At 43.6% G+C, this 71070-nt stretch overlaps 5 protein-coding genes and 1 long non-coding RNA gene across 6 annotated transcripts in view; 4 read left to right on the forward strand and 2 right to left on the reverse strand.

The window, feature by feature from the left end:
• Positions 1 to 4336: 4336 nt before the first annotated feature.
• On the forward strand, positions 4337 to 7872 carry LOC124670342. Its single transcript, XM_047206854.1, has 2 exons — positions 4337 to 4802; positions 7328 to 7872. The coding sequence occupies exons 1-2, from the start codon at positions 4337 to 4339 to the stop codon at positions 7870 to 7872; spliced, it is 1011 nt and encodes a 336-aa protein (XP_047062810.1).
• A 4468-nt stretch (positions 7873 to 12340) lies between these two features.
• On the forward strand, positions 12341 to 26201 carry LOC124672192 (DNA polymerase zeta catalytic subunit-like). Its single transcript, XM_047208464.1, has 23 exons — positions 12341 to 12473; positions 12558 to 12640; positions 13449 to 13506; positions 14016 to 14065; positions 14131 to 14237; positions 15222 to 15264; positions 16044 to 16112; positions 16311 to 16442; positions 16576 to 16747; positions 16822 to 16913; positions 16990 to 17310; positions 17780 to 18713; positions 19005 to 19247; positions 19346 to 19644; positions 19806 to 19954; positions 20983 to 21559; positions 22366 to 22512; positions 23141 to 23416; positions 23950 to 24057; positions 24272 to 24477; positions 24556 to 24859; positions 24969 to 25640; positions 25887 to 26201. The coding sequence occupies exons 1-23, from the start codon at positions 12341 to 12343 to the stop codon at positions 26058 to 26060; spliced, it is 5349 nt and encodes a 1782-aa protein (XP_047064420.1). The 3' UTR covers positions 26061 to 26201.
• Positions 26202 to 26504: 303 nt separating this feature from the next.
• On the reverse strand, positions 26505 to 30402 carry LOC124674808 (xylose isomerase-like). Its single transcript, XM_047210864.1, has 20 exons — positions 30329 to 30402; positions 30141 to 30251; positions 29970 to 30044; positions 29740 to 29869; positions 29544 to 29635; positions 29012 to 29062; positions 28837 to 28916; positions 28698 to 28752; positions 28523 to 28624; positions 28338 to 28389; positions 28157 to 28202; positions 28023 to 28078; positions 27804 to 27855; positions 27645 to 27724; positions 27476 to 27546; positions 27328 to 27368; positions 27141 to 27240; positions 26996 to 27067; positions 26833 to 26910; positions 26505 to 26727 (listed from the first exon to the last, which is right to left on the reverse strand). Exons 1-20 carry the CDS (start codon positions 30386 to 30388, stop codon positions 26692 to 26694), a joined length of 1440 nt encoding a protein of 479 aa, XP_047066820.1. The 5' UTR covers positions 30389 to 30402; the 3' UTR covers positions 26505 to 26691.
• A 4016-nt stretch (positions 30403 to 34418) lies between these two features.
• LOC124672945 lies at positions 34419 to 41330 on the forward strand. The gene is made up of 8 exons (XM_047209097.1): positions 34419 to 34937; positions 36927 to 37016; positions 37511 to 37591; positions 39640 to 39717; positions 39807 to 39866; positions 40043 to 40336; positions 40481 to 40577; positions 41109 to 41330. The coding sequence occupies exons 1-8, from the start codon at positions 34707 to 34709 to the stop codon at positions 41162 to 41164; spliced, it is 987 nt and encodes a 328-aa protein (XP_047065053.1). The 5' UTR covers positions 34419 to 34706; the 3' UTR covers positions 41165 to 41330.
• Positions 41331 to 64633: 23303 nt separating this feature from the next.
• On the reverse strand, positions 64634 to 64996 carry LOC124674639. Its single transcript, XR_006993061.1, has 3 exons — positions 64946 to 64996; positions 64751 to 64834; positions 64634 to 64664 (listed from the first exon to the last, which is right to left on the reverse strand). It is a non-coding gene; the product is annotated as an uncharacterized LOC124674639 (long non-coding RNA).
• Positions 64997 to 70533: 5537 nt separating this feature from the next.
• Positions 70534 to 71070, forward strand: part of LOC124675991 (probable GTP-binding protein OBGC1, chloroplastic) — a 4853-nt gene continuing 4316 nt past the window's right edge. The window contains exon 1 of the mRNA XM_047212078.1: positions 70534 to 71070. This exon is cut by the window's right edge and continues 810 nt beyond it. Coding sequence (XP_047068034.1) covers positions 70553 to 71070 — 518 coding nt within the window. The 5' untranslated portion in view covers positions 70534 to 70552.

Raw genomic sequence — 71070 nt, forward strand, 5'->3', positions numbered from 1 at the left:
CCTATTAATCAGTGGACTGTTCTCAAAAGTGACGGGATTTTGTTTACATACCACACGTGCATTAATGGTTCCGCTTAATATAGTTATAGCATGGCATAAAACTTATTATGAATAAACACATATACTATCCTCCGTCCCAAATTAGTTGTCTCAAGTTTGTTAAAATATGGATGCATCAAGACACTAAAACATGTCTAGATACATCCATATTTAAAAAAAATTGGGACAACTAATTTGGGACGGAGGGAGTATATGATAAAACAAAATATCTTTATTTATTTGCCTCTAGGGCACATATCCAACACGTTTCTTGTGCAATCACCTCCCAGTTGAGGAGGGTGGAGGCGGGCTCAGCAGATCCCAATGCCTCAATCCACCCCTTCGAAAGGGCTTCACACGATGCATAGGGGCTACTACTGCCTCCGACAGCAACATCGACCATGCCATCTCTGAGCGCCGTGATTGGTCCACCTCTTGCGCGTTCACCCATGGGGTCAAGGCTGCCTCCGAGCCTATTGTGTGCACTCAACGGGCTGCGTGACCTCTTGATACGTCTCAAACGTATCTATAATTTCTTATGTTCCATGCTACTTTTATGACAATACTTGAATGTTTTATACATACTTTACAGCATTATTATACATTCTCCGGCACTAACCTATTAACAAGATGCCGAAGCGCCAGTTGCTGTTTTCTGCTGTTTTTGGTTTCAGAAATCCTAGTAAGGAAATATTCTCGGAATTGGACGAAATCAACGTCCAGGGTCCTATTTTTGCACGAAGCTTCCAGAAGACCGAAAGGGAGACGAAGTGGGGCCACGAGGTGGCCGGACACCGAGGCGGCGCGGCCCAGGCCCCGGCCGCGCGGCCCTAGTGTGTGGGCCCTCGTGACGCCCCCGACCTACCCTTCCGCCTACATATAGCCTTCGTCGCGAAACCCCCGTACCGAGAGCCACGATACGGAAAACCTTCTAGAGACGCTGCCGTCGCGAATCCCATCTCGGGGATTCGGAAGATCGCCTCCGACACCCTCGCCGGAGAGGGGAATCATCACCGGAGGGGCTCTACATCATCATGCCCGCCTCCGGATTGATGCGTGAGTAGTTCATCCTTGGACTATGGGTCCATAGCAGTAGCTAGATGGTTGTCTTCTCCGCTTGTGCTATCATTGTTTAGATCTTGTGAGCTGCCTAACATGATCAAGATCATCTATTTGTAATGCTACATGTTGTGTTTGGCGGGATCCGATGAATATAGAATATTATGTTAAGTTGATTATCAATCTATCATATATGTGTTGTTTATATTCTTGCATGCTCTCCGTTGCTAGTAGAGGCTCTGGCCAAGTTGATACTTGTAACTCCAAGAGGGAGTAATTATGCTCGATAGTGGGTTCATGCCTCCATTGAATCTGGGACAGTGACAGAAAGTTCTAAGGTTGTGGATGTGCTGTTGCTACTAGGGATAAAACATCGATGTTTTGTCTAAGGATATTTGTGTTGATTACATTACGTGTCATACTTAATGCAATTATCTGTTGTTTACAACTTAATACTGGAAGGGGTTCGGATGATAACCTGAAGGTGGATTATTTAGACATAGATGCATGCTGGATAGCGGTCTATGTACTTTGTCGTAATGCCCTGATTAAATCACATAGTAATCATCATTGATATGTATTGAATCTTTATTTGTCAATTGCCCGCTTGTAATTTGTTCACCCGGCATGTTAGTTATCTTATTGGAGAGACACCTCTAGTGAACTGTGGACCCCGGTCCATTCTTTTACATCTGAATACATTCTCATTGTTTTTACTGTTCTTTGCAAACAAACACCATTTTCCACTCGATACGCTTAATCCTTTGTTTTCAGTAAGCCGGTGAGATTGACAACCTCATCGTTACGTTGGGGCAAAGTACTTTGATTGTGTTGTGCAGGTTCCACGTTGGCGCCGGTTTCACTGGTGTTGCGTCGCACTACATTCCTCCACCAACAACCTTCACGTGCTTCTTGGCTCCTACTGGTTCGATAACCTTGGTTTCATACTGAGGGAAACTTGCTGATGTGCGCATCACACCTTCCTCTTGAGGTTCCCAACGGACGTGTACATCTACGCGCATCACCTCTCTCCCCGAGTTATCGCTCTTATACTCGCTTGTGTCTCACCACCAGAAGCGGTCCAAGCCTAAGGCCTTGTTTGGTACTAGAGTTTCGGTGGGGATTAGTGGGAATAATTCCCGCCAAACCTCGAGTCATCACTTATTTCTAAAACCATGTTAGGTAGTCGATTATTGGTCTAGTTTAATCCCCACTTAGCCCCACTTTTTTCCAAATTCAAGTGTATTTTTCCTGAATGCCCAATACCTAGTGGACTGGGGATTGGGGTTTTGTGGGGATTATGTGAAGGTAGGGTTTGAACAAATCTGCTAGGTGAATACAGGCACAAATCGCCACAAAACCATTAGTACCAAAAAATTGATCACACGGGCCCTTCCCATGAGATGTTCTCGACCTACTCAAGCATCTACGAAAAGGGCAGGATCGCTGTCCAATGAGTCAATTCCTATTGAGATGTTTTTTATTGTAGCAGGGCTACATATACACCTTCACTTCTTTTAGATAGATGCTTCTGGTGTACCAAAAAAAATGAAATAAAAAAATCTACACAATGTAGTATAAGCTTTGGTGGCAGTGTAGTATACGAGCAAGTTTAAAAGTTCTACATAATGTAGTACACAAGTTATATTGATCCGAGAAGTTTGAGGTTAGTAAATTGTATTATTTGAGATAAAAAATAGAGAAAATTTGATGATTTTTATATTCACATATATTTGCTACCACTTGTTATTTTTGTGTAGCCAACATACTATAAGCTTTTCCTATGATTTTTTTGTGTGACACGGCATAACCTTGTAGTACACTTTTTTTGTGTGGTTCAAACCAAATCATAAAATAAAAGTTAACTGCCATGGAGCTCACTCACACTTTTTTTTTGAGGTATAATGGCAGGTGTTCTGCCCATTCACTCACAACTTCTTCCTATATATTCCGATCACTATTGCGTGCTCACGTTGTCAGTAGGATTTGATAGATGTTGTGTTGAAACTAACTGTCATCGTGTATCCTCCAATATTAGATGTGTATCTTATTATATTTATTTTTAAAGCTATAAAATTTTTGACTCGTAAGCACGCCCCTTTCTTATGGTTCCAAATTTTGCCATAATCACATAGGATCATCAACCGAACCAGGCACCTGGCCACTTGGGAACCTGATAATTTGTCTCTTCTTCAAAATTGTAGCTCTAAGCTTCCAAAGAATTACAAAATAAATCACCCGTCTAGGTATACGGTAGATATTCACTCTTGCAAAATTATGTGATAAGTTATGGAATTTTCGAACCATATAAAAAACACGAGATGACATGTCTTTCAGGTAAGTTACAATACTTGGAACTTATACGTGGTCCGAATATTTTGTGATTTGTGTGAACCACAAATGTTCGTATGAAAGTTTTAAATTTCACAAGAGTATACCTGCACCCATTTTTTTACCTCCGTGATTTTTCATAATTTCAAAAAACTTGCCCACCTAAACCGGATGCAATTATAGATGCCCTAACAAAACTTCGTGAGAAGATATCGCGAGAAGTAGTTGAGGATCAAACTCTATCTCAAAATAAAAATAGATTTTTTACTACCAGTCACAAGCTTTATGTTAGGCGCAATACTCATACCGAAACTTATGAACAAGAATTGCTCTATCAATCACCATCTACTTTAGATATATCTTCTGAAACCTTTTTCAAATCCAAAAGTCCAGTGCCTTCCTACAAATTAGTGAATTATGAGGGATGGGGCTTTTTTGTGTAGAAAAATGAAAAGATAAGATTCTCTACCTAAAAAAGTGTATTCCGAAAATTCCCTTGTTAATCAGAATGCTGGTGCTAAGTCCAAACATACGATATCTCTCCATCCCTACGAGGCCACGACACATTCCGGAGCAGACCCCAAAACTGTGCTCATCAAAGGGATCAAGTTCAGTGTAGCGACAAAACCCGAAAGATTCTGACTCGCTCGCCAAGCAGCCACAACCACAAGAATCGTAGTAAAATGTTCAAACTTCAAACCCTGTGTTTCATTTTTTTAGGAACGTCAAACCCCCGTGTTTCAATTTTTTCTCAACGTCAAACCCCGTGTTTGTTAGCGATAAACCGAGGCAGTCAGTCAACAGACCAGTCACCAGTGAACACTTCAAACGAGGAGGAGAGCAGCACCTCTCGCCCCTTCCGCTCTGCTGATCTTGCCTCTAGCTAGCTGCAGCTCGATCGATCGCCATGTGTGGAGGCAGGCGGCGCCGTCGCGACGGTTCTGACGCGGCGGTGGCAGGTTCTGGCGGGCGGGGCTTCTGCGGGACCGCGCTCGCCGTCGTGGCCCTTGCAGCCGCCGCGGCGGTCGCGTTCCTGGAGAGCACCGCCGGCGGCGGCGTGACCTACGTCGGCGACGGGTGGATCCACGAGTGCGCCAAGTGGGACGCCGAGGGCGGCCGGTTCCTGGTGAGCACCTTCTTGGGCGCCAGCGTGGTCGAGGTGCGCCAAGGGCCGGGGAAGGTGGAGGAGCGGGTCGTCGTGGCGGACCCCGACGTGGCTGGGAAGGTGTCGGTGGGGCTCGCGTTGGACGCGCCCAGGCGGCGGATCCTCGTGGCCTACGCCGACCGGCCGCCGCGGTTCGGGTACGCCGCCGTGGGCGCGTACGAGCTCGTCTCGGGGCGCCGCATCTTCCTCACCCGACTTGACGAGCCAGGTACGTCCGTCTCCCGCCGTGACCGATGGCTCTCTCGGCCATACGAATGTCTTTGCATTTTTTCGCGAAAACGTAAAAGCTTTGTGTTTCGATAAACATTAATAGATTAATAGAAAAGGAGGTTATATGTACAAGTTCTCGAGAGGACCAACATTCCGTCATACAACTCGATCCAAAAAAAAAAAAAAGCTAATCTAGGGGAGTAGTTGACGAACACCCCGGGCTCCCGCGTCCGCTCATAGCCGTGCCTCAGCCTTGATGTCGCCGAACAGAGAAGTCACCGAAGGTTGCGCATTATCGAAGACCGCAGCGTTCCGGTGTTTCCATATCCACCATACAGTAAGCATGATTATCGACGAAATACGCTTGCGCAGCTGGCATGGGGCGGTCCGCACCACCAGCGACCACCATTCCGCGAAGTCACCCTCAACCGGGGAGGTCCCGAGGTGGATCGTATCCATGAGAGGGGACCTCAAACCAGACCGTCCTGGAGAAAAAGCACCCAGTGAGTAAGTGCGTCATGGTCTCCTCAGACTGATCGCAAAGCGGACACCTAGGCGCGTGCGGTAGACCTCGCCGTGCCAGCCTCTCACCCGTCCAACACCTATCAAGGCATGCCAGCCAAATAAAGAACTTCACCCTCGGCGGCGCCCAAAATTTCCAATTCAGCCTCCAAGATCCTGAGATGATAGCCCCCTGGACGAGGGTGTCATAGCATGATCGAGCTGTGTATTGGGCATCCGTCGTCCAGCGCCAAATCAGCTTGTCCTGGTCTATTGACATCGGTGTGTCTCTGAGCCTGCCCACAGCTACACGTACTGCCAAAGTGCAAGGGCGATCGGCGCGCCGACTATGTCAGGGATCCAAGCACGTCCAACCAGAACTTCGCGTACCGTACGCGCCTTTCTGCGGCGTTTAGGTACCAGCGCGTACACCTCAGGCGCCATCTCCTTGATGGACATGCCATCCAACCACCTATCTTCCCAGAAGAGGGCAGATTCACCATTACCAACCACCATCGAAATGGAGACCGCAAAGACATCCCGTTCCACCTTAGAAAATTGCAAATCGAGCCCGCGCCAAGGTCGCATGGGATCAGTATGCATCCTCCAAATCCAGCGCACTTTCAGGCTGATTGCAGTGCGCGCAAGGTCGGGAATCCCCAGGCCCCTAAGCCGCAGTGGTCGGCACACCCTGGACCAGTTGACATGGCAGTGTCCACCGTTGCATCTGCCCTGCCGGCCCACAGGAACCCACGCAGGACCTTATTGACTTGCTTCAGCGTCTTCGCATTGTAGCCGTCCGATTGATTAGGACGATAAGGAAGCTCACTGACCGGTGAGCCCTGCTCCGTCGTCGCCATCTACAAAGGTTGGGAATGAGATGCGGACATTCCACTAATTACGTCCATAAATTAAGGTTACCAGTAAAACCCTGCAGTTAGCATAGAGTAAATCAGACAGGCTAAGTGAACAACATCTTTTGTTTCAGCTAATTAAGGTGTTGACATGAACAGTGAATGTTAAGCTCTCCCTCAAGTTCCATAATTTTATTGTGTTTTTTGTTTAAATTTTAACTATAATCATGACAAGACTTAGGAAGAGAAGAGAGTACCAAACAGATAATACAGTTACTGTTTCCGATCCCATTTTGTGTGCCAGTGTCCAAATGGGGAATAATCGATCAAGACTGGCCTTTGCTAAGCATGAATTATGAAACTCGTTCCGAAATGACTCTCGAAAAATTGTTTCATCGTCAGTTTCACGGTTGGTCCACCTCTGACCATAAGTTGCAAACTTCTGTTTTGTTTGCGTGATGATGCTTTCGATCAAGCTCTAATAATAAGATCGAATAGGGTGACCCCTCTGCCTAGGGTGGCTGTCGGAGTTTGTGTCGTGGCATGAGGGACACCGATGGTTTTTGAATAGCTGATGGCTATTCTAATGGTAGGTGCAAAGACTAGGATTTTCTTGGGGTAGGTGATGAAGCTTCCGCGAAAATATTGCACAGCTCCCCGTGCCAACAACGGCGATGCTCGTGAGCACCATATCCTTTCCTGGAGGCGTTGTCGTCAAGTCTCCTCCTTTGAACTTTGGAGACTCGTCTGCTCACTAGCGCAGTTAGCCAATTCCCTCGGTGTTGGTGGTCCTTTGCCAGGCGGCCTTGTGTGCTGCTTCAGTTTGATGCCGCTCCACGGAGTGACGTTTCGTTGCTTGAAACTTCATGCTGAGTTGCCGATGTTTAGTTGTAGTCTTAGACGCTTTTGTAGATCTTGTAGTTTGGAGCCTTGCTCCATTCTGCATGGTATTTTCTTGGTTAAGGGTATAGCTTTGCATCACATGTGCTTGTATATCTACCTGGTAATCCCAATTTTTGATTTTTCTATTTTGATTTTCTTTATGTCGATGTATTTCTAACCAGTTGATAGCTTTATTAATTTAAAGTCAGGTTCATTGGAGCCCTATGTTTAAAATGTAGTGTAAATTGACTATTGGTATCTGTTTCACCTGCGTGGGCAGGTGCAGGCGAGTCTACATTGGCGGACGACGTGGGCGCCGACGAGGACGGGAACACGTACGTGACGGACGTCCTGGGCAGCAAGATCTGGAAGGTGAGCCCGGACGGCGAGCCGCTCTCAATCATAAAGAACGCCACCTTCATCCAGCGGCCCGGGACGTGGACCAACCTCATCGGCCTCAACGGCATCATCTACCACCCAAACGGCTACCTCCTCGTCATCCACACCACCGGCGGCGATCTCTTCAAGGTGGAGCCGAGGACGGGGGCCGTGAGCGTGGTGAAGGTGCTGGGCTCGCTGAAGAGGGGCGACGGGCTAGAGCTGCTCTCCCCGACGAGGCTGGCCGTCGCCGGCATGCCGACCCGGCTGGTCGAGAGCGCCGACGACTGGGAGACCGCGCGCGTCACGGGCCGGTACGTCGGGCCGGCGCACAGGGTCGGGACTTCGGCGACGGTGAAGGACGGGGACGTGTACGTCAACTACGTCTTCGGATTCGGGCTCGGCAGGAAGAAGACGCACGTCATTGGTAAGGCTGTGTTCGCACCTTTGTAACTACAGCTTTGAGAGCCTTAGCTTGGATCCTCGGAAAAACCCTGTGACGGCTTGCATCAAGCTCATGTTGATGTGTTAGAAGTTACGAATTAAGGATAAGTCCAATCAATATACGTATGGGGATCGGTTTATTCCAGGACATTTTGTGCGATAAACAATAATGCGACAATTCTTTATTGTGTATAAAGTGTTGTTGTCTTTGACTCTTTAATTATGCAACATACGTGTTCCCTTGTGTTGGTCCGTAAATGAGGTTATTCTTTTCCGGATTAAATTCATGCACAAATATGCTTTAGTCCCGGGCCGAGCCGGACTAGCCAGGCGGGACTAGTCCCACCCCGGTTACTAGCGGGGACAAATGGCCGTCCACTTCACGTGGCTGCGATACAATATTTGGGCTGGAGGACCTTTAAGCCCAACATGAACTAACGATTATTTTTCGAAATTATTTTTTATTTTTTCTAATTGTTTTACTCATTACTCTCTCACTTTGACCATTTTTAACACTAATTACACTTAATCTTTAGTCAAATTCTAGACTTGGTCACATCCCGGGCGGTCACCCATCCTCACACTACTTCACCCTCAGCACGCTTAACTCCTCGGTTCTTTCCTGATTAGCTCCCGCGAATGTGATTGTACCTTGTTGCAAAAACTACCATATCAATTCTATTAACTCTTATACCATTGTGTCATATTTTCTATTTTTAAAACCAAAAACGACTATTTAAGTAAACAATAATGAATAAGATAATAATATTGAATTCCAATGGAAATAAAATAAGTAATAATAACTATTTTATTATTATTATTATCAAATAATATATGCATTATTTATATAATATGGCATACTTAATATCTTTAAATCTGTAGATAGCAATTGGACAAATAATATATCTATTATTATTAAAAAATATGGGGAATTTGAATATGAAATAATTTTTATTCATTTATTATTATTACTATCAAATAATATATGCATTATTCATATAATATGGCATAATTAATATCTTTAAATCTGTAAATAGCAATTGGACAAATAATATATCCATTATTATTAGAAAAATGTGAGGACTTTGAATAACAGTAGAAAGATTCAATATATTGAGACGATTCATAGGTTCATACAAATATAGAAGGCACACACACCACACACCTCACCACCATCTACTCATCATCAATAATATTGAGACGATCAACCTGACTATTGTAGCCAAGTAGCCTCCAATACCTCCTAGCCATCTCGAAGCCTATACGAGCATCTAAAGCGGCATAGTGCACTTGCTCAATGAAACATTTCCCCATCCAAAAATCAGTTCATCTTCTTCTTCTTCCTCGTCATCCTTCTTCTTGTTCTTCTTCTTGTCCCTCTTCCTCTTCTTCTTCTCAAGTTTTGTTCTAATAGTGGAATTTGCCAGATCATACAGACTCGGAATGGGATTTTTGGTGGGGTTCGGGATTATCTTTTGGAGGTCGAACGCCGACGGAATATCAATTTCGTAGGAACGCAGCATTTCCACATCTTTGTGGATAGCCGTGCCGCAGAATCTGATGGTCTTGTCCTGCAAGAAATTCTTGAGAAGTTGTGGCACTTCATCAGCCCAACAAATTTGAAAGACCAAATTCTCGGTCGCCACCGAGAGTTGAAGGACGGCGGCGTGCTGATTATCTCTACTCTCGCGATGGTCGGTGAACTCGCAGTCCAAACCCACACACTTGATTGGTGCGGCCGAGGAAATCCCTCTTGACGGCGCGGATCCACCTCTCCACCCTTGATGCACGGAGAGTGACCATGATCTTGAAGTGCATCTCTTCGGCAGTGAGGTAGTACACTCGAGATCGAGGTAGAGAGAGGGTGCGCACGAGCTGCTCCATTAGGGCCGGGGCGGGAGAGAACTCTTTGGGAGAGATGGCTAATGGAGGATGTGAAGATGTGGCTAATGGGGGAGATGTGAATGTGCATATATAGTTTAGAGAGGTGAACAGGCTAGCCACCGGGTGATCAATTCCCGTGGACGGCCGGCGGCGGCGATGCAACTTCCGACGATGATCAGTAATGGCGACGACGGTCGAGTTCCGTGCGGAAACCGAACGGTTTGACTTTAGTCCTGGCTCGTGTCACCAGCCGGGACTAAAGGGGGTGCCAGCAGGCGCATGGGCATTAGTCCCGGCTTGTATCCCAACCCGGGACTAGAGGCCCATAAAAACCGGGACTAATGGTTACAGCACCATGGGGCTGTTTCGGGGCAACGTGTTTGGGCCATTAGTCTCGGCCCAGGGCATACCCGGGACTAAAGGCCTGGACGAAAGGCATGTTTTCTACTAGTGTTGCTTCCTAGACTACACATCCTGCACTTGGAGTTCCAACTTTTCAATAGTTTTTGCTGGTGTTATAAAGCTCTATCACATGCGCATTACATAAACCGAATGGCATTCTCCTATAAGCAAAAGTACCAAATGAACATGTGGAAGTTCTCTTTTTCCAGGTCATTCTTATGGACAGGAATTTGAGAGAAACCTAAATAACCATCTAAATAGTAAAAGTGTGAATGCTTAGACAATCTTTCGAACATTTAATCAATGAATGGTAAAGGATAATGATCTTTCTTAGTGGTTTTATTTAATTTCCTATAATTAATGCACATTCTATAACCGGTAACTGTTCTTTGAGCTAATAATTCGTTTTCATTATTAGAAACAACAGTTATGTCTCCTTTCTTGGACACATGATTAACCCACTTGCTATCAGCTACATGATAGATAATACCTGCTTCTAAATATTTAATTACCTCTTTCCTTACCACTTATTTTAGTCTTGGATGGAGACGACGTTGTTAATCAACAATTGGTTTTGCATCTTCTTTTAAACTAATTTTATGCATACATAAAGTTGGGTCTTTCAAAGCATCAAGAGAATAACCAATGGTTACACTATGAGCGCGCATCACATCAAGTAATTCAACGGGGCTTATAGTAGTGAGTGTATGTACGTATTTGTCGGTGCTTACGTTGTATTGTGTTTGAAAAAAAAGGTGCGTTGCCAAAAAAAAAGGTCCGTTGACAAAATCTAGAAACATTGTTATGGGCCGTGATTCTTAAAATCTCAACGCAGCCCACGAAGGCGACGGAGTCGTCAGACCGAGTAGAGCGAGCAGCGCGATCCCTATTCTCCGCTTATAGCGGGAGGGATGCGGTGCTCCGCACAGGGGCCAGTTGTTTTTGGGCCGGCCCATGTAGCGAGCACAGTAAATTTGCCTCAGGTTTTCTTCCATTTAGCCGGTTTTCTTCAGTTTTCTCTGTTTTTTCTTCCGGTTTTCTGATTTTCTGTCAGCTTTTTTTTGAAGTTTTCTTCAAACCTTAACTTTTTTGAACTTCGAATTTTTCAATTTTTTGAACTTATTTTAATCCGGACATAATTCTGATTTGAACTTTTTTCAAATCTGAACTATTTGTATATTTGATTTTTTTTTTTAGAAAATTATTCAGATTTTAAAATTGTTCAATTTTAAAATTTGTTCAAAATTGAAATTTGTTCGGCTTTGATTTTTTTCGAATTGAAATTTGTTCGGTTTTGAAATTTGTTCAAACTTAAAATTTTGTTCAGATTTTAAATTTATTCAAAATTGAAATTTAAATTTGTTTGGATTTAAAATTTGTTCATAATTGAAATTCGTCTCTTTGGAGAAATTCAGATTTGAAATTTTCTCCGAACAGAAAAACAAAAAATAAAAGAGACGAATTTTATTTGTTTTTTATTTTCTGTTTTTTGTTCGGAGAAAAATTCAGATTTGAAAATTGTTTTAATTTGTAAGCTTTTAATGATTTTTGAAAAATTTGAGATTTGAAAATTGTTTTCATTTGTAAAACATCAAATTTTAATAAACGTTCCGGTTAAAGAAATGTTCCTTTTGGAAAATTGTTCAAAGTTGAAAATTGTGTAGTTTTTAAAATTGTTCAAATTTGAAAATCGTTCAAATTTTAAAGTTGTTCAAATTCGAAAATATATTAAATTTAAAATTGTTCAAATTCGAAAATCGTTCAAATTTTAAATTGTTCAAATTTGAAAATCGTTTAAATTGTAAATTGTTCGAATTCAAAATCGTTCAAATTCCAAATTGTTTAAATTCGAAAATCATTTAAATTCAAAAATTGTTCAATTTAAAAAATATTCAATGTTGAAAGTTATTCAATTTTTGAAGAAACATTATATGCACGTGCAGCAGGCCAGCAGCTGACCAAAACGTGAGCCCGTAGGATTCCCGAAGCGATACAATCTTGATGGCATGTTAAATGGGCCGAGCCCATCGTATTCCCAGGATTGGTATCCCAACGCGGAGCCGGTCGTAACCATCGCTTAAAGCGATGATTAGGAGCTCCGAGCGAGCAGCGTGCTCTGGAAGGAGCCGGAGCCCGGTGGCACAAATAAACCTCCCGCCGCCCATCCGCTGCGCCTTCCGCGCCGGCGACCATGTCTTCCTCCTCGCCGCAGCCCTCGCCGTCGGGGACCCCCTCCCAGGTCCTCAGCGTCCGCATCGTCTCGCTCGACTACTACATGGCGCCGCCCATCCCGGGCCTCGACTTCTCCTACAGCCCCTTCCACTGTACGCTCCTCTCCCCTTTCTCAACTTCCTTCAGGCCCGCTTCTCTCCGCACTGAATTCCCTCTCTATCTGGTGGCTGGCGCAGGCGAGGAGGTGGAGGAGGTGCCGGTGATCAGGATCTACGGCTCCACCCCCGCGGGGCAGAAGACTTGCCTCCACATCCACCGGGTGGGTACCAGCTTCTCCCTGGCCTAACCGTTCTTCACATTTCGCCATGTTTATTTGATTCATTCGATAGGTAGTTCCGGTTGCCAGTTTATTTAAGTTTAGTTCTGACGGGATTAGCAGCAGCGAGCGTGCGCGCGGCCGCGGGTGGAACACGTTTGCATCCGCATGTCCTGTTGTTACTGTTGTTCGAGCCCTTCGGCGTTCGTCATGTATGGTAGGGCTCGTACAGCAATTGCCGCGTGTGTGTTGTTGCTCGGATTCATATCTGAAAATTTGGAGGGAATGGGAGGTATGGCGCGCCGAATTTGATATCTGGAACCTCAATTCAGCATGCCAGCTGCCAAAGAGCAGTGTGACGACCAGGGATGTGTTGCTCAATGCTCTAGTCTGGTTGGTTGTTCAAGTTCATTTGATTTCCCTTAGAGGTTCATTCATTATTTGCAGCAGTTGCGCAAATACTTGTACCAATATATATGTTTGTATTAGTGCGTCCTGGTTACTTGTGCTAGTATTCGAACTGAAAATTTCTGTGACAGCCTTTGTTGTTAATGGGAGTTGAGGAACTAGGTAGGATCATGCTTTTTTTTAATCTCACTAGTCACTACACATGTCTTCTGCCCTTGAAACTTATAGTTATCCTGGATGAACTGAATTTCCTATATACCCAATGTCTGTTGTATCATGCACAATAGTTGATATACTGATGTTGATTAAATACCACCCTTCTCTATTTTGTTCTGGTGACACATGGTTTCAACTAGCTCGCAACGTAACAGTCTAAAGTTGTAAATCTCCCTTTGCTATTTAGGCCATGCCGTACTTGTATGTACCTTGCCCAGAGGAGCTACTTCATAACATCAAAGGAGGTAATTTGCACTTCATAAATATGCACACCTGATACAATTGCTTATGTTTCAACTCTTTCTTTTGCCATCCACTGTATGTACTCTTCTCTTGTTCTGCATGATGTCTATAATTTCATATCAGCATTGCTTGATACTTGAAATTGGTCATGCATTCAATTTCTTACCAAGCAATTCGTGTGCCATGCCTCATGAATTTTGTGGGTATGAAGTTCTCATATATTTGGTAGTTACAGATTAGTACTGCAAAAAAATTTATTCGAGGCACAACATGATCTGTAGTTAAAAGCACCACTTCTTCACATTTTTAAACTTCAAAGCTTGCTCACTTTTCTTTTGCAACATATAATTACACAATATGAAGGGTCAGATGAACCCTTAGCCTGAGCGTGGCCTGGTTAAGCCCCTCTAACCTGTTAGATTAGAATTTTCTAGCTCTGAAGTGGCAGACATTGTCAAGAAAAGAACTCGATGGTCAGGAGAAATTAATATATCTTCTCTCTGTTCAATAGGGAACTCATGTATGACTGGTCTATTGAGTGATCTTGAGAAAGCTTTGCAGGTAGAGTCCACTTAGTCAGTATCTTAAACTTTCTCTTTTCGTGAGTATCATCGTTTCCCTTGCAGAATCGTGGATCAGCAAAAAAGAAGCATGTCCATGGATGTAGCCTTGTTCGAGCAAAGAAGTTGTATGGCTATCATTCATCCGAGGAGATTTTTGTGAAGATCTACCTGTATCCATAACTTTATCATTCTTACATTCATTTCTTGTTGCTACAAATGCTTGAACATGTGTTGCCATTTCCTTTTCTAGTTTTATTTTGGAAATTGTAAATTGTCAACATAATTCGTTTGATTGTTTCAAAACAGAAGTACTTTCACCTTTTTTTGAAAATAAACTTTTACAGAATAATCATTGCCTCTTTTCTTTTTTTCCTTTTTTCTGAAAATTCTCTGGCTTGATCCATACGATGATTTTTGGTTCGCAATGAATATTTGTCTACTGCTGTATTGGTGTCTTAAAAACTAGTCTTGATTACTGAATGCCACTCTAACTGGGCTGTTTATGTATGTTACATTTATCAAGTTCTCTCTTGTAAAAGTAGAAATTGGCGCAGGATTGATATTCTACAACTTGAATGGGCTAATAGTTCACAAGCAAATGTGTTCATTTATCCATGAATCCATGCTTTATGGAACCACCTAACTGAGTTGCCTCCATATTAAAGCTGTGCATTTAGGATTATGAAGAGTTGAGGACCATGTGATTCTATGATAATGGGTGCTACATAAGACTGCACACTGGAAATCTTGAAAAAATTATGCCGTTGTGCATTGACATTATCGCTGGGAAAATATCCCTCTGTTTATGGCTGTGACTGTGAATTGCCTCAGCCTTGCTGACAATTTAGAAGTCGTGAGAGTTTAGTGGTTTGTTGAGTCACCATAGTATTTTGTTCATATTGTATCCAAGAAGAGCGTCCAATGTTTGGACAAAATGTAGTCATTGAAATTTCTAGTGCACAGGTGACCTAAAAATTCTGTAGGAAGTTATGTGCATGTAATCAATTGATGCTCTGTTCTTTCATTTCCACTTGACTGTTCAAAAAAATTAAATTCCACTTGATATGCACATGGACTCGTTTCTTCTTGACATGCCTGCATTTTGTTTTCCCCCGTAAGACTTTCCTGCAACTGATTACCTTGATAATCTGAAGATATTATCCTCATGAGGTTTCTCGGGCTGCAACCCATCTATTGGTATGATGCATTGATGCTCCCTTCTGCATAAGTTGCGACCTTAGTATTTCCATATTGATGGGTAAATTACTACAGTTATGTCCTGATCTTTGCCCTACTAATTTTCGCAGAAGTACTTTGTTCTACTAAGAGACGTGTGATGTTTTTTTACATCATTGCTCTGTGTTGTTCTTTTGATCTGTTTCAATTAGTTATGCATTTAACAATTACTTGACTGTACACTGTATTGGAAAATCGTACCTTTATGGTGAACAACGCTATGACAGAAGGTGTCCTGCCACCTTCCAATTCACCTGAAAGTATGCATGGTTCTCAGTGCTGCACATGGTTTTTAAAGCGTCCGCTTAGGCGATAGAGCACCCCCCAGCGCCTTAGGTTTTTGCCCGCTTTAGGAGCTTAGGCGGCAGAGCGCCCCGAGCGCTTTAGAATGCCTTACCGCTTTAAAAGCCATGGTGCTGCATGCTCTGTTTCTATCTTTCGTGGTGTGAAGTGAATTCAGTTGTGTTCACCATGGTGCTATGCGCTAGTCGGACATCAGATCAGCGCCGTGCATGAAGGCTGATTAGGTGGGGCTTAGGTTGTCATTTAGCCGTGATAAATCAGCTGGACGGGGGAGGCATGGATGACAGTCTCTCTTGCAGTATTTTTTTATTAGTTTGAAGACACCAGTGTATTTGTGGTCTTCCACGAATCTATAACTATATTCTCAAATGGAATCTCTTTAATGCAAACTTGTTTGGTATTCTTGCTGAGACTGATCCCAAGCTGTTCTGTTTCAGGGTGGTGCTGTTCTTGATAGAGTATTCCAGCCTTATGAATCACACATTCCATATCTTCTTCACTTTTTGGTAAGACTGATGCTTTCTTATTCCTTTTTAATAGATATCCTGAACTGCTCTGCAAGGCTATTGTGTTCCGTCTCTTTTCATCTTTTGCAGAAACATGCAATTTTAGTACATTCCTACGTGGTGGTGCCAATTTTGTTTGACACATGTGATATATTTTTAGTGACTCAAGAGGATATTTCTATTTGATGTATGTTTTAGGTCGACTATAACTTGTATGGAATGGGCCATGTACATGTCACAGACTTTAAGTTCCGCCCTCCATTGCCAGATGATTTTTATCTTAAGAGTCTACATAGGAAGGTGGCTTCGTCTGCTGAATCAGAGCACAAGGCAAGTTCTATGGAAGTATGCATTTATTTGGGCCTATATGAAATGATTTCCATCTGAATCGCTATTTAAGTTTGGGTTGTACTTTATCCATTGCTTCTACTAAAAAACTACACCTTTCTCTTAAAATTGATAGGCACATTCAGATAATGTTGCAATGAAGTATCCAATGATCTGGATATCTTCAACAGTGCCACATGCTTTAATACTGGGCGATTCTGCTACTTCACATAGCATGGGAGGAGCCAGTTTGAACTACACCAAACGACATACTTCTTTGATGCTTGAAGCTGACTCCAGAGTGGAAGGTCTGTTTGCGACATCTACCAGCTATTATTTGGTATATCCATAAATTGTGCTACAAATTTGGTTTCGCCTGTAGGTATCATAAACGAGAAGCATAAGATCTACACTTCTCTTTCACAAACAACGACAGACACGAAAATGGTTCAGTCACTTTTAGCAATTTGGGAGGTATCTTTCCTGCTCTATGTGCACATATGCTGCAAATTGTTGCTAATTGCTAAATCTCTCTAACTGCTTTGCTTAGGAACTCGAGCACTTACGATTACTGGAGGAAAAAAGACCTGCTGATATTGGTAGACCACCGAGGAATGTTGTTCTTAAAAGTTTTCTTCATGGTATTAAGTATGAGAGTGCTCTATCTATGTTGGATTCGAAAGAGGAAGGCCCCCATAAAGTTTCTGCCACTGAAGACTCTGAAAATCTAGAGAAGTGCTTTAAATCATTGACTGATATTATTGGGACTATCACATTTTCACAAAATGACAACTGCCATAATGTTGATAGTGATAATCCCATGGATAATCCTGCTCAAAGAACATCTCAGTTACTCGATGAACATGAAAAGGTAGTCCTCAGATCTTATTGTTGTGTCACTTTGTAGTGTAAGCAAAGGAAAATCAGACGTGAAAGTATGAAACAACGTGGAACCAGTTTTCCTAAGTCCTAACCGATAAAATGTACCTAAAACATTTGTAGGATGAATAAGTACATCTTTTGGTTGCTGATAATTGTAGCTGGCCCTCCTGGTGGCCCTAGAAGAAAAGGCTGACTAGCACCCCCTAACAAGTAATAACACCAAACGAAACCACATTAATGGTTACATTTTAGAGGGTGGAAAATAACAGTATGTCTGAAATGACACCAGTACTTCAGACAGTAGAGGATATGTGAGTCTATGGTCACTTTCTGGCCTGGCCAATCATTTCAGATATTCGTTTTTGATTGATCTGAGATTTCCATATTATACTTTCTATTCAAATGTGTTTATTACTTAGTCCTATAAATGTAACGCCTCCTGTCTCTTCCTTTTGTAGCATGTTGATGCTGAAGCACTTGGGCTTTTAAGCTGGATGGCCTCCTCGCAGGCTGGAGAGGAACCGACAACTGATGATGAATTGATCAATGAAGTCATTCTGAGCCCTTTGTTTTCCAAGAGGTCTATTGAAGTTGCTTTAGAGTCTGCTCACCTGAATTTTGATAGCGCTTCTCAGCAGGAGTGCCAGGATATTCTTGATACACTTGAACCTGGGACTAGGGAAGAAGAGCTGAATGCTTCTACGTCTCACCACAGTTCTGCAATGCTTAATGATAGCACTTCATTGAGCAATACTATTCCTCAGCTTGATGGGTCTTCTGATGAAAATCAGAAAGTCCCCCATGGGTATGATCAGGTTAAAATTACTGGGAAAAAAATAGGAACACCTAGTCACTCATCTAGTAAAAACAAGTTGTCCAGCAAGCGTGGAGGTACTGAACTTCTCTGGGGTTCTTTGCCTCTTTCTACTAAAAGGCGGCCACATGGAAATGTTGATAGTCCTATTACCACTTCTTCAGGCAGCACAATGCCAACTGAGAAGAAACCAAGTTCTTGCAAGAGTAAAACTGCGAAGAACTCCCATGATACTGCAGAAGACGCTGACATGGAATCTTCTAGTTCGATAGGTGAACATGGCTCAGCCTGTCAATCTGTAAGGGATTTAATGAGAAGGAGGAGGAGGGGATCTTTCCAGCCTGAACAATTGGACTTTGGTTCTTCTGGGGCTGCAGCATGCACCATGGGTAAAGAGAGTGAAATCGTGATTTCTGGAGGTTTAGAATTGCATGATTTCACTAGCGATCTTTCAAATTCAGAAAAACCTTATTCTGGCGGTGATTATGTACATATGACATTTGCACGGAAGCCTCCTCTGAAGAACGAAGTATGCTCTGGTTTGGAGGGTTCTTCAACGAGCATTGAGCAGCCTGAATGTAAGTTTCTAAGGAATTATCATGGAACTTCACATTTACTGATGCAGATATGCTGTCCAGGTGTATCTTTTTTAAGAAACTGTTGCGTTAGCATTGATGTTCTAGTTACTCATCTGATATTCTGAAAATAGTTGTGTTCGAAAATGATGCCTATGAACTATGATTATGCATTAGATTTATCATTATGTTACCTGACCAGAGTTACCAGGTTATAATGCTACAACACAACGTCTCTTGAATATGGTAGTGTCACTTCACCTTATATGACACATATTATCTGCTATTTTTCAGCTGTTAAACTGGGATCTGTTGACCCCCTTCCGTTTTTCGATCAGACTGCTGAAGAGAATAAGGAGAATGGATCATTTCAGTACATGGGAAGTAATGAATTCCCACATGATACGTTGGGTGTTCCAACTCATTTCCAGAATGATGGATCAGTACTATATTTGCTGACACATGCATTTTCACCACCATCTGCAGTATCTGTCAGACAGTGGCTACCCCAACAAGCTTGTTCTAGTAATGTCCCTGGTATAAGCACTTTCCTGCATACAATTTTCGCTATTTAATTTACTGGCTACATTCCACACTTATTTTAGGTTACTCCAACTATGGTGAAAATGTTGCAGGTGATCAGGAAATAGAACACCATCCTACCTTTTCACCACGTGCGGAAGCTCTTGCTTTGATGGACGATTCTCCTGTACCCAGATCTGCTCCAGAGAATACCACAACAACGTTCACAGATACAGTTATGACGAAACCTGACCTATCGAACAAAGAAAATAAACAGTCGGATGATTGGCATGATTTTTCCCAGATCTCAGTTGAAGAAGAAAAACATAAGCTCACACCGCTCAGTCAAAGTGGGTTTCGTGACCCTGCTAGCACTGGTGGTGGACAACAATTGACTTTACTTAGCATAGAGGTTCTGCCAGATTCCTTTCTCTTTCGCACCACAAGAAAAATATCTTCTTTCTTTGTCCTCCTAGGAAGCAGGGTTATATTTTATTCTCATAGACAATCTATCTTCGTGGGATACAGGCAAGGTAAAATTATCTCTTGATATTTGTTTCCACTACTCAACAGGTATTTGCAGAAAGCAGAGGGGAGCTGCGTCCTGATCCACGGTTTGATGCCATCAATGTTGTATCACTGGCTGTTGAGGATGACATGGACTGTAGTGTTGAAGTTCGTGTATTTATACGTGGAAACAACGGCAGATCGCATGGGAAAAGGTTGCGTGACATAGTTTGGTCTTTCATTCATTTCTTGGATTCTTTTTTCCTTTTGATTCAATATTTGGGTTATTGCACTAGGCATCCCCGATCCCTTTTTAACAAATCCCAGTATCTCTCTGAATCGTCCTCTTGTGTCCATCAAGCATCAACACTCTATATTAATTTAATTATATCGATGAAATCTGTAGAAGCCCAGCCCAGCCCAGATCAGTAAGTAATTAACAGCTCTAATCAGCAGAATTCTATCAAATGTGACATGCCAGTTGCTGTGCTGCCACTTCAGTTACATACTTACATTCTTAGTCAGTTATTGTCCCATGTCAACCCGGCCACGTGAACAACTCCCTTGGAGATCGACATGGCACATTGACTGACTACGGTGGTGATAGTGGCAACAGATGTCATATTTGGCAGGAGTATGATGATTTGTATGGCTAACTTACTGATTTTTTTGGAGAACATACAAAAGCTCCTTCACATCTTTTCATGATTGAAGGAACATAGATACAAGAGTTTGGGACAAAAACACTGACCAGTGCCACCATCACACACAAAGCACACAAAACTGCACATCAACACAAAGAGAAACCTAAGGTACTTCTCCTCAAGGTGCTTGCAGACCTTGGTGATAGGGTGTGCTGTTATCAATCTGTCTAAACCTTAAGTACTCACCCCAGAGGTGCTTGCATCTCTTGGTGGTAGGCCTGCTGCAATCAATATGCCTCTGTTCTGATGACGGTAGCAACCAAAAGGAGGTTGGGTGACTCATCATTCCACATCCTGCTATTCCTTTCCTTCTACACCGACCACTATTAATGACTTGATAGAAAGATAGTCTGCTTGCATGTGATGGCTCTTCATATTAATTTGATTTCTTCTATATATTCATGCTCTCGAACATAAACTGCATGCTTGAGTTTTTCTGTTCAAGAGTTGTGCCTTCATGTAATCTTTTTCTTTTTAAATGCGTATGATATTGGCTTGTTGGTTGCGATGATTTTAATTCCCTTTTCTTGTAATTGCAGGAACCTTGACGGAATTGTTGGTTGTGGTGTTGATGTCTTCCCTGAAGAGAGAGACCTTCTGAACCATCTTATTAGTGCAATATGTTCAATTGATCCAGATATCCTAGTTGGGTGGGAGATTCAGTTAGGATCTTTAGGATTTCTTGCAGAAAGAGCTGCTCATCTGGGTGTAGGCTTACTGAAAAGAATCTCAAGGACACTACCACATCAGTCAAAACATCCACCTAACAATCTAGACCATGAGTCTAGTCAGGTGCTTCCTGAAGCATCTTCTGCTGATGATGTTATTGCGGATGTCAGTGAGAATGATTGGAGTCATACCCATGCTAGCGGTGTACATGTTGGTGGGAGGATCGTACTAAACTTATGGCGTCTCATGCGTGGGGAAGTTAAGCTTAATAATTACTCTCTTGAAGCTGTGGCTGATGAAGTCCTGAGGCGAAAGGTACCATTAGTACCGACCAAGACATTGAATCGATGGTTTGCAACAGGTCCTGGACGAGGAAGACACCGATGCATAGAATATGTTAACAGCAGAGCTATGCTCAACCTTGAAATAATAAATCAACTTGACCTGGTAAATGAAATTTCCTTCATTGTGTTCTCGCTAAGGTTTAAAATAGCGCGCTATAGCATATTTTGACAGTCCATGCTAAATTTTAGTAATTTTGCTCGCTATGACGCTATTTGCGAAATAGCATGTTATATCGCGCTAAAACATCATAAAGTTAGCTCGCTATTTTTTTACAGCCTATTGGTAGAAGGGTTTGAGTTTTCCTCGTAAGAACAGAAGAAATTTCTTTTTGTTTGTTGTGGTGATGAATGCCAATCTGTTGATTCCTATCTGAACCGGAAGATAATATTGGTAATACTGATAATTCTTAATAAATAATTTATACTATGTCGTTGCCTCGTGAAATATTGATGTTAGGCTTCTAAAGAATTGGAGAGCTATTTTTGTATGTGATTATGTATGTATGAATCTGTCACTTTTGGACTGAAATCCTTTGTTTTTAGACTATATGCCGTGTTTTTTTTTCAAAACGGTATTTGAAATATAGCATGCTATTAGCACGATATAGCGTGCATAGCATTTGGAGGATGCCACCGCTATTTCTTTTAGCACGCTATTTTAAACCTTGGTTCTCGCTAGTACATCGTCAACATATGTTACTTGTGAGCTCCGTTGGTATTTCCATGTAAGATGTTTTATCAACTGGACAACCTGTCCTTTTGGTTTTATACCTGTTATAATTTAGTTAGCCACAACAAAGTTAGTGAAACTGACATGTCCTGAACAAGTAACTAGTGAGTAGTAACTGATGTTTTTTCTGCTAACTGAGTAGAAGTTTGCTCTTATTTTTGCCTGATTATTCCATGCAGGTCAATCGGACATCTGAACTTGCTCGTGTGTTTGGTATTGACTTCTTCTCCGTTCTTTCACGAGGGTCTCAGTTCCGTGTCGAATCTATGCTATTAAGGTTGGCTCATACACAGAACTACCTTGCAATTTCCCCAGGAAACCAACAGGTGCAATTATTTGTCCCTTAGTAAATTTAGTTTCTCTATTTCTGCTTAGACATGCTCTATACTTCTATTGCTGCTCATCAGCCTTTGCCTAGTAAAACCAATTCTCAAACACAAATGCAAGAAAAGCAGCTTCTTGTTCATTTGACAGTTGTACTGACAGGCATAAATTCACATGGGTTCTTTGTGGCAAAGAGGCAAAGACACACATTTTGTCCGCAGGGATCAAAGAAGTTGCATCATGTACATAGCCAGGGAAAAGGCTGTGACGGGCTTAAGATTAGATGGGGAATGTTCTTTTAATCCATCAGACAATAGAATTTTCTGGTTTTAGAATTAGAGGCTTCTTCACATGCACTAGAAATGAGATATATTATTCTAAAAAGAGAGATTTTTTTTGCTACCCTAACTCAGTTGAGTGGGATTTGGGGGAATCGGTAGGGCGGCCCAGGAACAAAGTGGTGCCTGGACTCATCTAACGATCGAACTCAAAAGTCAAAAGTAGGATTGGCTTCGATGCTGAGTTGGCTTACTTTCAGATTTTTAGATCATTGGCTTACTTTTGGATCACTGCTAAAATGTTTTTTGATATTATTACCTAAAATAACTGTTCTCCAGTGCTACTTCACAGGTTGCTACTCAGCCAGCGATGGAATGCTTGCCACTTGTAATGGAGCCAGAATCAGCTTTCTACTCTGACCCAGTTCTTGTATTGGATTTTCAATCCCTTTATCCTTCTATGATAATAGCATATAATCTATGTTATTCTACATGCTTGGGTAAAGTTTTCCCATCAAAGTCCAGTGTACTTGGCGTCAGCTCGTATTCAGCAGATGCACAAACAATTGCTGATCTGAAAAATCAGCTGCTCCTTACTCCAAACGGGGTCTTGTTTGTGCAACCTGAGGTAATTATCATGTTTGCTCCCGGGCATTGCAAATTTTCTTGTATCTCACCCGTATTTAATACTTTCCCTAATGATGTTCGATTAAGTGCCACCAGCTGATAGGCAATACCACAATACCTACCACATACAGTTCTCATACCATCTACTTAAGTTCGACCAGCTGGCAGGCAATACCTACCACATATAGTTGTCATACCATCTACTGGTCTACACATGACTTCTGTTATGGTTGATAGATGGATTCATGGGATTGTCCCTTGCTGCCATGTCAGCTGATACTTGCTATATTCTTGAAAACATTGCTTAATGCAATAATACTGCATTGTCTATCCACCATGACATTCTTCACTTTTTCTTGCGCACACCTTAACTTTTTTCCAAGAAAACGCAAAGGAATCTTTGTGTTTCATATCATTGAAAAGATAGAAGTTGTTACACGCCTCCTAAGAGGTACACCTTACCGTTTTAAGTCCTGGACAGTGAGCATCTTGCACCGGACTGACCTTTTGATATTTTTATATGGCATTATGCAGGTCAGGAAAGGTGTAGTACCTCGTCTTCTGGAGGAAATACTGTCAACCAGAATTATGGTGAAACATGCAATGAAAAAGCTAGCTCCATCTCAGAAAGTTCTGCAGAAGGTATTTACTTTTCACTTTTCGAACATTTTACACAAGCCCTAAATTCCTTGGTTATTGTGATTAAGTATAATATGATATGATATAACTTTTACTAGAAAATATGGGTAAATGTACAATATTTTATGGTGCAGTAGATATTTCAATCGCTGTTGGGTAAAGTAACTGTTCTTATCTTCCTTTTTGTTATATAATGGATAGATTATTTATTTCCCAGATACTCAATGCTCGGCAACTTGCTCTGAAGCTGATAGCTAATGTAACATACGGTTACACAGCTGCTGGATTCAGTGGTCGTATGCCCTGTGCAGAACTTGCTGACAGCATTGTTCAATGTGGGCGTAGAACGCTTGAAACAGCAATATCATTTGTTAATCAGCATCCTTTGTGGAATGCTAGGGTTGTATATGGTGACACTGACAGGTATTTTTGTGCATTTCTCATGATATTTTTCTTTGAACTATACAAAATGATCTACAAGGCCAATTGTTTCTGCTGCAGTCTTTTTGTTCTTCTAAAAGGGCGATCTAGGGAAGAAGCATTCAGAATAGGGAAGGAGATTGCCTCTTTAGTAACTGCAATTAATCCAGATCCAGTCACATTGAAGTTTGAAAAAGTTTATCATCCCTGTTTTCTTCTTACAAAGAAGAGATATGTTGGCTATAGCTATGAAAGTCCTGAACAGAATGAGCCAATCTTTGATGCGAAGGGGATTGAGACAGTGCGGAGAGATACATGCCCAGCTGTTGCGAAGATGTTAGAACGATCCCTTAGAATAATGTTTGAAGAACAGGACTTGGTCAAAGTAAGGCGTCTTTCTTACTCTCCTTTATGAGGATGATTCTCTTTTCATTATCACCTTTTGGTCTTTAGCAGTATCAGGCGTATAGCTTAATGGCCTTTTATTCTTACAGGTTAAAACGTATTTGGAGCGTCAATGGACACGGATATTATCAGGAAAAGTTTCTATTCAGGACTTTGTTTTTGCAAAGGAGGTTCGTCTAGGTACTTACAGTGCAAGGGCTTCGTCACTGCCACCCGCAGCAATTGTTGCAACAAAAGCGATGCTGTCTGATCCTAGGGCAGAACCACGTTATGCAGAGAGAGTGCCCTATGTTGTTATCCATGGGGAACCAGGGGCTCGTCTTGTTGATATGGTCATTGATCCTTATGGCCTGCTAGAAGTTGGATCTCCTTACAGATTAAATGAATTATATTACATAACCAAACAGATTATCCCTGCACTACAACGTGTCTTTGGGCTCCTAGGTGCTGACCTGAATAAGTGGTTTAATGAGATGGCTCGCCCCATACGACCAACACTTGCTAAACGCCAGTCCACTTCTGGTCACGGTGCATATTCCAGTGGTGGCAGTTTCATCCGATTAGGGCTGAATAAGAAAGCGTCCACCAAAGGAAGCAGGATAGATACCTACTACATGTCGAGCCATTGTGCTATTTGTGGTGATATAATTCAAGGATCAGACACTTTTTGCAACAACTGTTTGAAAAGTGAAGCTGTTGTTGCCACTGTAGTAGCTGGCAGGACTTCAAAATTGGAGCGAGAAATCCAACATCTTGCTGCTGTGAGTTTTTTTAGTTACTGGGATATGTACTTCAATTTTACACTGGGAAATGAACCATTGCATGGTATATTTAAAAATTCATGATTCATATTGTTTTTGTGTAACATGAATTGAGCATTAGAAATGCTGAAATTCTAACCTTAATGTACTTCATCACTATTGAAGTGCAGCAGTCCTTTAATATATATTTTTTCCATAAAACAGCCCTAATGTATATTGTATAGCTAACTTTTGAATGTCGTCCAGATGTGTGGTCACTGCGGAGGAGCGGACTGGATTGTTGAAAGTGGGGTCAAATGCATTTCGCTTGCATGCCCCGTGTTCTATGAGCGCCGGAAGATTCAGAGGGAGTTAAGAGTTGTCTCGGAATCTGCTGGAGAAGCTGGATACTATCCATTCTGTTGTGCCGAGCTATTCTGAATTTGCATTTTCGTTGTTCATATCATGTATATTGTACATCTGTAAAATGTACAATCAGACTGTAATTATTCTGTTGTACCTTGTAACGTATTTGTACCAGTGTGCAAAGCATAGGAGAATAATGTGTAATGACAGTATGACACAAAGCCTTATTTGAGAGGACATGTAAAAGCTATTTATTGATTGATGCTTCCGTCTTGATCACCCTCCCATGCTTTCTATGAAATCATGATGACGGTTTCCATGGTAAGAACGTGAGCATTATCTGCGGAAAAGATCATGGCATCACTGGCATGATTGTGCAAATTTTTGCCATATCATGTGATTTCTTTCCAACTTATGCTGTTAAGCTTATTCGTGGCCAGGTGAACAAGGATCAGAGCCTGGAGAAATTTAGATAGACGCATGATGCACCAGCAAAAAAGTTTGGCCAACTGCCACAGAAAACTGGAATGAGTTCGTTTCAATTCCGTGTTGACCAACGAGTTTGATTCTGACATAAGGTTACATTATTTTCAGTTCCACACAGTTCTTTACAGGGTACACTGCATGAACATTGCCCACAGTGACAAGGCCAACTTGGCATTCCAAGGATGCCCTCTTGCTTATTCCTAGAATTATGGACCGTTATCTACAGAGCGGATTGGAACAGCATCTCAGCCAACTCCTGCATAGGGAAAAGGGCAAGAAAAGGTTATAAGCAATCATCAATGCGAAAGATATTTGCATCGTGCTGTGAAGACGATATGTCTAGATATATCATTCCATTTACCTGTTTGCCTGATGGAACAGTTGGTTCACCCCACTCCAAGACCTTCTTTTCTAGTGTTTCAAAGTCTCCTTTCCCAGCCTATTTGAAACAATAACAGAGTTGTCACCATACCAATTCAATCCTTCGAGAAAAAAAAGACTCCAAAATTTGCTAAATTTTGTACCTCAATCATGGCGCCAATCTCACTATCGAAGCTCTGGTAGCGCTTACGGACAAGCTCATCCAAGGAACCATCCTACCATTAGAAAACACAATGCTTAGGTAAAATGCATACGAGAGCTTCTACCAGCTCATAATGTTTCAGTTACCTCAATCAGCTTGGCAACATTGCGAAGGCCACGGGCCATTGTGTCCATCCCTGAGATATGAGCAATAAACATGTCCTCAACATCAGTACTCTCCCTCCGCCTGTAACCATAAAACAATTCCGTGTTAGCCAATTTTATATTGAACAAAAGCACAATTCATGGAACACCAACAATAGTGGGAACTGACAGTTTCGCGTCGAAGTTGAAGCCACCAGGTGCAAGTCCACCCTGTAATCAATACCAAATAAAAGCAACTTATTAGTAAAAGATGGTAACCAGACATGGTAGTATTTATGTAACATTGAATTCAGCAGAAGTAAATTAACTCCACTCACATTCTTAACTACACTTGACATAACCAAAGTAGCCTCTGAAATATCTGTAAGAAACTCATCTGTGTCCCAACCTGCCCATATGTAAGAATTGAAAATGTTACTAGGCCTGTAAGAGGGATTTCAGAGAGTTGCATGGCAATTATATGAACTAGACAGTAGACACACATACCAACTTGTGGATCACCAGTGTTTGCATCAATGTTTCCAAGAAGGTTGTTAATGCGTGCAGTCTCAAGCTCATGATGACAGCTGATGGACACCAATTTTTAGATGCAGCTCATGATGACAGAAGATGTTATGATTGGATTCAGGCAAGCAAGAAACTAACCTGTGCCCAGACAGAGTAGCATGGTTGCACTCAACATTTATCTTGAATTCTCCTGTATCATCATGCCAGTTAGAAACAAAACGTTTTAAGATGACCTCAGGAAGCATGATTAAACACATAAGCTTTCCTATGCATAAAATTATTGCAAATAAACACATAAACATACCGAAAACAGGAATGGTCGTACTAAATGATTTTTTTACACATTACAAATATTACCTGTCAGACCATACTTCTGTAGGAAAGAGAATGTAGTTGCAACATCCCAGTCATACCTGCCAGCGAAAAACATATATTAGAGTTTCCAGTCCTGCGAACATATTCCTGATATTTTTTCCAAACAACAAACATACTGATGCTTTGTTGGTTCTTGTGGTTTAGGCTCAATCAACAATATTCCTGAAAAAAAGGAGATTCAGACACTCAAATACTATCTTAATCTTAAATTATAATAAAGCATAATTTTGAACTATTTACTGCCAATTCGGGAGATTGTGAACATGAATATCATATATAGCACTGTAAAGCAATTACCATTAAAGCCAATCTTCTTCTTGTGGTCAACAGCAGCTTGAAGAAAGTTAGCCTGGATGGCAAAAGAACAAATTGGTAAATCTAGAAAAACTGTACATCTGCACAAATAATTTGCGCTATGAACTACAAAAACTAGAAATACAAACAAAAATCAGCAAAATATGTCATGGGCTCATGACACATACCAAATGTTCAAGTTCTCTCTTCATATCTGTATTGAGAAGAGTCTGGTAACCCTCTCTTCCACCCCAGAATACATAGTTTTCACCACCCAGGTAGTGAGTAACCTTTGAGGGGATAAAAGTCAAGTTAACACTTAACCAGAAGGAAGAATTCTAATGAAATTCATAGACAACTCACCTCCAAAGCTTTCTTCACTTGAGCAGCAGCATAAGCATACACTTTGACCTCTGGGCTGCAGCATATGTGAAGACCTCTCTTAATTCAACTTTTCAAGTCATACTTCAAATTCAGAATGCAATGAAATTATAGCACCTACCTAGTAGCAGCTCCATGCATGTAACGTGGATGCATGAAAAGCTGTGCAGTCCCCCACAGTGGTTTTATATTGGTCTCATCCTACATGAAGTTCAGAGTATTTGAGCAAAGAGCATAACAAAATGCAGCATGGTACACCTAAATGTTGAAACATTTTAAGGTTGTAGAGATGTAACCTGGAGTTGCTTTGCCAGCTCAACTATCTCATCCAAGTTAGCATTTGTTTCCTGCAATGTGAACAAAAGGACTCTTAGGAAAAAGCTGAGAATACTGGCCTTCCATGCTAGGGCCTAGGGGCCACGGTAGTCACATTATAGTAACACCTTTTTTTGAAATATATTGCAGTGACACACTGAGATGCCATTATTAAATAGAAGTCATGTACTGGAATAAAGTTCACCCTGAAGCATAGAAAACTATTTGTTGTTGCTTGTGAATTATGATCAGTTCAGACATATTATGTACTTATAGCCCTAATAGGTGTAACAAAATACTACATAGTGGTCCAAAGTAAATTGTTCTTTTAGTCAGGATAAGTATAAACTAACTGTAAGACATGAGAGACCATATTCCTTGTGTTAAAAACATAGTCACATACTCCTGTTAAAAGATCATAATCGAACTCTCAGTTGACCAACTCCAAGTTGCAACTTGCAACTTGAGGATGATTTCCAAGATAGCTAAATTACCATTGAGATAAAATCATACCGCGAGCGTTTTGCCATCAGGCGCGATGTCCCTATCATGGAAGCACCACCTGTCAACTCCAAGCTTCTCCATGAACTCGAAGTGAGCTTTCACTGAAACAGGATATCCAAAAGTAAGTAAGCTGTTGATTCCAGCAAATGTGCAATTTCATAATGCTCTGGCCCTTAACACAAGATCAGGTAATTATATATCATACTTCTCTTCTTGGCCATGGCCAAGGAATTGGTGCCATCCTCCCAAGGCCAAGCCTTTGTAGCGGCACCAAAAGGATCTCCTCCAGTACCACGGAAAGTGTGCCAAAACGCCACGCTGAACCGCAGCCAATCCTATAGCAAGAAAAATATATATAACCCGGCTGTATATAGCACATAATGCAAAAGAAAATTAACAGGATCTATCAGAAAGGGCATAGTTCACAAATCGTACCTTCATTTTCTTGCCGAGAATCACTTCCTCCGCGTTGTACCACTTGTAAGCAAGCGGCTTCTTGCTGGTTGGACCCTGCATCGCAATTGTTCAAGGGTAAATGTTGAACACGGAGGAACCTGTCAAGGGCATGATGTACATGTTCAAGGCTCTGAACTTCCATGGCCTCACCTCATACTTGATTTTGGAAATGCCGGGGAAGAACTCGCCCTCCCAATCATCATCAGCGCCATCGCCGCTCTTGGCGTCGACGTCGGCTGGGCAGGTCCCCTGCGCAGCGATCTGAAAGAAGTAGCACAATCAGTAGAAGGGTCACATCGCTTATATATCATCCGACCACAGAGTTACCAATCGCTTACCGCAGCGTAGATGCACAGAGATGACGCCACCAGCAAGACTAGGAGCTTTGCGCCCTTCATCGTGGAAAATCTTGCGACTGCAACAATGAAAATACATGGACCGGTTATACGAGGATCCGATCCGTAGGTAACAAAATGTAAAAAATTCCCATTCGCAGGCCCTGAACAGCACAGCAGCTTGTGTCAGCAAGAACGCCGGACCTAGACTAGAGTGGAGGACTGACTGAATCCCCAACTAGTGTTCGACAATAAATCGATTTCAGTCTACTACTAGTACTAGTATTCAACCCGCAGCTAAGATATATCCGCGACAAACTGAACGGATCGTTCAGGAAGGAAACTTCTGGTAAGATTTGATCACAGCGAGCGGAGTGACGACGCCGACGGGGGATCTCCACCTGGAGCTCACCGCGCCGGCTAGTGGGCGAGTGGAAGACGGAGGAAGAAGCGGGGAAGAAGGAGCTCACCGCGGCGGCCGCCGGAGAAGAGGTAACCAGCTCCGCGATCCGCGCGGGGGGTTAAGCGGCCTGCGGATATGGATTAGGGAGACTGAAGAAGTTTTTCTCCACGCTCGTGTGTAGTGTCAGACCACTGCCTCTCCCCGGTCTCATTTATACTACAGTACTTCTGTGGTGGGTGACGTCATAAATCTTGATACCATAAATCTTAGTATTATCCAGAACGACAAAGGATCGAAGTTTTTTTTTTCTGCGGATGGGATAGAAGTATGTTATCCGGAAAGCAGCATACCAAACTTGCGTATGCATCGGGGCTATGCCGTCTGTTGCGGCATTTTTGTTACTACTACTTATTTTACTGGTACTCTGTAGTACAATTATTTTCTACATTTTGTTGGCGTCTGCTTTCGTTGGTGATAAGTCTGCGACGTATGGTCTTTGAGAATGGGCTCGCAGCCTAACAAAGATGCTCAGCCTACTAACTACTAACTAGTATAGCTCCGAGAGTGTGATGTTTTACCAAGGAAAAAAAGAAAAAGACAAAGCATGTGTGCATTGGAGTTGTATCTCATCTGAGTTATTGGCTCACGGGATGTACCTTCCTTCAATGTTGTCATTCATAGGCACAGTCCACATACGCCACATCTCACCCGTTTGATCCGTAGGCAGTAAAACAGTGCCACTGGCGAGATATTCGGGATTGGCCTACGGCACACGCGAAACCAAAGTTCTTCTTTCGTTTTCGAAAGTCGATTTTTTGGGTTAAAAATATAAAAGGAAGTGTTAATATCGTTAAATTTATATAATAATATGAAAGTATATTGTATGATGATTCTAACATAACAAAATTAATGTGGTAGGTGTTGATGTATTTTCCTAGATATATTTGTTCACCTTTTTTACTTCCTCTATCCAAAAATAGGATGCCTATAATATTTGCATAAAGTCTTAAAGTTTGGCTAACTATATACAAAAAAGTGTCAACATTTATATAAAATCATCATGAAATACATTTTAATATTATATGCATTTAAAATTCTAGATATTGATATTTTTGTACATAATTGCTCAAACTTTTTAAAAATTAACTATACTTGAAAATTATAGGTATCTTAATTTGTGAAGGAGGGAGTATGTTCACCTTCATGGTCTCCATTACCTCTATGTCGCACCTACTTGACCGTGCTAGGGACTCGCCTAGATTTCTGTTGAACTCGCTGTGTTTCTTTCTTTCTTTGCAAAAGGAACAATGATATGGGTGAGTCTTAGCATGATTCCGGACCAGGTTTATGTACCACGGGACCTCAATTTTTAACTTGTTGTACTAACTTGCATATGGTGGACATGTTATTACCTCTTGTTAAAAATCTCTTGTGTGTTCTTGGACATAACAAGCTCATAACAAGCACTGTTTTATATAATAAAATAATGTAACCCTTAAAGTAGTCTAAGCTATATCGCGTTATATCAAAGTGTGGCGTTTTGGAGGCTGACCTACACGTAGCTCTTTATATTCAAACACCCAAAATTCGTATTTCAAAGTTTTTAAAAAATACGAAACAAAATTCTAGAGGTAACCAATGATGTCAAATCTCAATGCAAACTAATTTGTATTATAGGCTACACGAAAGCAAAATTGGCAAATTTTATAGTCTTGAAATATGCACTATATAAAGTAGTTTATATTGATATTTTAAACCATCGTAGTATACATTATTGGCTATCTCTAAAATTTTATTTCAATTTTTTTAAAACTTTAAATGTAAATTCTGAGTGTTTATAAATAAAAAAATGCGTATAACTCGACCCCCGTTTAAATTTCACTATCGCTATAACAGACGGTTGTGCACATAGTTCTGACATTGGTTAGAACGATAGACCCAACTATTAACGACCATGTAGGGCGATGTTAAAATATTGATAAAAGGCACTCAAATCACATTTACTTTTCAAAATCTTTCTTAGCATAGCAGTAGCAGTACTGTTTATGTTTTATCTACGTCCTAGCTTGCTTCACACATTTGTATTACTAAGAGTAGCGGCCCGACATAAACGGATCAGAAGTATCCGTTTTGGTCCGGCCGATCATAATTTGGGTAAATTTTAGTCTAGAGGCCGGATGTAAACTGATTGATGTATTCCTGGTCTAAATTTGGGCTTGGAATATGTCGTCTGCGTGTGTCCTCCTCTACTCGACCCGGGACCCACTTGCCAGGGACACCAAAGCCACATATCAATTCGTGTCCGTCCCTCCCCTATACAACCCTAGAGTGATGCCGCCGCCTGCTGCCGCTCGTTGTTGCCGAAACCTTTTTGGTTGGCCCACAGCTCGCTGTAGGACACTATTTGGTGGCGGCGTCCAGTGCCCGTGTTGTAGCCCCCCTGCCATTTCGCTTGGAACCGCTCGTTAGCTTCGCCGCCTACTACTTGTTCGGCTAATTGCTCGCTACGAAGTTCTAGACCATTTTTGGCCATTTGCTTGAAGTAGGCAGGCCATTGACCCATACTTGTTCGTATGCTTGCATATGTAGTGACAGGTGATATGGACGAGTCAATCGATTTCTCCATATGATTGCATATGTAGTGACAGGTGATCTCCACGCTCGCATATGTAGTGACAAGTAATCTCCTTGATGAGTACTTGCGAATAAGGAGACCACCTACCTCAACTCGATGTACAAGTTCTACCGAGCTGATATTCCGTTGTTCGGCAATCTTTATTTGATAGAGTCAACTGTTGATGATATTGCCCAACTATTATCGATCAATGATGCAAGAGGGTTTCTGGGATGATCAGAAGCATAGATTGCATTCACTAGGAGATGAAGACCGTCAATTTGCATGATAGGGGCAGTATAACAAGCATGTTGAGGGGTGCACTGTCATTCTTGAGGCATGTGGAATCACATGATATGTGGATTTGGCACTCTTTCTTTGGCATGGCCGGTTCCCACAATGACATCAACATGCTGCATCGCTCTCTCCGGTGTTCTCAAGGCTTGTAGAAGACAATGCTCGAGTGGTCAACTATGAGATCAATGTCAATGCATATGACAAGTCTTATTATATTGCTGATGACATCTATCCGGACCGTGTCACACTAGTGAAGACAGTCTGTAATCCCGCAACCGAGAAAACGAAGAGTTTTCCTAAAGGCAAGAGACTTGTAGGAAATATATGGAGTGAGCACTTGGTGTGCTGCAAGCTCGGTGGGCTAATGTTTGTCATTACTAGAACATGAAATGTCCAGACCATGTATGAGGTGATGACTGCTTGTGGGATCACGCACAACATGATTGTTGAGTAATAGGGTGATGACAGCCTCCATGACCAAGGATGGCAATTTTAGGGTGAGTTGATTGGGCCACAACTAGGTGCAGCAATATTTGAGCAGTTTCTCACATATGCACACTGATCTCCATGATAGCCACATATCCGCTCGTCTCCAAGCGAATGCTATTGAGCATTAATAGGCATTGACATAGCATGAGGAGAGTAAGGAGGAGTCATGGCATAAAATTTTAGATGTTTAATTATAAAATTTTTATTATGAATTTTACCCTTAACCCAAACGGACATTTGTGACAAGGAGATCAATTTTATCTACGACCTAGCCTAAACAAAACTTTTTTTTGTCTGAAATATGCTGGCGGTGGAGATGCCCTAATAGTTTCGAGAGATTTGGACTGGAGCCGGGACGCCGGGTGCAACCGATCCTTTCCCGAAGAAGTTGGCTGACCCGTTGTTAGAAGCTGGATAGATGATCCGGGCGACTCGTTTTAATCGGGCGGAGAGTAATATAAATCGCTTTACAATTTGCACGAGCAAACAGCCCGAAATCTACATCGATCACCATAGGCGGCGTAATTCCGGGTTAAGCGTGGGAGCCCGTCCTGTCCTGATAATCTGAGAGGTGAGCCATGGCCGCACTCCGACCTTGCGCCCGTCTCGCTCTGGCGCCATCCGCCACGCTTGCCAGCAGAATCGGCAGCTCGTCGCGCCGCCGAACTCTACCCGTACTGTCGCCGCGTCGGCACGGCAGCCTGACACTCAAGCATGTGATCCGCGCCAACAAGGATGCCGCAGATCAGCCCAGCCAGCCCGCAGATCCGGAGGGGAACGATGAAGAGAGCGACAAGGACAAGCCCAAGGTAAAACAGTCCTGCTATGTAATTATTCGGAATTTCTCTTTCTTAATCTAGATCTGTAAGATGTAATGTGAGCGTAATCTTGGAAAAAAAATTAGACAAAAGGGAGCTGAAAAAAAGGCACAGGAGCTACTAAAAACACTTAGCCTAAAGGAAAGTGCAGAAAACTTAAAACTACAGATAGGCAGCAACAAAAGACTACATGTCAGTTTGCTGCTGCGCTGCTAAACATCATCTGTGAGGGTAATCTTGGAAATTTACATTGTTTGCTGTTGTAACCTAAGGATATATTCAAGTTCCAATTGAAACCTCCTAATCCCAGCAGGGGTAAATCAGTAGTTTAATCGGGTTAATATCGGAGGTGGCGTTTTGGCTCATAGGAGCAAATGCTGTAGATGTACATGAAAAAATTTACTTTAGAATTTTTTGACACTTCAAAATGTAGATTCACATAGTGGGAGCAAATGCTCCTATGAGCCAAAGTGAATATCCCGGTTAATATCCATCTATTTTACATTACATGGGAAACAATTGATCCCATAATTATATGATGTGTCAGTGTGAGATTAGTAGGCGTCAATAGTTGGCGAAAATTTCCATCAAGTCAGTTCAATTCAGAAGAATCAGACTGACTCATGACGGCAGCTCGGTAAAGTATTTTAGTCAGTGTTAAGTAAATCGGTAATTGGTAGCTGCTTGGCTGGTTGGGGAGTATAGAGATTAATCAGTCAATCAGCCTATTAACTGGATTAATCGGTCGACCATTAATCGGTAGGTTAAATAGGGCCAAACCAACATATAGCTAAATTTATGTATTATCCAAGCTCCCAACAATGCTGTGTACTAAGGTATGCTATTGTAGACATATAAGAAAATCATAAGTAGTAGCAACACAATATAACGAGAGCAGCAAACACAACAAACAGATTAGCCGGGAAGCACAGCAAAGATACCAACAACAAGTAAGTTCACACATGAAGCATCCTAAAGCAGAGAGAGAGAGAGGGAGAGAGAGGGGGGGGGGGGGGAGTAGCCGAGAGAGACGACGGGGAGCTCCTGGTGGCAGAGTGGGGATGGCGAGGAGATGGCCAGCCGCTAGATCCGGAGGGGGAGGGAGGAGCCCAAACCTAGTAATTTGGGTGCGTTGGTGGGCGGGAGAGGCCACGAGCCAAATATTTGGCCTTTGTTAGCCCTCCCAGTTAACTGGTGCAATGCCAATTAACTGCTTCGAGAACCGATTAATCAGTCTGACAAGCCAGTTAGTTGGGCTGGCCAGTTAACGTGATGAGTAACACCTGTTCGCATGTATCACCCTCCGAGTAGCTATTAACTGGCTAGTCAACTGATTAATCGACTGAATTCTTGAACATTGATTTTAGTCCAACGAATCATTCTTTTTAACATTTAATTATTTGATAGGTTAGCTTGATATGTTTTCTTCTATCGATAATTGCTTTCGGATTCCAATGACACCTAGTAGAACATAATAAAGCAACCAAATTATTCCGTATTCTGTCTCGAATACGCATTATTTCCTTACTCTTTATGTTTTCTTGGGCCTTTGTCAGAAACAGTAATGTGATGGCTTGGTGTTACTAAATACAATTTGTTGTTTGTGATGATCTTGATGCTTTTGTTAAAGTATATGTGGATTTCCATTTTCTCTTCATTAGTTCGGACTTTTGGTTCTACTGCTTGGTTCATGAAACTTAATATGGTATCGGAGAGGTCTTGGGTTCAAGTCTCGGGTTCCACCGTTTAAAAACAAATTGCTCTTGCCCTCTTTCTGTCCACGTGTAGGCCTTATTGACTCACATGTGAGAGGGGGTGTTACGGTATATGTGGATTGCCAACCTTCTCTCCATCAGTTTGAACTTTTGGTTCTAGTGGTTGGTGCATGAAACTTAATAGTTTTCACCTAACATTATTTTGCGTCACAACTTTTTTCCATGCACTCTTCCTTTCCATTTGTCCTTTTATGTTTGAGTGCAGACAGTGAACGTCGAGGAGGTTATTGCGGAAATAGAGGAGTTTACCAAGGAGTATGCTGCAAAGTTGGGTGTTCCTTATGAAGATGACATGGTTAGTTTGCCACATTTAAGTTGTTGTAGTTCTCTTTTTTGTTGTCTTATTACCATTGGCAATTGTTTACTGTGGTGACCACGATTTATATGCTAGGTATTTTTTTTTTAAATTTCCCCTATTGGAAGGTTAATAACCCTCCTACTGGAAGTGTAATAATCCTGCTTCTCCTGTCGCTACATTGCTTGAGAGTACAAAGATGTCTGCACTTGTCTGAGTATGATTTGATCATCCTATCTTTGCAGCCATGTTTTGATCGTCCTATCCTTGTAGCATTGTTTGCTGAAGGGGGATAATTGCTGGAGAATTTCCAGTCATGTTGCTTTTCTCGAGTTATCTATAAGGAAGCTAATATCCTGAATTAAAAAAGAAATCTTACACCCTCACCAATTACTTAGTTACACTGGACTTTGTGGTTTCTTTTGAGATTCAATAGAATTGCTTTCATAATCTAAAGAATATATATCTAATGCATGTTTTTTTATTTGGACAAGTCTTTTGAGATGTTCCATGAAGAGGAACGGAAAATTGAAGAGAATACGTGGGAGATGGTTTCTTCCAATTCAAGCATTTTGGTAAGTTGTGTTCATGACATGTTTGATATAATTTATGGAAATGTTCTTGTACATTTTGTTTAGATCTCTTCCTTGCATATTCGATCAAATTTATGGAAAATGTTCTCTCATATTCAAATTTATTGGAAAATTAACTTAGTAAGAAATGGCAAAACCATTATTATTTGTTTATTTCTTGTGATACCCTATTTTTGTGGTATACAAATGGTTAGTATGTGCAGGCAACAAAGCTAGAGTGAAAACTTCTGTTAGAATAGAATAATTTAATAAAATAAAAAATTGGAATTCTAACAAAATTTAAAAGAATTTTATAGATTTCCAACTTAATATTAAATATAACTTCAAGACAAGGAGTTGTACCTTTTTTTAAATTGCTTTTTAAATATAAATCAACCCAACGTAACATGTTATGACTATACTGTGAACTAAAATGCTGACTTATATACAACATGTATTGCAAATATGAAATTTTTGACAGCCATCATTAGGAACACAATTGTCTTGCATATGGAGTATTAGATTAAGTGATCTGATCTTAGGTCTTCATGTTTCTTTTGAACACATAACTTGGGAGTTCCAGTCTATATATTTTGACATTTGTTCACTATCTATGCATCTATTAAACAATACAGTGGTCTTTAGGGGAAATCTCCGGAATCTTTTATTCTCTTTCTTTGGTACACAGACATGTACAAGTACACTTGGATCACTCGGGCCGCTTGGCCTAGATATGTACAACCCAACACCCTCTCAAGATGGACGATAGATGTCTATCACTCCCATCTTGTCACAAGCTGAACTACAGTCCTTAACTCCTAACTCTTTAGACGACCTGCTATTTGAGTTTACATGACTTGTTCTTATTGTAGCAATTTTCCTTATTGAAGAAGCGATCTATCTCTACATGTTTGGTTCTATCATGTTGGTCTGGAATACTTGCTATGATTTTAGCTGACTTGTTGTCACACCATACATTCAGTGGCGCTTTCCTCAACACTTGCTATTCTGACAAAATATTTCTCACCCACAACATCTCACTATGCCACATAACTCTATTCTCAGCTTAGGCTGCTGATCTTGACGCCACTGGTTGCTTCTTGCTTTTCTATAATACAAGGTTTCTACCAAAAGAAACCCAATAGCCCGTGTGGCGGACTTCATCTCCACCTCCAGGGGCGGAGACAGTCAATGATCGGCCCCCTCAACTAATCCCTGCAGATATACCAGTACTTACATAGTATACATAATGACGTAGAGATTTGATTTTAGTATCCAGCCCAAACTTGACTCATTAATTTTGCTACTCCATAGGTACCAAAGCCCAAAAGGAGCCCATGCATTAAGTTTAGTCCATCGTGCTAATCTATGGCATCGTTCGTTTGTTTAGCTAGACCTAGTGCCATCCAGGTCGTTCAGTTCCAATAGATAGACTCGAGTGATTCGGCGCCTGCTGCCACATGACGCTGCTACTCTATAGTCGCCAGATGCCGCGCGATGAACACCGCCGCGACGCCATGCTATCAAGGCTGCCGTCTCTGCCAATTTAAGACATGGTTTTGCATAGGTCGGGAGATAATGTGAGTCAATTTTGACCTCACTGGATGGGTCGTCCGCTGTGTGAAACATGTGGGGTATATGTATTTCCTTCCCAGTCCACTCTGCACCGACCAGATTATCTCGTTTGAGTAGGCGCGGTGAGGCATATTATTACTGTTATAACTGAGGTTGGTGCGTTAGGAACAGTAAGTTGATTATTTCACTGTTTATATAGTTCATTATTTGTTTAGTTATCTGCTTAAAAAGATATTCTCACCACTTTGGCATTGTCAATGGATGTGTGCGATCATTTCTGAGATATTTGGTGCTAATCTGAATTCAGAATTGCACTATCATACATTAGCACATATATCCTTCAGGGGAGTACTGGTACTTTGGAAGCTGTTTAGAAAAGAAGCAAAAATGCCTCATTGTGCTAGAGTTAGGGATCTAGGTTCAGAAGTACACGCAAACTTTCACTGATTGTTCTGGTTGGTGAAACTTGTATGCAGCACGTGGAAGCTACTTTGTTGTCGGTGGAACTCTGCATGCAGGCTAGGCAAGCTCTGCACTTGGCTTCCATGCTCATGGTATCCATATTTTCCCACTTTCTTATACATGGTATGTGCTATGTTTTTTATTCTTACAATGTCTCCAAACTGTTTTTTTCGTGCTTCAGTATACTGCGTCTTACAGACTCCGTCGGCCAAGTGAAATATCTATGCATACGGTCGAGCAGGTATTTCAAATTTCCTGTATCATAAAGGAAATATATTCCTATCTACAACTGTTTTAAAAGTGAGTAAATGGCACATGTCATTCTTAAAGTTTCAGAGGTGTGTCACCTATGTACGATAGCGATATTACGAAAGTATACATGGTGCTGAATTATTCTTTTTTTTTTACAAAACACAGACGGTTCGGATGTGCGTGGCCACTTTCGTCAAAACTGCCGAGGATGCCTACCACGGGAAGGCCAAGAGGGCAACCATCCGTTCTTTTCTTTCCGCTCTCGGAGGTTTGGCTGCAATAAGCCACATCTTATTTGTAAACACTCTTGACACGGTGAATGATCTACTCATCGAAGAGGACAAACCAAAGCACAATCCCCAAATCGATGCTGAGGATGCCCACCGCAGGTTTGAGCAGAAACTGGGTAATCTGCAGCAGAAGTTGAAGTTGAAGGCTTTACCCCTCAAATCATGCAAGGTGTGAATATGTATCTAGTTTAAAGATGTTGTTCGATCACTTCATTTTATTCCCCAATGCATGTCAATATAAAATCTCTGTAGACAAAATGGAGATGCATCTGTATCGATCTGACGCCTGGTTATTTTTTTCTGTCTCCTGCAGATTTTGGAGGAGGTAGTCTGCCCTACGACTGTGCACGCCAAGGAGTTCGTTACCACGATGGTTATGCTCCGGTGGCATGCGCTAGACCAAGTCCCAGGTAGATTTTCTGTTTTTATTCTCTCCTGAGACATGTGGTATTGGATAAATATCTAGTGATACAGACCTCTATATGGTACCATGATATCAGTCATCAGAAATCAAATTTTCAAGTTTTTAAAATATTCACCAAAAAATGTAAGTGTTCATAAGATGTGTGTTTACAATCCCTATAATTTTGAGAATCAAATTCGAAACACACACCGAGAAACAAAAAAAGAAAATTCCAACATGAATACTGTCAGTAAAAGACAAGCACAAATGACATATTCACATATCAATTTGTCTTTTTCGTTTCTCTCTTTGTATTTCAAATTTTGTTCTAATAGTTCTAGGAATTGTGAACACACTCCATTTTTTTCAAGTTTATAGAAACCCAAAATTTGTATTTTGAGGACTGCTACCATGGTATCATTTACTGGAAGGTAGTTCTCGTGCGGTACAGTCTAATAGTTTGTTCATGGGTTGATTTGATGATGTATTGATTGATTGGCATTCTCTCTAACCACAACTTTGGCTTCCGCTGTTGTAGATAAGCTCAAATGGTGGGCATCTGATTCAAACATCCTTGAGGAACAGCGTACATGACATGCTAATTAAGCTTAGATGTATTTCTGCATAGGGTTGGTGATCGCGTGTAACCTCTCGCTGGTGGACAGGGTTGGTGATCATGTGCTAATGCGTGTAACCTCACTGGTGGCTCTTATGTTCGGATTTAGTTTTGGAATTACCGTATTTAGAGGAGAAGAAGTCGTTTTTGTACTCGCGAGCATATGCTCCCGGATTTTAAAATGACTTTTAGTGGTTGTTTGGATAACAGGTATTTGGAAAAGTTTTAGTAAAACTTAAACTTGTTTTGGGAGGAATTTTAGGAAAACCAGTTTTAAGTTATTATTTTGTTTAAACTATTACGTAGTACTTTGTTTAGACTCCTTCCCTGACTCCCATCTGTCTCCAAGACTCCAACCATGAGCAGGGTGGCTCGATCACGTACTCAAAAGGTCCTATCCAAGTTGCCTCCAAGGTGGGAAGTACTCAAAAGGTCCTATCCAAGTTACCCCCAAGGTGGGAAGACTTGGGGGCAACTTAGATAGGATCTAGGATCTGTGAGATCAAAAAATTTAAACGGACAAATCATGTTTAAATATTCTAGAAAAAATTGACAACAAACATATGTCATATATTTGCAACCCCTAAAAACCGCAATTTTAAATTTCTACCTACACTTAGAGAACAAAAAAAGACAAATCTTAGGTGTGAATAGTGTGAAATCATGTTCACCTAAAGCTGTCACTATTCACAGTAGAGTATATTATTTTTATTTCTCTGTCTGTAGATGGAATTTGGGGCTGCATATTTTCTAGAGTTGTAGATACAAACCGTAGGTATGTTGTACAAAAGTTTCAGATTTTTTTTGTAATTTGTATAAATGAATTTTGTTAGCTGATCCTATGATCTCGTGAGAATTTTGTTAGAAGTAAAATGAATTTTGTTAGCTGATCCAATTTGAATGCATGAATGTGGAGTCGTGTAATTCATTATGCCTAGCCCTCCCAGTCGACCGACGAAATTCTGAAGGTTTGGACGTTCCTAACATCAGCTTGTCTGTACTAAATAACCTTTTTGAGAAAATACTACAGTACTGAATAGGCTGCATGTTGTCGCTGTTTGCCTGTGTGGTTCTGTTTGGTACAAATAATTTACAAGGACTTGGTTATGACTGATTGACTGATGACATGGAACAACTAAGATGATTGATGTGCTTCTTAGGGTAATTGGACTTTTTCCAAACTGTTAACTATTTGCGGCGTTCGGAAAGGAAACAAAAACTTTTATAGCCTTTTACCACATGCCGTCTTGGTTTGCTTTTCAAGTCATTAGACTCTGCTACTTTTAGTTTAAGATGGGTCAAAAACAACTTAGACAAGTCTGTTCGTTTGGTGACTTTGTTTCAAAATGGCCAAGACTGAACGATGTTGGACTCTCTGAAAAAATTCTCAGATCTTCAAGGTCAATAATAAACTGTTAGTAGATCACGCCATTTTAAATGGCATGATGAGCCTTATAAATGTTTAATTTCCTTTGCAAGAGGCCACACGTGTTTTAAACAGGTTGGCACGGGACATTTTTAGATCAAACAAACAAGCCTGCGCAGGAGCGGTAGCAAGAACTAGGGCTTAAGGGCATCTCCAGCGGATAGAGATCAAGTGACATGCACCTTTTGCATGTCACATGCCATGCGGCCTAAATCCGAATTTAAACATTGCGAAAAAATCTGAAAAAAATCATGCATGTTCACAATACATATTGAGATAATCCCTAAAAATTTCAGATCAAAATTCGAAACATACATCGAGAAACAAAAAAGAGAAACTCAGATGTGAATAGTCTACATAGAAACTCAGATTTGAATTCGGGAACTATTCATGACAGATTTCTCTTTTTTTTTCTCGATGTATGTTTCGAATTTTGATCTGAAATTTTTAGGGGTTATCTCAATATGTGTTGTGAACATGCATGATTTTTTTTCAGATTTGTTCGCAATGTTTAAATTCGGATTTAAGCCGCATGTTACCATGTGACATGCAAAAGGTGCATGTCACTTGATCTCTATCCATCTCCAGCGGCGCGACGCAAACGGACGCTGAGCGACCGTTTGTGTCCGCCGTGACCGAAAATGCGTCGTGCACCACCTCCAGCGGCCGTCCGCTGAGACGCAAACCTGGCCCAAATATGCGCCAGGTTTGCGTCTCTGTGGACGCTGCGTGAAAGCGCAAAGTGTCCGCTCGGTCCTCGCACGGGCCCACCTGGCAACGGCACAACTGCTTCGTCTTCCGCGGCATTACTTCCGGGCGGCGCGCTGCAGCCTTTGCAGGGCCGTGTTAATGGCGTGCCTCGGCTTCCGCGAGCGTGCGCAGCTAGTAGACGTTGCACTGGCAGGCCATTGAAGGCGATATGGCGTCGGAGCCTTTTAAATGGACGCTGCCGGCGGCCATTTCCACGACCAAACCATTGCCAAATCCCACGAGTATCCACCCCACCGACGCCATGGGAAAGAAATGCTGGCCGTTCCGCAAGACGAAGAACGACCGGGAGACTAGCGGCTCGCGTTCGGCAAAAGGCACGAGTCGGCCGGTACGTCCGCGTTGACCTCGCGCGGCGGCTATGGGAGGAAAACCGGCATGTGCCATGGCCGGACGCGAACTTGTCGGGAGGGGGCTGGTACCTGAACTCGCGGCGCGTGCCGGTCCCCCCCGTGCCGCGCGAGGGCCGAGAGCGGCGGGACGAGGTGCGCCGCCGCCGAGCGATCTTGCCTCCGGATCTGCGGGAGGATCAGACGTACGCGCTGAACTCCTACAACTGAATTTCATTCGGGACGTGGGAGTTCGACGTGCGCCGCCGCGCTGGCTACCTCGGCGACGTGGACTTCTTCGAGCGAGAGATCGCCGCAGAAGAAGAGAACGACCAGGAGGACGCGGACGAGGACGAGGACGCGGACGAGGACGTCGACATGGTCGACTACGACCACGACGACGGCGGGCCGGCGTGGGATCCGGAGACCCAGCCGCCGGACCTTTCCGAGGATGAGGCCATTGCCATGGCACTGGCCAACAACGCGCGGAGACGAGCTCAACGAGCTCGCTTTGTGGGAGGGGCTCGCAATCCAGCTGCGGGAGTCAACGCTCGCGCAGGGGAGGCCGTCGACTCCTCCGGCAACGCCGACACGTTCCAACGACCGCGCTCCGTCTGCTGCTGCGGCGTGGGATCCCTGGCCACAGCCTCCTGCCCATGCGGCGGTACCTCCTCCACCGCCGGCGTACGAGCTTCCATGGCCAACGCCGGAGTTCATTAACCTCGTCAGCGACGACGACCAACGATCAGTAGGCAGCAGCAACTTTTAGCACGCCTTTATGGCTTTTTTATGTTTTTTTATTAATGTAAATTATGGTTGCATGAATGAAAAAAAAAATTATGCGTAGCGCCGCTGGAGCCACCCGACGCAAACGGACGCCCGGACGATTTTGACGATTTCGCCCGATGCAAACGGACACGACGCGTCCGTTTCGACGTCTGAAATGGCGTCGCGCCGCTGGAGATGGCCTAAGAAAAAGATTATCGCAACAGACGGTCAGGGTCTGCGCACCATCCACGCGACACAATAGAAGAGCCAAAGATGCACTGGCCTGACCGGTCTACCCTGACATGACACAGAGTACAGCGCAGATCCACCGCGGAACAGAAACACTCATGTCCCACATGTGTTCCATCTCCCAGGTCCCAGCCCAGTGCTGCTGCTGCTGTAGCCTTGGCCGGGAAGAAAAGAGGATTTCGTAGGGAAGAGACAAGGGGCAAAAGCGGGCCAAATTAAAGCTGCTGCAACCAAACAGAGGAGGATAGACTCGAAAGTTGGTCTCCCCAGCCGTTGTGATCGTCTGATCGACCACTCCTCCGCCTCCCACCTTTATTTTACTACCAAACAAACAACATACTGCTTTTTTGAAGGTAGGCGACGAGTTTGTGGTGCAAGTGCAAGAAACACAATACCGCTTGTTGCAAGTCAAAATATAAAGGAAAACCACTTGTTGTTGGAGTTGGAGAGGGATCCACCCTACCGTGCCCTAACTGCATGTGGGTCGCTGATAGTTGGGTCCCACCTCTGTTGGGCCCACATGTTAGGATTACCCTCAGCACAGAAATGTCAGTAGTTTAATTGTTTTGCTATAGTAACAGTGACTTTTTTTGCGGGTTACGGTAACAGTGATTTGATCACCAAAATTTAATTATACTCCTTTACTACTCTATATGTTCTTATTTTAATGGTGTCATCATTTTTCTGTTTTAAATTTAACTGTTTGTTTGACCAATAATATAGGAGTCATGTGTTGTAAGACGTACACCACTAATTATATATGTCAGAATACGAATATAAACGTACAAATTTAGTAGCAGACAAATACATGTTTCCTTGGACAAATTGATGGTCAAAGTTGAAACACAAAATACTTGAGCGGCATGTAAACGTGACAAGGAATTAATATAGAAATACTAATAAGAAGAAGAAGTCGTGCATGCTCGTACATGTCATCGTCGACGTGGCCCGTGCCCTATACCTCGTGCGCGCCATGGGCCCCTGGGTGGACCGACGTCCACCTCCCCAGTGGCTGGCGCCTTAGCCATCGGAGAGTGCCCGTGACACCGGTGTCACAACAGGGGCTGGAGCAGCGTCGGAGATTGCCCGACGGAGGGCCCTTCTACCGCCAGACCTCCGAGACAACCCGCCGTTTGCCTTGGAGTTGCCGATATGGGACTCGTTCGGCCACCTCGAATGGGATCCGAGGCGCTGAGCGGGGTTTCTTGACGACAACGAGTACAACTACGCCACAACGGCTCCCCAGTGGTTGGCGCTGGTGAAGCATGAGAAGGAGGAGGAGGAAGAGGGGGATGATGAGCAGGGCAAGACCGAGGACTACCTCGGCAACCTTGCGTACCTCGCGGAGAAGGCCAAGCAGGAGGGCAAGCTGGATGAGCTCCTACTCATGCCGGAAGGCGTGGATCAGGAGGATGCGATGAAGCTGTGGCCATGAAGGCCTCGCATGAGCATCCGCTACCGTCACCGCCACAAGCGCTACCGCATTATGCCTCCCGACCTCTCATAGGAGGAGGCCTCGAGGGTGTCCATGGAGGCCTTGCGCGCCGCACCTCCACCCTGATCACCACCGGCCTACCCCCACCGCCGACAACGACGTACGTACCCGCTGCCTTCCTAGGCGCCTCACGAGCAACAACCACCAACGACGTAGCCTCCTCTCGCCGCCACCAGTCCACCGCCCGCCTGCGCCAACACCGAATTTTCCATGGGTGATGGCACCGTTCATCGACCTAACGCAGGACGATAGCGACGACTAGTACCATTGGCCTCCGCTAGTTTTATGATTTTTTTCCTTTTTAAATCGATGTAAATATATGTTTTCCTTTGAATGTAAATATATGTTTTTTTCCTTTGAATGAAAACATGCTAGAAACCCGTGGTACATAGTAGCAGACAGATGCCTTAGCCATGGATGGCAGTGCAGCAATGCCTCAGCCCCTTCTCCAATCCAGCTTTTCTTTCTTTTTGAAATGGACTTTTTCTTTTCTCCTTGTCCGCTTGTCCGCTTGTGCGTGCCCTAGATGATTACTCTACCCCGGACGCGCCACCTCGGGATTGAAGCTGGATTCAAGGCTAGAAACAAGACAAGATAGTCCAATTCTAATCTAAAATTGCCCCTCTGATTTCATTTCATACACCAAAACCTCGCCGTAGCGGACGGTTTCGCGGAGCAGCTATAAAACTACCCGAAGGGCGAGGCGCAGAATCACCAAACTTTCGTGTCCGTCACCTCAGTCCAAAACCAAAAGCCTCTCTCCTCCTCCTCCGTTCCAGAATCACCTCACCGCAATGGCCGCCATGCCCGCCGCCGCCGGAAGCCAGCTCGTATACGTTCCCGGATGCCGGTACTCCGCCGGGGGACTGGCATCCGGCCGTCTCCTGGTAGTTCCGGCTGGAGTTCGCCTACCGCCAGGCACCATGAGGTTGGCGGCGTCGTCGTCAGGTACCAACGCGCGTCTACTCCCTTCGTCGTCCCTGGCGTGCGTTTCCACCGCGAGCGCACGCCGCGGCCTCCTCCACGCGTCCGCCTCCCCCTTCGCCGCCTGCTCCATCTACTCAGGCATCCGCGCGCCCGAGCCGGCCTTCCTCGCGCCGACTCCACAGTCCACGCGCCGTTCCAAGACGGCGGTGGCCTACGGGGCGCACGACCCGGCAACTGGTGCTGGCGACGTCTCCGAGGACAACGGCGCCGACGCCTCCAAGGGCAACAACGACCGCGCCCGCGTCTCCAAGGCCAAGGACGACGACGACGAGGACGACGTCTCCGAGGACAACGGCGACCACGCCTCCAAGGCCAAGGACGACGGCGACCGCGCCGACGCCTCCAAGGCCAAGGACAACGGCGACCGCGCCTCCAAGGCCAAGGACGATGGCGACCGCGCCTCCAAGGAGAAGGACGACGGCACCGACGCCTCCGAGGCCAAGGACAAGGACAACGGCCACCACGCCTCCAAGGCCAAGGACGACGGCGACCGCGGCTCCAAGGAGAAGGACAACACCAAGGCCTCCAAGGACGATGGCGGCGCCGGCTCTGGGAAGGAGCGCACCAAGGCCTCCGAGGGTGACGGCGTCGCCCGCCCTGGGGAGGAGCACACCAAGCTCTTCGGGGACGTCTGGGCCGACGCCTGGGCTGACATCGGCAAGTCGATGGACGACCTCGCCCGCACCTTGGAGCAGAACGCCGGCGTCTCCAAGGACGACGGCGCCCGCGCCTCGAAGGAGAACGGCAAGGTCTCGGAGGACGACAGCACCAACGCGAACCAGAACAGCGACGACGCCGACGCCGACGACGACGACGACGCCGCCGACGACGCCACGCTGAAGGTACGGATCCTGTTGGCGAATATATAAGCACGCGTCGCGCACGCACTGTAGCCAAGCGGCCCGATCTGTCTTTAGAATGCTGCCCGTAAGATCCGTTCCGTAGGTGTAGGATTATTGCTTTAGAATCGTCGTTGATTGTCGTCCCTTTTTGATCATGCAAACATAGGGACGAATCGATGCCCGCATGATCTTGGCGGAACTGGAGCTGCATTCTCTTGGTTATGAACCTCTTAAAAACGTGTGGCACGTATCGGCGGTGAGTAGTTGCTTGTTTTCAGGGCGTTTTCGCTGTTCGCATGTACTCCCAGTATCAGCCTTGATCTGATACTACTTGTTTCAACTTTCAGATTTCCTATGACAAGAGAGTTCTCCAGGAATTGCACACCGCCATGCGTTCCTGCAATTTCCTACTCGCCTGTGCTCCGGTGTCCCCCCCCTCGTTCGAGAAATGGTGGTGTGAAACACATTGACGGTCCGGATTGCGCGATACCGGTTGGTTTGGATACGGTGGTCCCTGTATAAAGTTTGTACTTTGTATTATACGCATTGTACGGGATGGCGTGGCAAAGTAGAGGTGATGACGTGTGATCTTGCGTGTCCGTTCCGGTAGCCTCCGTGTCCCTTGCGTGTCCCCTCCCAGTATAGAAAGGTCCCCCGCCGCATCGCCTTCTCCGTCCCCTTCCATTTCCCCCCAACCGCCCCCAAATTTGGCAAAGAGCAGAGGTGAGGAGAGAGAGAGAGACAGAAAACCCTAGCCCCATTCGACCACATCCATTGCCGGCGATGGAGAGGAAGGGTAGCAAGGCGGCGATGGAGAAGGAGGGGAGCAAGGCGGGGTCGGCGTCGTCGGCCGCGTTTGCGGTGGTGCATGCGGAGAATGCGGAAGCCGAGGCGTCGGCGACGGCCTCGGAGGCTGAGCTGCTGGTGAAGGAGCCGGAGGTGGAGGATCTGAAGGAGGGCGGCGCGCGGGGTTTGGTCGCGGCGGCGGATCCGTGGAAGTCGGAGGCGGAAGCGGCGGTTGTCGCGGAAGGAGTGGCGGGAGCGGCGACGCCGGTCGTCGGCGGATGATGTGGACCGGAAGGCGGAGGCCGAGGAAGGCGTCGCCGTCCGTGGGCCGGCGGATGCTTCGGGAAGGGGAAGGAAGAGGTGGTTGTGCGGGAGGCGGAGGTAAGCGCATGTTCATCCTCTTTTACGCCCCCCTCTTTTAATTTCATTTGCATGTGTGCTTAGTGTTCCTGAAATTTGTAGAATCTTGGTTTGCAGTGCATCCGTGGGTCGAATATATGTAAATGTCTGGTGCAGGAGGCAATATAATTTGATATATGTTGATCTTGGCTTTGCATTCGTTGATACAATCCTATTGAAATGACATGCATGAACCGAAGCTAGTTTTGTTAGGATTATATGTAACCTACCAGCATTTAATAATGCAAAGCGCATGAATGATATAAACAATGGTTAAATACTAGTATTTATACACACACATGCATCTAGTTGGTTCAATCATTGATGATGATTAAACACCAGGAATTAGATGATATAAATCATTATATTTTAGTTAATCCTTACTGATTTGATAATACTATAGTATTGGAGTGGTGTAGCTAGTGCGAGAGAACAGAACAAAAGAGAGTGTGACATTGATGATGATGAGGATGTATCATAGTAAGAATGTAGGGCATGAAAATTAAAGGCATGAGTTGTGGCCAAGAGGATCCTAGTTATGATGTGTATGTAGCTGCCTTAAGTTATTTTAGGAGGATGTTTCATTGTTGTTCGATTCATCATTTAGGTCATGCAAGTGTTGTCAAGATAAGCTTGCTAGTTGCAATGGTTGCATTGCTTGCTTGCTTGTAATTTCATAGTTAATAGCTTGCTGTTTTGTTTAGCTCATGATGATTCAATGATGTTGCACTGTTCTGTTTTGTTTAATTTCATAGTTAATAGCTTGCTGTTTATCATGGGATTACTGTGCTATGATTGAAAGGATCTTGTAATGTGTCGAGAGAGGGGTTTTCGGACGAAAAGAGGGGGGAATGGCCAAAAACTGAGCAAACCACCATGGATTGGGCCAAGATTTGGCACACTTGACCACCTTGTGATGTGAAACCTTGTTTGCTATGGGTCTTGATTTTTTGGACTTGGCACCATGGTGGCCCCATGGTGTAGATGTGTCGAGAGAGGGGTTTTCGGACGAAAAGAGGGGGGAATGGCCAAAAACTGAGCAAACCACCATGGATTGGGCCAAGATTTGGCACACTTGACCACCTTGTGATGTGAAACCTTGTTTGCTATGGGTTTTGATTTTTTGGACTTGGCAGCATGGTGGCCCCATGGTGTAGATGTGTCGAGAGAGGGGTTTTCGGACGAAAAGAGGGGGGAATGGCCAAAAACTGAGCAAACCACCATGGATTGGGACAAGATTTGGCACACTTGACCACCTTGTGATGTGAAACCTTGTTTGCTATGGGTCTAGATTTTTTGGACTTGGCACCATGGTGGCCCCATGGTGTAGATGTGTCGAGAGAGGGGTTTTCGGACGAAAAGAGGGGGAATGGCCAAAAACCGAGCAAACCACCATGGAATGGGCCAAGATTTGGCACACTTGACCACCTTGTGATGTGAAACCTTGTTTGCTATGGGTTTTGATTTTTTGGACTTGGCACCATGGTGGCCCCATGGTGTAGATGTGTCGAGAGAGGGGTTTTCGGACGAAAAGAGGGGGGAATGGCCAAAAACTGAGCAAACCACCATGGAATGGGCCAAGATTTGGCACACTTGACCACCTTGTGATGTGAAACCTTGTTTGCTATGGGTCTAGATTTTTTGGACTTGGCACCATGGTGGCCCCATGGTGTAGATGTGTCGAGAGAGGGGTATTCGGACGAAAAGAGGGGGAATGGCCAAAAACCGAGCAAACCACCATGGATTGGGCCAAGATTTGGCACACTTGACCACCTTGTGATGTGAAACCTTGTTTGCTATGGGTCTAGATTTTTGGACTTGGCACCATGGTGGCCCCATGGTGTAGATGTGTCGAGAGAGGGGTTTTCGGACGAAAAGAGGGGGAATGGCCAAAAACTGAGCAAACCACCATGGATTGGGCCAAGATTTGGCACACTTGACCACCTTGTGATGTGAAACCTTGTTTGCTATGGGTTTTGATTTTTTGGACTTGGCAGCATGGTGGCCCCATGGTGTAGATGTGTCGAGAGAGGGGTTTTCGGACGAAAAGAGGGGGGAATGGCCAAAAACTGAGCAAACCACCATGGATTGGGCCAAGATTTGGCACACTTGACCACCTTGTGATGTGAAACCTTGTTTGCTATGGGTCTAGATTTTTTGGACTTGGCACCATGGTGGCCCCATGGTGTAGATGTGTCGAGAGAGGGTTTTCGGACGAAAAGAGGGGGAATGGCCAAAAACTGAGCAAACCACCATGGAATGGGCCAAGATTTGGCACACTTGACCACCTTGTGATGTGAAACCTTGTTTGCTATGGGTTTTGATTTTTTGGACTTGGCAGCATGGTGGCCCCATGGTGTAGATGTGTCGAGAGAGGGATTTTCGGACGAAAAGAGGGGGGAATGGCCAAAAACTGAGCAAACCACCATGGATTGGGCCAAGATTTGGCACACTTGACCACCTTGTGATGTGAAACCTTGTTTGCTATGGGTCTAGATTTTTTGGACTTGGCACCATGGTGGCCCCATGGTGTAGATGTGTCGAGAGAGGGGTTTTCGGACGAAAAGAGGGGGAATGGCCAAAAACCGAGCAAACCACCATGGATTGGGCCAAGATTTGGCACACTTGACCACCTTGTGATGTGAAACCTTGTTTGCTATGGGTTTTGATTTTTTGTACTTGGCAGCATGGTGGCCCCATGGTGTAGATGTGTCGAGAGAGGGGTTTTCGGACGAAAAGAGGGGGGAATGGCCAAAAACTGAGCAAACCACCATGGATTGGGCCAAGATTTGGCACACTTGACCACCTTGTGATGTGAAACCTTGTTTGCTATGGGTCTAGATTTTTGGACTTGGCACCATGGTGGCCCCATGGTGTAGATGTGTCGAGAGAGGGGTTTTCGGACGAAAAGAGGGGGGAATGGCCAAAAACCGAGCAAACCACCATGGAATGGGCCAAGATTTGGCACACTTGACCACCTTGTGATGTGAAACCTTGTTTGCTATGGGTTTTGATTTTTGGACTTGGCAGCATGGTGGCCCCATGGTGTAGATGTGTCGAGAGAGGGGTTTTCGGACGAAAAGAGGGGGAATGGCCAAAAACCGAGCAAACCACCATGGATTGGGCCAAGATTTGGCACACTTGACCACCTTGTGATGTGAAACCTTGTTTGCTATGGGTCTTGATTTTTTGGACTTGGCACCATGGTGGCCCCATGGTGTAGATGTGTCGAGAGAGGGGTTTTCGGACGAAAAGAGGGGGAATGGCCAAAAACTGAGCAAACCACCATGGATTGGGCCAAGATTTGGCACACTTGACCACCTTGTGATGTGAAACCTTGTTTGCTATGGGTTTTGATTTTTTGGACTTGGAAGCATGGTGGCCCCATGGTGTAGATGTGTCGAGAGAGGGGTTTTCGGACGAAAAGAGGGGGGAATGGCCAAAAACTGAGCAAACCACCATGGATTGGGCCAAGATTTGGCACACTTGACCACCTTGTGATGTGAAACCTTGTTTGCTATGGGTCTAGATTTTTTGGACTTGGCACCATGGTGGCCCCATGGTGTAGATGTGTCGAGAGAGGGGTTTTCGGACGAAAAGAGGGGGGAATGGCCAAAAACTGAGCAAACCACCATGGAATGGGCCAAGATTTGGCACACTTGACCACCTTGTGATGTGAAACCTTGTTTGCTATGGGTTTTGATTTTTTGGACTTGGCACCATGGTGGCCCCATGGTGTAGATGTGTCGAGAGAGGGGTTTTCGGACGAAAAGAGGGGGGGAATGGCCAAAAACTGAGCAAACCACCATGGATTGGGGCAAGATTTGGCACACTTGACCACCTTGTGATTTGAAACCTTGTTTGCTATGGGTTTAGATTTTTGGACTTGGCACCATGGTGGCCCCATGGTGTAGATGTGTCGAGAGAGGGGTATTCGGACGAAAAGAGGGGGGAATGGCCAAAAACTGAGCAAACCACCATGGATTGGGCCAAGATTTGGCACACTTGACCACCTTGTGATGTGAAACCTTGTTTGCTATGGGTCTAGATTTTTTGGACTTGGCACCATGGTGGCCCCATGGTGTAGATGTGTCGAGAGAGGGGTTTTCGGACGAAAAGAGGGGGAATGGCCAAAAACTGAGCAAACCACCATGGATTGGGCCAAGATTTGGCACACTTGACCACCTTGTGATGTGAAACCTTGTTTGCTATGGGTTTTGATTTTTGGACTTGGCAGCATGGTGGCCCCATGGTGTAGATGTGTCGAGAGAGGGGTTTTCGGACGAAAAGAGGGGGGAATGGCCAAAAACTGAGCAAACCACCATGGATTGGGCCAAGATTTGGCACACTTGACCACCTTGTGATGTGAAACCTTGTTTGCTATGGGTCTAGATTTTTTGGACTTGGCACCATGGTGGCCCCATGGTGTAGATGTGTCGAGAGAGGGGTTTTCGGACGAAAAGAGGGGGGAATGGCCAAAAACTGAGCAAACCACCATGGAATGGGCCAAGATTTGGCACACTTGACCACCTTGTGATGTGAAACCTTGTTTGCTATGGGTTTTGATTTTTTGGACTTGGCAGCATGGTGGCCCCATGGTGTAGATGTGTCGAGAGAGGGGTTTTCGGACGAAAAGAGGGGGGAATGGCCAAAAACTGAGCAAACCACCATGGATTGGGCCAAGATTTGGCACACTTGACCACCTTGTGATGTGAAACCTTGTTTGCTATGGGTCTAGATTTTTGGACTTGGCACCATGGTGGCCCCATGGTGTAGATGTGTCGAGAGAGGGGTTTTCGGACGAAAAGAGGGGGAATGGCCAAAAACCGAGCAAACCACCATGGATTGGGCCAAGATTTGGCACACTTGACCACCTTGTGATGTGAAACCTTGTTTGCTATGGGTTTTGATTTTTTGGACTTGGCAGCATGGTGGCCCCATGGTGTAGATGTGTCGAGAGAGGGGTTTTCGGACGAAAAGAGGGGGGAATGGCCAAAAACTGAGCAAACCACCATGGATTGGGCCAAGATTTGGCACACTTGACCACCTTGTGATGTGAAACCTTGTTTGCTATGGGTCTAGATTTTTGGACTTGGCACCATGGTGGCCCCATGGTGTAGATGTGTCGAGAGAGGGGTTTTCGGACGAAAAGAGGGGGAATGGCCAAAAACTGAGCAAACCACCATGGAATGGGCCAAGATTTGGCACACTTGACCACCTTGTGATGTGAAACCTTGTTTGCTATGGGTTTTGATTTTTTGGACTTGGCAGCATGGTGGCCCCATGGTGTAGATGTGTCGAGAGAGGGGTTTTCGGACGAAAAGAGGGGGGAATGGCCAAAAACTGAGCAAACCACCATGGATTGGGCCAAGATTTGGCACACTTGACCACCTTGTGATGTGAAACCTTGTTTGCTATGGGTCTAGATTTTTTGGACTTGGCACCATGGTGGCCCCATGGTGTAGATGTGTCGAGAGAGGGGTTTTCGGACGAAAAGAGGGGGGAATGGCCAAAAACTGAGCAAACCACCATGGATTGGGCCAAGATTTGGCACACTTGACCACCTTGTGATGTGAAACCTTGTTTGCTATGGGTCTAGATTTTTTGGACTTGGCACCATGGTGGCCCCATGGTGTAGATGTGTCGAGAGAGGGGTTTTCGGACGAAAAGAGGGGGAATGGCCAAAAACCGAGCAAACCACCATGGATTGGGCCAAGATTTGGCACACTTGACCACCTTGTGATGTGAAACCTTGTTTGCTATGGGTTTTGATTTTTGGACTTGGCAGCATGGTGGCCCCATGGTGTAGATGTGTCGAGAGAGGGGTTTTCGGACGAAAAGAGGGGGGAATGGCCAAAAACTGAGCATACCACCATGGATTGGGCCAAGATTTGGCACACTTGACCACCTTGTGATGTGAAACCTTGTTTGCTATGGGTCTAGATTTTTTGGACTTGGCACCATGGTGGCCCCATGGTGTAGATGTGTCGAGAGAGGGGTTTTCGGACGAAAAGAGGGGGAATGGCCAAAAACTGAGCAAACCACCATGGAATGGGCCAAGATTTGGCACACTTGACCACCTTGTGATGTGAAACCTTGTTTTCTATGGGTTTTGATTTTTTGGACTTGGCAGCATGGTGGCCCCATGGTGTAGATGTGTCGAGAGAGGTGTTTTCGGACGAAAAGAGGGGGGAATGGCCAAAAACTGAGCAAACCACCATGGAATGGGCCAAGATTTGGCACACTTGACCACCTTGTGATGTGAAACCTTGTTTGCTATGGGTCTAGATTTTTTGGACTTGGCAGCATGGTGGCCCCATGGTGTAGATGTGTCGAGAGAGGTGTTTTCGGACGAAAAGAGGGGGGAATGGCCAAAAACTGAGCAAACCACCATGGATTGGGGCAATATTTGGCACACTTGATCACCTTGTGATGTGAAACCTTGGTTGGTACGGTGTTTTCCCATTTTGGAGTTGGCTCCATGGTGGGCCCATGGTGTAGATGTGACGAGAAGAGGGGTAACTTTCTTCATATTTGATACATCTTAGTTTACAGTACATAGATGTAATGTGCATGAAATAAAATTTGGAAATTATTATTTGTAAAAACCAGAATGCAATTTGAAACTTTGCATTGAAAATAATAATTACAAATATGGGACTTAAATTGCATTATTATGAGTTGGGACAACTTAATGGGCTTTCGGCCCATTTAATGAGTCATGAATGCGTTGATCGGTACATGACGTGCGAGTAGTGCGGGGTGATTGGGTAGAAATAGTGCCGGTCGTGGACTCGTTGACCTAGTTCTCAACCTCCATCTTCCCACGTCCGCCGCCCCCACCTGAACCACCGTCCGCCGCCCCGAGCTGAACCACCGTCCGGCACCCCGCACATCACCGACCCCGGGACGCACATCTACGTGGCGGCCGCCGTCGTCCGTGCATCGACATCAAGATCTCTCCCGCGGCCACCGTGGGTGTCCGCTGCGGCCACCGTGGAGGCACATCTCCGTGGCGGCCACCGTCGTCTCGTGCATCCTCGTATCTAGGGCAGCCACCGTCTCCGCCTCGACAAACGCGGGTATGCCGCGGCCACCATCATCTGTGACGCGACCATACTCTCTCTCACGGTCGCATCCTCCTCCCTCAACCCTAATTCCATCACCACATGCGGTATAGATAGTCCTCATCACATGCAACACAAATGAACGATCCCGATAGTCATGTATCTCCACGAAATCATGCATGTTTGTCTATGTAACTCGAGGTGTTAATTTATTTGTATTGCTAGCTTGCACTTCATATATGTTAGCAGACGGAATACATCATTGTTATCACATGAAGTTCATATATGTTAGCAGACGGAATACATCATTGTTATCACATGAAGTTCATACATGTTAGCAGACGAAGTACGTATGTGTTTTCACAGGAAGTTCATATATGATATGACATGAAGTTCAAATCTGTTATCACGTGAAGTTCGAATCTGCTGTCACATGATGTTGTAATATGTTATTTCGTACCTCGTATTAATTTCATGTGATGCAGTTGTTCAATTTTATTTCGTACCTCGTATTAATTTCATGTGATCATGTTGTTCAATTGGAAACCAGGATGCAAGACCCGGATGGGGAGATTTTCTGTGACATAATTAGGTGGCGTAAAGTCGTTGCAAGCAATGACCGACGAGCAGCGAGACAAATTACGCACTTGTGCTCGTTGGCCGATGCATGATGCAAATTCCATCCAGTAAAGATACGGCCACTATTGGTCAAATACATGATGCAGGTTTATGACGAGGAAAAGGGTAGGTTCATCATTGAACCTAGGGTGGGTGAAATATCGGCAACAAATGAGGATGTGGAATGCTTGCTAGGATTACAGGATGAAGGCTTGTTCTCTGCTGATATTTTGGAAGAGGAAGGAGAAGAATGGAAAACAAACATACCTACTAGATTTCTTAGTAAAAAACCGGCAATTTAGTCATGAAAGATATGATTAATGAAATCATTACATCAAAAGCCACAAATGACGACTTCCTTCGAAGAGCTGTCTTAATTCTTATAGGGCTTGTTCTAGCTCCTACTTCGACGCACTACGGTTTACAAGCCGTTCTATGCATTTGTGGAAACAATGTACAAGTTACACAACTTGAATTGGAACCAATTCACACTTGCATATGTCATCGACCAGATCAGCCCTTGCCGGAGAGGAATATATGTTAGGCAGTGGCCGAAAGGCAATGTTGCAATTTTAGAGGTACATGTCGTCTAAAGTTTTTTTTCGTATTTGTTGCAACATATACTAACTATCGTTTATATTTTTTTTACATGTAGTACTTGTATTGGGAGAAAGTGCAACCTCTTGATGAGATAGCACTATATGCTCGCATCTCTTCACGCCCACTTATGATCAACTGGGATGTAAGCTGCTCGTAGCCTTGAGAGATAGCTATGATCAAGAAAATGGCCGGGGCAAAGGTATCCTTAAGGTAAGCATACATGTACCGGCCATTTCATTTATTATAGTTGTTTTGCATATAACTATGTACTGTCACATATCGTAGTGACATATTAAATTTCTTAATTTTAGATTGAAGATAACATCACGGAGGAATATAGGAAGAAACCAGATGGAAACAAAAACATGGGTGCAGAAATTAAAAAACCGGGTACTCGGAAGGAGCAATGGAAAGGGCAATGGAAGGAGCACCGGGAAGGCTACTACCTCGAGAAAACCCGGCCCGTCGTGGGAAATAAAGATGGAAACCACCATGATGAGGATGATGCAGGATTTTAAGAGGGATATGATGGAAGAACTACCGGAGAGATGCGCGAAGGTGATTAGGCCGAAATAATTATGAACAACAAAATTATTATTGACATCCTAAAATTTGTTTCCTTCTTGCAGGATGTTGTCAAATTATTAAACAAATCAGGTGTTAGGTACAAGCCATCCGCGGAAACACTTTCAGATCAGTACTGTTATGACGAAGGCTGCGGATCTTACCTCAACGGAGTACTTGAACGGAAAGAATTTGTTTACGACAAAAAAAGTGACACCCGGAGTGTGTCATTACCTAAAGAAGATGTTGACAAGGTTAGTTTCACAACAAATAATGCAGATTAACATGCTTCCACTATTGTGAATAATGCAGATTAACATGCTCTCACCTGCCTCACGTGCTTGTATGTTTCCTTTCCGTAGGTGTCGAAAGAGGACAATAAAGAAGAGGATTACATAACACCCGCAAAGACCAAGTGTGAGTTCTTAGGGGATGGCACACTGGACAATCCATGGCAACTTGCTCGAAGATTTTAAGGAGGTCTCTTCATCGGAGGTGCCATCAAATATTTTTGAACCTGCCCTCAAAAATATGAACAAAGAAGACGAACACAAAGAGGCTGCCTCGTAAGGATCAAAAAGCGTCAACAAGTGCAACCGGCAAGAATGAAGATGTACATGGAAAGAGGAAGCGAAAGCTCCCTCTTAAACTGCAGATATCCTTATATCATTGAGAATCGAACGAAACGACAACCTCGAAAAAAGCCAACTCCCGCAATAGGTACGCCACGGAAGATATGTACTTAAATTTTTGATTACTAATGTGATACTTAACACAATGCATTTTTTGTGTACAGCTACTCCGTCCAGCAATGAAGTTGAAATTCCGCAAGACTCTACTGCCTTAACAGCGGAACACATTGCAGCAGCAGAGATTTTTGTTCAACTATGTTGCAAGAGTGAGGAAAATGGGAAAAAAATTATCTACAAAAATGATATTGGCGTCACGTTGACATCACAACGGCTTAAAGTGGTTCTAGACCATAAATGGTGTACAGATGATGTAAGTATATTGTTGACGATTCAACCGTGCACATACTTTTAATGTATGAATTATGCACATGTATGTTTGTGTGTTAACTAGACCAAACCTTTGTTTTTCAGGTTATCGATGCTTACATTGGAGATTTGTCTCGTCGTGTTGGGGATGATCGGTACTTATGTGCAGCGTGGAGGTCATCATTCCTGCTAGAAGCACATCGCAAGGGCCACAAAACTAAAAAAAATAATAAGAACAATGATCACCTAGCTGTAAGAACTGGAACCATTCAACGAGTTATCGACGAATATTTTAGGCGGGAGAAGGTAAAGTATTCCATCAATATGACAAAATTTAGTAGTAATACTAATTTACATTGCATGTACTAACAATTTTGCTCGTGACACAGGCATATTTTCCAGCTTAACATATCGAACAATCACCGGAGTACCGTGATCATGCACACACCCAAGCAAGAATTCCAAGTTCTTGACTCATTATTTCCATTAAGTGTGACCATAGACACCGTCGTGGCTCGTGCATCGTTTCTTCTACTACATAGTGTCTTCAAATTGCATGCGTACACAAACATCTAATTATCTATATTTGTATAGAGACAACAAATTTCTGCCGACATCCAAGAGTACAACAAATCTACATCCGGATTTTTCCCCGATGTGATATCTTGGAACATAAAATCATACGATATGCCGCAGCAAAAAGATGGGTCAAGTACATGCAAACTACAACTAAATACTTATTACGCTACTATTGCATGTACTAACTCAATGAACCGAATTAATTGTGCAGCAATTCATGTGGCTTATTTGTTCTTCAATGCATGGAACATTGGGATGGAGATAAATGGAATAAAGAAATATCACAGTACCGATATTCTACATGCTGACCAAACACCTTTGTTCCGTGGTACATAAAATGAATAACCGATGCCTATTGTTTGGCAGGAGATGATAAACGGATCAAGGAACCTCATTAACGCACGGATAGTTCTAGCAACTTCAAATCTGTTAGAGACGGTGAAATCGAAGGTTGTCCGGATCTCCAAGAGATTTACTAAGTAGATAAAGCCGCAATGATCATAGGTTGGGTTTTAGTCCCGTAGAAGGTTTCCCAACTTGTGTCAATCTCGGCTTCGTGAATCTATATGTATGACATTTAAATACGGTTGGCAAGTACCGTGATTGTGTGATTTTAAGTATTCATCTATATATTAAGCTACTACTGTGATTGATCTACTAGTGTGATTGATCTATATATTAAGCTACTAGTGTTACACAAGTAAATTTGTTACCAAAATTTCAACAACACTTACATGACAATGCATCAACCATAGTAGCATGGACAGCACCATCCGTAATTCAGCCCGGCCTTGCGCCCAAGTACAAAAAGCCACCTCAATTGTGGCTACGGTTTCAAAAAACCACCATCTTTCATATTTTTGACACACTAGCTATTGTAATGTACATACTGCTACATATTCAATCCATTATAACACATTGGCAAACAATGTAGCTACTAAACCATGCATTTCATAAGGAGTAACCAACACAACAGCTTATTTCATAGAACAACACTTAGTACTTGGTCCACACAAGTAGATCTCTCCACACAAGTGATACAACATATACATAGTACTTGGTTCAGCTTACACAAATATCAGAGATAGAACATCTACTACATTTATTACATCAACATACCGGCATGCTTCACTCCCAACTTGCACAAATCTCTTGTATGGCCTTCATCTTCTTCGAGTTTCTATCTCTAATATTGAAGAGATCCGCAACGTAATACTCCAGCCTTCTTCTTCTCCTCCTTTAGAGTGGCAATCTGCAGCTCGCTCTTCTCCTTCATAACCTTCTCAAGTTCAGCAGCAGATTTTGGAACCATTGCTTCTTGATCACTACTCAGTGTTACCAAGTTGTTTATGCAGTTCAAGGTTTTTCTTTTCCAACTCCCTCTTCTCAAGCACTAGCCGGTAATTGGCGTAGCATACTCTACATTACCGGAGATTCGGTTTCCTTTTCCTCCTCAAATGAATGCCACAACTGGAGCAATGCATGTTTGAGAGATTGTGGCCACTCGTGATCCACCCAAAATACTGTCTCACAAATATTTTCCTGAAAATTATTTTTATTCCAAAATTTAGTACAAGTGTTCATGAAACAATGTGGCTCAAAAATATGGTGCTAAATATGACACAAGGTTTTCTATTGCTACATCCATGCACAACACAAGAACTGGTCACAACATTTTCTAAATGCACAAGGATTTGTAAATGCACAAGATATTGAAGAGATGTTCCTACCTTGCATCCACAGCCCAAGAACCTCCGGCCCGTGTTCGTCCCCTCGAATGCCACATACTTGTGGCACGGCAAGTGATGGTGGCAGCGCTCCGGACCAACATGAACACCGGCGTAATCCGGGTCATACATGGTCTCTGGGACCTAAATCACAAGATAAAATGCAACCAATTCGAATACAACGAGTAAATCAACTAATTCCCAAATTTTACCAAACCCTAACCCTAGCTCAACACGTACCCGAGACGTTGGGCTCAGATCGGCTCCATGTGCGAACTCGCAGAGCAGACTCGTCTTGGCTGCTGCTCTCACCGTCGTTCCACGACGGCATGGCGGCGGCGGCGTCCCCGCGGCGGCGGACGTGCGACGGCGGCGGACGGGAGAAGGGGAGAAAAGAACAGAATGACCCAACGAACGGGCCGGCCGGGTCGTTTTGACCTATCTCCGTTGCCACGTCAGCTTGACTACGGACCCCACCTGTCAGTTTGATGCTTAAACCGCTAAACCGAGCTCATTTCGCGAATTGGTGGGTATCTGTCACGCTCGTTAGATCAAACTCGTAGGTTTTCTCGTCAAAAATATGAAAGGCGGTGCTGTTTTTAAACACTAGCCGCAATTGCCGTGGGTTTTTGTAATTATCTCCTTTAAAACCCATGTCACCATTCCAACTCCACCTTCATATAACAGATCTTTAAATAACATAACTTTAAAACCATGGTCCGCCAACATTTTGTATGCATCAAAATTGTGAAATATCATCAGCATCAAATAATGTAGTAATAGCACCATCAAAATATCAAGTATCATCAAAAATATTCAAATACAACACATAATGAGCAATGACTACAGCTTCATATAGCCAATGACTACATAAAACATATCGGCATGCCAACTCGAATCTTCATAATGTCGTGCCAAGTTCGTCCATCAAAATAAGTCATTCATCATCCCGACCTCCTAACATATGCGCAACATGCCTGCAATTAACAATACAGTATGATAAAGTAAATAACTAAAGTATAAAATGATGCATAAATATTTGATCGCCACGAAAAATTTATACTCACCTAGGATTGAGGTCACACTTCAAGCTACGTTTGGTGTGTCCAGCCTTTTTGCATCTGGTACATCGAATCCCCCTACCCCGCTCGTCATACGATAATGGCCTTCCATTCATTGTCACGGGTCCTTGTCCATCATCTCTACGCTTTCGTTTCTTAGGCGCACCTCGAGGAGCAACTTGAGCAGTGGTCACCCAATTCATTTACATTAGTATTCAGCGAGTTTGTGGGACGGTTGGGTACATTATCATACTCCATCTTGTTTGAAATAATGTCAGCATAAAATGCCTTGGTCCGCTCGAACAACAAGTGGATCTTTGTATGCAACTTGCAATGCTTCAGCTTGTAACACATTCAACTCCGTAAATCTTTGTCGCTCCTCCGCTACGGAAAACCCCAATCATGTAGATCGCTCGTGCGCCTCGCTGGCAAGCCACCCCTAGCTTGTTTAGAGAATCGCTGAAGAACTAAACAACCCGGTATTTCATCCAAATCCAGCACATCAAGTACATGCAGAATATGCTTGCAAGGAAGTCCCCTCCGGATCATCCTTCGACAGCTGCACTCTACTAATTTATCCGAGTTGGCCGGTTTATAGTCAACATAAAACTTTGCATGCTTTCTCTTTTTCCAAGCAACAACAAACCGCATCTCACCTTCGTTCCCTTATACTGATCTATAACCTCAATGCCTTCTATTTTATATATCTCTTGCCGCAATATATAAAAGTTTGCCGGAGTGAATACCTTTGCGGCAGCTCTCTCAATTCTCCTCAAATTGGTTACCGGTACAGTGTGATGTCCGTGAACCGATGCGGTCATCTTTTGCCTCCGTCTCTCTAATGCGCACTATAGCATTCTCGTAGTGCAAAATCAAATCCACTAGTGTCATACCGTAGTCTAGGTGTAGGTGAAGACATGAGTTAAGACTTTCACTTCGCTGATTGCTTTTCATACCAAGCCAGAACCCCTCAGATAGGTACGCCGCTGCCCATAATCTCCTCTTCTTGTACATTCTTTTCAGCCACGTCTGTGTTTTCTCCGTCTGCCATTTCTGGATAAAAGCGTGCCATCTTTCCTCGAATATATCCGGTGTGGTCGTGTAATACAACAGAGCCCGAAACTCACTCAACGACTTGAAACTTAGGTGCCGAGCCATGTTCTTTTCAATGTGCCATGAACAAATACGGTGCGACTGCTCCGGAAACACACTTCGAATAGCTCTAATCATCGCACTATCGGCATCGGTGATTATTGACTTGGGTTTCGCTGCAACATAGCTTTCAAAAAAGTCTTCGAGTAACCATACATACGTGCTTTCCTTCTCATCCGATAAGATGGCACACGCAAAAACTGTCGTCCTCCGGTGATTGTTAATTCCAACAAACGGAACAAATGGCATACCATATCGGTTCATCTTATATGTACTATCGAACACAAGTACGTCTCCAAAATCATTGTAATCCTGCCGGGACCGAGCATCACACCAGAACAAGCTTTTCAAACGACCTTTACTATCAACGTCGTACTCAAAAAAAAAATCAGCAAACTTCTTCCTCCGGTTCTCCATCATGGCAATGGCTGAGCTAGCATCACCACCTGCAAGTAACTTTCTCTTCTCCCCGCAGCACATGTTGTACAAGTCCTTCCTCGTAAACCCAACAAGTGGTGTACCGACCATACTTGCCGAGGAAGGTATCCATGATCACATGCTTCCTAACCCCAGCTGCTGCCAATGCTAATATCTCCGCTTTCTGGAAATCTTTTATCCTCCTATGTGACCATAAAAATGGGCTCTCGCTCGGTCTCCGCACACTTATGACTCGTGCTTGTAAACAAATTTTGCAACTCGCCAAACCCCCGAACCTCTATCAAGCTTCACATCCAACTCCGCTTTACAATTGCAACGTGACAAAGGTCTCAACCTACGAGTGCGGTTGTCCATAGTCGAAACTTGTCTGTTACGTTTTCCTTCCCGAGAACACACAAACCGCCTTCTCGCGAACTATTTTGTTAGCACCCTTAGTCTCTTTGAACTTGAACTTTCTTACACTGAATCCCTCTTGTCGAGCATATCCATTATAAAAAGTATATGCAGCTGCCTCGTACACAAAGGTCTTCTCCATTACTTCCCAAGTAAAACTTTCTCTTTTCTTCTCGTATCACTCTCATCTTCATCCTCTCGATCCATTCTTTTTCTTACCAACTGATTTCACCTGCATGCACAATTGGATAACATTTAAAACAATTTTTTTAACGCCATGGCCGCGAGTCATACAACGAATAAATTCATAAATCTTACATGTCTTCTTCTAACAGGTTCTTCTATAGTCTCCAAGTCTGAATCACCGTAATAGTCGTAAGAAGAATTATCGCCAACTAAGACCTGACCAAACAAGAAATATTAACGGCCATGTCACCACTATATAAAATGCATTGTTCAGTTATTAAATATAAATTAAACATACATATCACCTAATAAAATTAAAATGCATACCTCATCAACAAAACCACAGTCCAATCTCTCGTCATCAGTTGCCTCCTCCAGTAACATCACTCGAATCTAATTCATTTTAAACCATGTCAACATCAATTCACATTAGCAGACATTCCATATTTTTATGCAATCACACAATTATTACTACAAACTCACATTATCAGTGTCAACATCTTCTTCTTGCTCTACATTATCATCTTCTACATCAACACCATCCGCATCCATCTATTAGCAAAAATATGCACAATCAGTATTTAACTACTTACATGCAAGTACTAAATAAAACTAGTACTTCCGTTTCACTCACACTTTCGTCGACATCATCGTCTCCCAAACTTTGTTCATCTTCACGAGGTGCATTATAGTTGGCAGACGAAATATTGAATTCCTCTTCATCTGTATTTCCGCTTTCGTACTCCATTGAACTTGCACTCAAATCTGAAACGTCCATCGCCTGTTCAAAGTAACAACCAAAATAAGTACATCTCAAAAAAGGAGCTCGAAACCCAAACCCTAACATCAACCAAATCATGAACATGCAATTACTTTACCTACCACGAACCAACAATGATCCGCCAAACCCTAACGCCGCCTGTAGCAGCAGGAACAACCCGCGTGCGATCCTTGCCCAGCCTCCTCGTCGCCGGATCCACCTCCCGCCTCCACGTCCGACCTTGCACAGCCTCCTCGTCGCAGGATCCGCTTCCCGCCTCCACGTCCGACCTTGCCCCATACTCCTCGTCGCCGGATCCGCCTCCCGCCTCCACGTCCGACCTTGCCCAGACTCCTCGTCGCCGTGCGCTACGCCTTGCCGCCCCAACGTCGTCCTCCCTGCCGTCTCCCTCCCGATGGACAGAACCTTCCAAACCCTAACGAGGATGAGCTATGGCGCACACGAACGAGACTGCTACGCCTTGCCGTTCCCAACGTCGTCGTCCCTGCCGTCTCCCTCCCGATAGAACCTTTCAAACCCTAAGGAGAACCAGCAATGGCGCACACGCAAGGATTCAAATATTTTCCCCGTAACCACCGCCTATCGCCGGCATCAACTCCACCCGATCGACGTAATTTTCGGGTCCAACTCCGATTCTAATGACGTGGGGCCGGCGGAAACCGTCTTCACCTAAGATACGTACAATATCTACGTGGCATCCGATCATCTATGTGGAAAATGACGTGGAGTATAATTATACGCAACTAATACGGCCCCACCGTCTCGAACGGGTATCCCACCTGAACGTCGTTCACCAGGGGGGGGACACCGGAGCACACCCCTTTCCTACTACAGCGCGCTATGAGCCGCCGTCCACCACTCGCAAAGCGTGCCAAGGTTAATTCTGAATTCCAGCCTCTTTTGTACAGTAGGATGATACTAAGTTAACAACTCGATCTATGGGTGCATTGCATGGATACATTCCTGAATTCCACCTTGTTTAACAGGACCTGGTGATGATCGGCAAGGCGTTCAGAGTTGTTACAAAGGAGATCGAGAATGGATTTGTGCAGTCCGTGAGTGTCCTGACAGCCATCGAGGGGCTCAAAGCCTTGGCGATGATGTTCCTAGGGCTCAAAGCCTGACCGTCTTCGACTGCGTTCGCACAGAGATCCTTGGGTTGTTTTCTATGGATGGCCATGAGGACAACTTCAAAGACCTCTGATTAGGCACCTACCTTACCTTGTCATCAACTTTCGTTCCGTAAGACTTGACCGATCATGGTCTTTGCCTGTAATAATTCAGAAAATCCGCTGTTTCAGACCTTTCTAATTACTATAATCTGTCATCAGAGATGCTTTAATTTGCTATCTTGTTATTGCTTGGTTTGTTCTCTCCTAAAGTGTGCTTGTCGATTCAAAAGGATCGCATGTAAGTGCTAAAGCAGGTGGCTCATCAGCATCCGTGAATGATCGCTGCCGCCAGGAGCTGATTCAAGAGGCTTGGCATGCTTTGAGCAAAACCTGTAATAGCTTTCTCGTAGTTGGTCCGTTGGTTGCCGTTTTTCTTCACTTCTTCAAACTGCCGAGCTTTGCTCAAAACCTCTCACAGGTGTTTTAGATTTAGACTTGTTTGCAGTTTCTAGTTTCTACATAAACTCCTCTATTAATCATTGATGATGAAAAGCAGCGTTGCACTGCATTTCAGTAAAAAAAAAGGTGCGCTTGTTGAGTTTACTACCTGTGCCCACGGAAAACTATGTTATGGTCTTGTTGTAGTTTCATCAACACAGCTGAGTAGCGCTGCAGCAAACAATGATTATTGGCGCCAGCTAAAACCCAAAGCTTCGATTCACGCTTAAACTTTTCTAGCATGATCGGTGGTGGAGCTTGCTTGTGTTTGAAGAGCGTTTCTTTCATTCCAAATTTCTCACGGCACAAGAAGGGTGAGTGAGACAAATCGATCACCCAAATGAGCAAAGCATGATTATAATGCACCGAAACATATGATTTTATTGGATACCTATAGACTGTAGATGCAAACTAAATATAGGTGAATCAGCGTAAAATAGCTTTTTAGGACAACAACATTTATATACTGGATTCAATAGTATGGCTGATAGTACACCTCACGAGTTCATTGGTCTTCTCTATTATTGCAGGAATAGGCATCTACGGACATGGTTCTCTGTAAGTGTTTGTTTTGAGAATATGAATAGGTGAATCAGTCGTAGAGTATAGAATGGTATTAATAAGATCTATAAAAACAACATTATAATGAACTGGACAAGTATAGGAACTGAATTGTTAGATCAGCTTTACCTAGTCGATGTTTTTGTAGGTTAGGCGTGCTCGATTTGTAAGACAAGAAGCACATTCAGCAAGCATTAATACAAGTAAAATATCGGACAATTAATAATGCTTATAGCACTAAGTGACTTAGAAAGCATTGATGCATGTAAAATGCATACATAAACTTATTGTTACATATTTCATCATATTGCTATGTTATCTAATGTTATATCCATATTTTATATTCATTTTTTGGGATTTACCAATGATTCTCTTTATTGGCGTTATAACTAATATAAAAATCCTGTTTGTGTATTTTTATCTTTCAAATACCTTAATGAAGTCAAAAGAACCCGAGATTTTTTTAAGGATTAATATTTCATCAAGAGAAGCACTTGAAGCACCGGAACTTCGCAAACGGAAGCCCAGGTGGCGCGGCCACTTGGTGGGACCATGCCACCTGGTCCATCTGGAGCGACGAAACTCGGATGCCTTCGATTCCACCGCCACCCTCTTTGCCGTGACCTAAAACCTTCTGTAAAAAGGTCCCCCGAAGTGATCTCAGAACATACAGCGGTGGAGATCGAAAACAAGAAACAAAGAGCCCGAAGGCTGCCGTCGCAAGGAGTTTGGTCATCATAAACATCTAAAGCAACATCCCTCTCATATCCCCACTGTAATCTTTTGGCAAATATGATGTGTGCTGGAATCTATTGTTTTCCCATGATTTATTGTAGCTTCATGTCTATTTTTGAATAGTGACTTGTTTATGGAAATTGTGAAATAGTTCGCCGTTTGTTGCATACAAGTACTTATATGTTATCTTCTATGATAATTTTATGTACTAATATATGATTGCACACATATATTGGGGGAATACATAATGTTGTCACCGTTGCATGTTGATAGAAGGAGGGATGGACGAAAATTGACAGAAACGGTGTCCCAAGTCTTAAATATGCATACTATCCATTGATGGTCAAATAGCGGGCGTATATAACTATGAGGATCTTAAATCTAAAGGCGGTGGTTGAACTTTATGTCTTAATAATTCTATTGTTTTCACGGAAATGACCTTGGGATCAATCACTAGGGTTGTAATTTCACATGTATATGGTTGCACCTATCTATGACTCCTCCCAAGAAGAAACAACAAAAACACTATCCATGTGTGCTCACTAATTGTGACAACCAACTGAATAAAATAAAAAAATTCTAAACACTTGCTTCCTTGAGATAGCTGCGCCTACTTTACTCGCTTTTATTTCCCTTGTTTTACTTGCTTGCAATATTTTACTTGTAGTATTTAGTTATAAGAATTTATTGTTTCCTAGTAAAACACACTTTTAACTTTATAGTTCATTTCATTGCACGAAGGGCCTTATAAGTGGGTTATAGAGGCTTTAGAGAATAGATTATTTATCTTCACCTCCTCGTGGGTTCGACACTCAAATATTTATCGAGTCGTGCTACAATGATTCCCTACTCTTGGGGATTATCAAGCACTTTTTTGGCATCGTTGCCGGGGGGGCGTAGCGCTAAGCTTCTATTTTTGTTTGCATAGCTTGTTTACTTTCAGTACCTTGGATATAAAACTAAAACTTAAAAATTAGAAAATAAAAAATACCAAAAATACTCTTGTTATGAGAATAAGTAGGAATATAAATGACACTTTGTTTATGTACTTGAGTGCCGATGAGATTGCTAAGAAACATAGGGAATCAAAAAGAAGAGATAAGATTTGAATGTTTCATTAGAAAACTAAATTCTATTCCTATTGAGTTTCTTCACTACTATGATAAAACTCGTTGCTCAAAACAATATTGTACACTTTGAATTCGAATGTATGTTCCATAAAGAATATGTCTTTGCATCTTACCACAGAGGTGATTATGTTCATTTAGCGATGGAACAAGTAGAGCAATTTGTTACTTTTATGGTAGCTTATGAATTAGAAACCTTTATTGATGATCATGAAACTTCTCCTATAACATCTAAATTTAAACATGTGATCACTCTTATCACTGATTATTGCATAACCAACTTCATTGAAAATATCTAACTTGTTGACTTCCATAACATGGTCATTGTTGCCCAAAAGAGCACTAATATTTTGCACGAAGATGTTGATAAAATCATAAGCCATGCATCCCTAAGAAGAGGATAAAGAAGAACAAGTGGATGAAGCATGGAGTAGCTACCCATCTCCTACTCCCAATAATATTGGTAACACACAATTTCCTATGAACAATTCTTCTTATATTATGGAAAATGGCAATGATTCTTTATTGCTTATTAGTCCTCTTTGTGGAACAATTATATGTAACATATGGGAGGATTAAAGTGATATAATTGAGTTAGATGACATTGGATGAAAAGTCTTTATGTGATGATTCTATTTAAAACTACGTTGTTGAGTTTACTTTTGATGCTCGCAAATATTATGAAAGAGAAAAAAGATAAGAACTCTCTTTTTTACTTTCACTTTATCTAAAATGCAAGCTACTGATATTATGCATTGGATACCACAAAGTTGATGCTATTTATTCATACATAAAATAACAATCGATAGGAAGATAATTATGCTTAAAAGTTAATGGTTATGTGATTTGAGGTGTGCTCCATTTGCTTTCGAATACTATTCTTGGAGCACACCTTGGTATTTTGTAACATGTGAAATAACGTTAGTTACTGTTATCTAACTATTAGTTTAAGATTTAACTAAAAATAAAAATTTGGAAAATAAATAAGAAGGATGAGCAAATGGAGAAGTTGGGTCAAAACAAATCTCTACTGCCCAATCCAAAACTGCATTCCTTATCCGCTCCACTGAAGGAAGAAGAAAAAAAAAACCAAAAATCTCAGCTCGAACGGCTGCAGAAAATGGCGCCGGCCGCCGTCGCCGCGGCCTTCCCCTTCCGCCTCTTCAGCGCCGAGGCCGCTCGCCGGGGCACGAAGGGCGCCCGGGGGAAGCGGAGCTCCGCCAGGCCCGTCAAGTCCCCTCCCCTTCCTCCCGCCCCGTCGTCCGCCGCTGTCATCGGCCGCGGAGCGACCACCTTCACCCGCCTCCCTCTCCGGGAGGCCGCCCCCGAATCCGCGGAGGTCACCCTAGAGCGGTTCCCCACCGCACCAGGGGACCCCGGACGCAGAGCCCCCGCATTGCCGCGCGGGAGTGTCCGGCTGTTGGGCGTGGAGGAGGAGGAGGAGGATGATGAAGAGGTGGACTTCGGCAGCCGCGGGGCTACCGCTGTGCATCGTCTCCCTCTTCGAGACGCGCCAGTCGGCAGCGGGCGCGCCTCCATTGGACAGTTCGATGCGCGCGCGGCCAGGAAGAGCCTTAATGGTCGCGCCATTTCGCGGCAAATCGTCGAACAGCTTGAGGACGACAACGAGGAGGAGGG

This window comes from Lolium rigidum, chromosome 7 (genome assembly GCF_022539505.1).
Source record: "Lolium rigidum isolate FL_2022 chromosome 7, APGP_CSIRO_Lrig_0.1, whole genome shotgun sequence".
Lineage (NCBI taxonomy): Eukaryota > Viridiplantae > Streptophyta > Magnoliopsida > Poales > Poaceae > Lolium > Lolium rigidum.

What these genes read in the sequence shown, in the direction of transcription:
- LOC124670342 (XM_047206854.1), top strand. Translation starts at nt 4,337, where the DNA reads ATGTGTGGAGGCAGGCGGCGCCGTCGCGACGGTTCTGACGCGGCGGTG. An exon ending in CACCCGACTTGACGAGCCAG is followed by an intron (nt 4,803 to 7,327) that starts GTACGTCCGTCT and finishes GGGCAGGTGCAG; the next exon opens with GCGAGTCTACATTGGCGGAC.
- LOC124674808 (XM_047210864.1), bottom strand. Translation starts at nt 30,388, where the DNA reads ATGAAGGGCGCAAAGCTCCTAGTCTTGCTGGTGGCGTCATCTCTGTGC. An exon ending in AAGTGAAGAAAGCTTTGGAG is followed by an intron (nt 28,625 to 28,697) that starts GTGAGTTGTCTA and finishes ATCCCCTCAAAG; the next exon opens with GTTACTCACTACCTGGGTGG. An exon ending in AGATTGGCGCCATGATTGAG is followed by an intron (nt 26,911 to 26,995) that starts GTACAAAATTTA and finishes TGTTTCAAATAG; the next exon opens with GCTGGGAAAGGAGACTTTGA.
- LOC124672192 (XM_047208464.1), top strand. Translation starts at nt 12,341, where the DNA reads ATGTCTTCCTCCTCGCCGCAGCCCTCGCCGTCGGGGACCCCCTCCCAG. An exon ending in CACTTTTAGCAATTTGGGAG is followed by an intron (nt 16,914 to 16,989) that starts GTATCTTTCCTG and finishes TGCTTTGCTTAG; the next exon opens with GAACTCGAGCACTTACGATT. An exon ending in TACTCGATGAACATGAAAAG is followed by an intron (nt 17,311 to 17,779) that starts GTAGTCCTCAGA and finishes TTCCTTTTGTAG; the next exon opens with CATGTTGATGCTGAAGCACT.
- LOC124672945 (XM_047209097.1), top strand. Translation starts at nt 34,707, where the DNA reads ATGGCCGCACTCCGACCTTGCGCCCGTCTCGCTCTGGCGCCATCCGCC. An exon ending in GCGACAAGGACAAGCCCAAG is followed by an intron (nt 34,938 to 36,926) that starts GTAAAACAGTCC and finishes GTTTGAGTGCAG; the next exon opens with ACAGTGAACGTCGAGGAGGT. An exon ending in CTTCCAATTCAAGCATTTTG is followed by an intron (nt 37,592 to 39,639) that starts GTAAGTTGTGTT and finishes ACTTGTATGCAG; the next exon opens with CACGTGGAAGCTACTTTGTT.